Source organism: Apodemus sylvaticus, chromosome 2 (genome assembly GCF_947179515.1).
Source record: "Apodemus sylvaticus chromosome 2, mApoSyl1.1, whole genome shotgun sequence".
Lineage (NCBI taxonomy): Eukaryota > Metazoa > Chordata > Mammalia > Rodentia > Muridae > Apodemus > Apodemus sylvaticus.
This window is the reverse complement of record NC_067473.1, coordinates 138,696,020-138,768,108: the sequence shown is the minus strand read 5'-3', so window position 1 is coordinate 138,768,108 and position 72,089 is coordinate 138,696,020.

The window sequence follows — 72,089 nt, the reverse complement described above, 5'->3', positions numbered from 1 at the left end:
CACTTCGTATTTCACCATTTTCCTTTTTCTTGTCACTAGTCTAAGGCTCCTTCTATTGTAGAAAGAGCTCCCAGAATGTCTAGGCTTATGTTCTAACCTAATGTTAAACAAACTTTCATTAATTTTCAAGAGACTTCAGCAAAATCCTCCTAACTTAATCATCTTGGCTGTTATGGTTTATATGTCTACCTCTGAATCAGTGGCCACGGCCAAACTGATTGCAATGCTGGAGAGCATTATTAATCAGCACATATTTGGGAGCAGGAATTAGAATCAACCATGAGGAGGGTAGGAGGAGTTCACCATAGAAAGCTAAGCTATTTTTCCCACATATAGAAATAAAGGAATCTTTGCTGTTTTTCATAATGTTATTGAATCCTTCTTTGTCTGTGAGCTTTGCCATGATGCCTTGAAATTTGTACATTCAGTAAGCAGAAGATGTTCCCATAATCTTTCAATCTGATCATGATTATATGACTTGCCCTGGCAAATGCAATTCAGCAGAGATGATACAAGTGGAGACTCAGGAAAGTGCATATATGAATGATGTGAGATCCGTCATGCTTAGCCTATTCCACACAAGAAGAGACACAAGAAGGCCAAAGCTGTTCAGCTAAGGTGACTCCAGCCAGACTATCTCACAGCAAAGGTTCCAGTTTGTTGTAAGATACCTAATTGAAAACAGCCAAAATAAGTTGATTTGTTTACCATCTGTGAGGGTAATAATAATAAAAAGTTATTTAAAACCAGTGTTCTAGGGGCTGAAGAGATGGCTCAGCAGTTAAGAACATATGCTTTTCTTACAGAGGACCAGGGTTTGGTTCCCACCTTCCACAAAGTGATTTAGAAGTATCATGAATTCTAGTTCCAGGGAAATTGACACCCTCTTTTGACCTACACGGACATATTATACATGGGCATAGATGCAAGTAAATCACTCATATACATTTAATAAATGAATGAAGAAAGAAAAAGATAAAACTAGTTCTGTTGACTGGTTTATTAATCAGACATGCCAGCTACTTGATACTTCTTGTCTTAGTCATTTCACTTAGTAAGGCTGATAATCAGCTGATGAATGTAAGTTCTGTTACACCAGTGGCTATTACATTGAATCAGTTAGTAAGCAGTTTTTCCTAGCTTTGCATCCTTTCCCAGTGCACTCTACATTTCTGTAAGTAAAGAATTCATGCCTGAAATGACATGAATTACATGAATTCATTATTGCTCTGTATCAGCTATCTAGAGAATTCTATAAATTGGTCACAACCTGTGTACTACATTTGTTCAAGATTCAGTTTATCATGTAGAGTCCATTATGGACCTGACCTATCTCCAAGTGAGGCTGAGAAATTCCAAAGGTAGTCTCTATATTTGATTCATCTCCCACACTTCCTCTGGGCCTCATTCCATAAATACTAAGTAGAACAACTTACTATAGATGTAGTTATGATCCAGAATAAGCACCAGAATGGTTGGTGTCATTGGCTCCTGGACTTTAAGAGCCAGCTGAACTGACTCCCCTCAACTTGAGTGTGAGAGAAGACAGAGTCTCTTCAGGACATTGCGTTTTTTCCCAGGTTATTGTTCTTTTCAAATTCATGTTTGTTTATGTGTGTGTGTGTGTGTGTGTGTGTGTGTGTGTGTGTGTGTGTAGGTATTGGTTCTCAGAAGTCATCCTTTTGCTTTTCAATATAGTGGATATATCTGGGATTTACTGATTGGTGTCTCAAATATAGTCTTGGCTCTCCTTCTGGGCACTGGAATGACAAGCACACACCATTACACCCAGCTTTTCACACATGAGCTTTAGGGACTGACTCTAGATCGTGAACCGAGCTACCTTCCCAGACTTGACTTCATTTCTCACTACACATAAATTCAGCAATATCCCATCCAGAATCACAGTCTTTTTTTCTCATCTTCATTTTCTGGCAAATTAACATCTATAACTTTTCTATGTAATCAAGTACATCTTACTCATTAATGCCCTCAAACCACAGTTCTGGACACCATAGTAGAACACTGAACAGAGCAAGCAGACTCCTGTCTCCTTGAATTTGAGGAACAGAAGAAGCTACTTAAACACCATTTTGACTTGTATTTGTTTCCTGCTTTTCTCTGAAATCTTCTGCCAGGCAGCAGCCCCTGCTAATCTTTCCTCTACCAAGTCATATCTTCTTGTTTCTTTTAATGCCTTCATCTCACTAAGAAAGGTCCTGTTGTGGACATTACCTCATATTGACTCCTTAGGATTATGATCTGCTCCTTACAAACTGTGACAGTACTAGTTTCCTCTTCAGCTTTTAGCTTTGTAAGCTCTAATGTCAAAGGTGGTAGACACTTCTCCTATGAGTAGAAGATCCTGTCTAGAAAGGCGGGACTCACTGTTCCACTTCTGCCCAGGTAGGAGGGTGCTGCCTAGATGACCATCCAGGCTGGGCCCAACTTGTCAGAATGCTGACATTTCTCTAATCTGCCATCTTAACTCTGGTGCCTTCATCTTTGTCCTTTACCACCAGATAATAACAGGCTTCTCCTCAAATGTCCATAAAAATGTTGCTTCATAGAAGAATCCATAGATGCCTTGGGTCTATGGCACTTATCTAGATAGGGAACTTGGCTCTTTTATTAAAGTTCTATTATTTCCCTTCCATGATGTGTCTGTATATTAATTCAGGTTTGGCTAGAACGTACTTGTCAGATTGAAGCTATTCTCACTGACTTTAACCTGAAAACTCCTATTACTCACAATAATATTTCTATACCTCTGTTCAAATGTGCAAAATGAATTTGGCATTTCCTTAAATATGACTTTCTTGAGTTGTAGAAACATTAATTAGAGACAGAAACAGTGGCATCAAAGAACTGCAAGAATTTTAAAAGGCCGCTGAGATTCTAAGCTGTACCCAAATGGACCATTGAGTCCATTTTACATCTCTCATGACAAAGTATTGTCCCACTCTATTGAACCAAAAACTTTATCTTCTTTTGACTCCTTCAACCACTGTGAAGTCTATTGAGCCAGGAATCCTATTTGACCTTCCTCTTACATGCTTTTCCTTCTGTTAGGTTTTATTCAATATAGATTGCAGAATTGGTTGAGAAGAGCTTTTTAATCACAAAACAGTCTTACTCTTAAAATCTGAGATCAAATATACAGGAGATGAATTTAGGACTTGACCTTACAAAGTATTTAAACACAGTGAATTAGACACTGGGAAATGATCTCTCTCTCTCTCTCTCTCTCTCTCTCTCTCTCTCTCTCTCTCTCTCTCTCTCATGTTTGTGTGTGTGTGTGTGTGTGTGTGTGTATATGCTCAGGTGTGCATAAATGTTTCTAAGATAGATTTGAGGAGTAAAGAAGTAACAGAGCCTACCAAACAAGTACTTCTGAACAAGGCAGGAAGTCTTGATGATTGTAAGAACTGAGGCACAACAGACTTTGTGCCTGACCTATTTACAGTAGCACTTGGCTCTAGCTGTCCTGGAGAAATGAAGGGCTGGGTCTGCCCTATCTTCTTATCAGTTTCTTCCTATGTAGAAGATTGTCTGGACCTTTCTTTTGTCATTGGGTGAGCAAACATACCTATGTATGAAGACCTGTGGGGAGTCATCTGCGTTGTGTTTTCTGTTGGAGAAGACATAAAAGGCAGTCTGGTTCAACTGGTCAATTATGAGACTCTCATAGAATAATAGCTGGTGTGTATCTATTGAGCCGAGATGGTTTTGGTGGAATATTAGCCAAGTGGACATATTTATGAGGAGACTCTGATGTGAGAGAGAGCAACTGAAAGCATCCCAGATGGATTCTCTGGAGAGACAATATTGCCATGCTGTTCTAAGGAACAGGACAGAAAGTCAAGTCCAGCCTTCAAGTTTCAGTTGCTTTAGCCAGCATTCTTTAGAAACACAAGTCTATCATTGTTGCCTTACTGCCCATCTTCTTTCTCTCTGCTTTTTTCTCCCCCCTCCTTGTTTTAATTATAGGCCATATGCACAAATAGATGGATTTTATCTTTTAAATATTAATATCCTGGTGGGGTAGAGTTAGGTAAATATTATTTGCAAAACACTAGACAGTAAAGGTTTCATAATTTTGACCTACATTGGTGTGTGTTACATGAAAAAAATTAATGTTTTATTTTTACAACTGTTTATTAATGGAGAAAACTTGTTAGCTACTGCAACTTGGGAAATGGGTCCTAGGTCAGCTTTCCAAGTTTATTGACCTTGTATCTTTTGAATTCTATGCTACTGTAGAAATATTAGGGTGGCCTGCAAACAAAGAAGGTTTTTTTAGATAAGCTTAGGGCACATTCACATTCAGCTAAAACAGTTTAAAAAGCCAAAGAGCCGGGGTTTGATTGTTTTTCTTGTTGTTGTTTCATTAGAAAGCCTTTAATATGTTAATAAGAGCTTGAAAGACCTCAGACAAATTGTTTCCAACTTTGGAAGCTTTCTCCTGAGGAATTAATCAACCACTCTCATGGCTTTTGGGGGCGGGGGAATGGGTGGGCGACAGAAGGATGGTGCCTAAGGTGAAATTGAAAGCAATCCAAAAGAAAATGTCAACAAAGCCTGTTTGGGTTCTCAGGTCATCTTTCTTGAAGCCACTCTGTGGTGTTTGGGAGATGTGTTCAGTTAGACCCTTTTACTGCTGCCTCCAAGCTAGGAGAAAGGTACAATTAATATCTAGTGAGGAAAATAGAAAAAGAGTTGGGTGGGAAGGAAGAGGGAGGAAGTGCTAATGTCCCACCTGAAGGCATTTTCTGTAAATTCCTAAACACTTTAAATTGCGTTGTTACCAACCATTAGCCTGCACAGTAACCTGTAGTCAATTACTTGACCATTTTGATTAAAAACAATCACCCACATCTCTATTTGCTGCTAAATGGTAATTTCCCCAAAGGAAAATATTACCTTAAAATGACTTGGTTTCAAGCTTTGGAAGGTGAAAGAAGAAAACATCTCACCTTACTGTGAAAAATAAAGGTGGGGAATGGGGAGCTGGGTTTTACAGATGTGGTACAAATGAGGCTGAGACTTGGCTCCTGCTCTCAAGTCATTTGCTATTAATGAACAGTTGTACAGAACGGTCACCTGTGAGCCAGTGCATTTGTATTTGAGGCAGTTAATTGAAACTTCTTTGATTCCTCATCCAAACTTCTCTAGAGTGAAGAAAGTAAAAAAAAAAAAATTACTAACTCTGTTCTGGTATCTAGACAATATGTTCATAAAATATTTTCCCCAAAGTAGGTACTGCATCACCACATGCTGAGAACCCCTATTCCAAGAACTTGAAATTCAATATACTCCAAAAAAAAGGGGGGGAAATGTTTTGAGGGGCCTTATGATGCCATAGTGGAAGAGACTCCCATTTGATCTCTCCTGATGCTCAGAGTCAAACACAGGCACACTAAAATATACATTTATTTTAAGACTATGCATATAAATATACATGAGACATAAACCAATGTTATGACTAGGCTTGGGTGTTGTACCCAAGGTCTCACTATGTATATGCAAATATTCCAAAGTTAAGAAAAAAAAATGTCTGAGCTCCTAAACAAAGATTTTTGGCTCCAGTTTGCATGGTGGGTGATCAGTTGGAAATATGAATCATAAATGTAAGTAGGAGACAAAGGAAGTCTACAGGTGGGCACTCCAGCCATCCTCCAGGTGCTGGAGAAGTTTCTGACTTTCTGCTTCAGGACCTTTTATATCCAGCTTTCTGGCCTAAAAGAAAAGTGTTCCCACTTTGGGTTGGTGACTCTATTTCAAGCAGGACAAGAGAGAATGGTCATAGTGCAGGTAATTTTCTCCAGGTTTGTTTGATTACTGTTTATCCAGAAATTGATAACTTTCTCTAAGACCTTACTCAGTTTGATATGCTTCTTCCTCATTAGCTACAATTGGATCAAAAGCAGGACCTAGCCACAAGGGAGTCTGGAGAGCTGCCTTTAAAGGGCACATTGCCTCCTCAAGGAAGCTGGGAGTAAAGAGATCAAAGTGGGAGGAGTAAGCAAGGAGGGGAGAGGAAATTGGATGACCAGGGAAGGAGCATCACTGCCTCAGAGATCAGTAACTGCCATTAATAGTACAACCTGTTGCACGGTGGCTATTTGCCTCAAATTCATATTTGAGGGTAAGATCAGCTGAACTGGTTTTCGAACCTTTACCAATTCATAGGTTAAGAGCTAAAACTGGTAGCTCTCAACTGCTAAGCATCCTATTCTGAACCAGATTCTCATTTAAGTACCTTATACTCATTACCTCATATAGCCCTCAGAACAGCTTTGTAACTAGGTACAAGAACTCTTATGTTCCTTTTGTGCATGAGGGACGAGGTGCAGTGAGGTTCTGTAATTACCTCTAGGTGGTACAGCTACCAAAGGAGGCTTCTGAAACCTTTCAAATTCACAGCTCAAGCTTGATAACAGCATTTAAAATTTCTTCATAAAATACTTCATCTTATATTAATAGTCCATTGATTTCCAATGACATCTAGCTTTTTGCCTCATGATCATAAGAAAGTTGTTCCTCATTGCCAAGTGTTAAAGGAAATTTAAATCAGAAAAAAGGACTTTTTCCCATATGAAAATGCATTAGCTTTATATGATAAGCAAAATATAGGTCAAAATCCATGAGCTTACATGCATTAATTAAAATGGAAGAAAATGTTGATGAATTTGTGTTAGACAAAATAACATAAATACGACATAAAAAGTTGAATACATAAAATAAGTTAATAAACAATTAAAGTAAAATGCTTGTGTGCCAAAAGGACATAAAGAAAAAATGGGTATGATATTTACAATACAAACTATGTAAAGATCTCTTCTGCTTTGATTAGGCATATCCCTAAAAGATACTCCATTCTACCACAAGGATACTTGATCAGCTATATCCATAGTTGCTTTGTTCATAATAGCTAGAAACTGGAAAAAATGTAAATGTTTCTCAACATAAATAGATAAGGAAAAAGTGATACATTTACACAATGCAATATTACTCAGCTGTTAAAAACTGATATCATGAAATTTTCAGGCAAATGGAGGAAACTAGAAAAAAAAATCTCGCGTGAAATAGCCTGTACCAAGAAAGATGAACATGGTAGGTGTTCACTTTTAAGTGGACATTAACTATTAAGTAAAGGATAATACACAGACCCAGAGAGGCTAAGTGATAAAGAGAGCTCAAGGGAATGATGCATGGATCTCCCTGGGAAAGGGAAATAGAATAGATTTTCTATAACTAGGCAAGACTTCCAGTGGTAGGACTAGGGCACCAAATAAGCCACAAAACCTTCAATCTACAACCTGTTCAACCTGCAAAATATGGTGAGGAAACGGTTGCTCAAAGCTTGTGGCATTGGCCAACAATTGATCACTACTATTGTTGTGTTTTATAAAATGCAGCATCTCAGAGGTTTCTTCCAAGGTTTCCCCCCTGAGGAATTAGTCATAGAAGGGAGTTTATTTGGGGAAGGGAGCAGAGTGGAAACCTGGAAAAGGGTAGAGGTGGAGCCAGGAGTGGGGTGTCTCTGACTCTTTTACCTGTTCTTAAGACCCTTTTCCTCCTTCTGGGTTGTCTTATTCAGCCTTGATATGAGGCTTTGTACCTAGTCTCATTGGATCTTGTTGTGTCCTGTTCATTTTATATCCCAGGCAAGCCTACTCTTTTCTGAAGGAAAACAGAAGAGCAGAGGATCTGGGGGCAGGGGCATGGTGGGGACTGGGAGGAGTGGAAGGAATGGGAAACATGGTCATGCTGAACTGTATGAGGAAAGAATAAAATGAAGAGAAAAAGGAACAAAAATCCCAGATAGAGCATTATCTACTATCCCCTCAGGGGGAAAACCTACAATAAAATGTATGCGCTTTGTTCTAATGAAGATAATTATGAAACTCTGGTGAGAATGCCAAGGGTGTGGCATGTCCTTTGCTGACTTTTACAGTTAAAAGACAATATGATTTTATAAGAAATTTATTTCATTACATGTTTTCTCCAGAACCATAATTTGTCCAAAAAGATAAGTATACTTACTGCCTGTGCAGTTCCTACAACCTACATGCATACTACCGAAAAAGGTGTGTTTTAAAGAAAAATATTTTGAGATGATGTCCTACTGTGTAGCCCTGGCTGTCTGTCACTGTATATTAATTAGTATGTAGTTCAGGCAGGCCCTAAATTCATAGCAACCCTTCTGCCTCAAATCCTTAGTGCTGAGATTACAGGCCTGCACAATCATACCTGGTGGACTTTTTACTTCCGGTTGCAGAGTTCTTGGCTATACCACTTGGAGACGTCACAAGTTGTCTTCCATTTTAACTGTCATTTAGAGATAAACTTAGGCACATTAAAAATTTAAAGGGCTTGTTTTAGCAGACAGCAATTCATGCATGAGGAATCTTCAGGCTGCAAACAGTTCTGGGCTGCACTAGAGGCACCAGGGAGAGAAGGCTTTTATAGAGAGAACATAAAAGCAAGGAAAACAAAATATCTAGTTAGTCAAAGTAGAATGGTATTCATATCTGAAGTCTTCCAACAAGGAATTCCTAGTTAGAAGTAAGTTTGTGCTTTCTGATTCATTAAGTGTTCATTTAGTTGTGTCCGTACATGGTGTTCAGTTGTGGACTTTCATGGAGGAAGCCAGAGTCACTTCATTGTGATGCAATTATTTCAGTACATCAAATAGAGCTAGAGTAGGAAAGGACCACAGAAGATATATATAACTAAACCCTCTCTCACTTTGCAGAATAGAGGAATCAATGCCCATGAGTTTTGTAGCTTACACCATCTAAACCCACATAGCCTACTGCTGTCTTCCAGACTAGCATTTGTTCAACCATACTCTGCTCTGAGAAACAAGGGATTTTGGAGCTAGAGAGGTCTGTGAGACAGTGCTATCAAACTCTCAAGCAAGAACACTCTTGTGAAATGATGTCTTCAAGAAGGCCCCCAGAGCTCTTATTTCCTTTGATAGCACAATGGCAGTTAGTGGTAAGGTATTATCGAGGAGCCGGTGCCTAGTATTTTGATTTTGAGTGTAATTCATAAATAAGTTCACTTTAACTTAACTTGGAGTCTTATTTCATAGCTCTCTTGCTGTTGTTGTTTATACAATGTTCTATGTTTATGATTACTTTATCTGTCATCTTCAATGTCATCATGATGTCAGCTTTACAATTCTAGCCTCACACATAAAGGTAGGGAGTGTTAAGGAGTGGCTGATTCTCCCCGTTAGTGAACCAAACAGAAGAGGCATTCAAGTGTTGTTCTTTTCATCCTGGAGCTTGCTTGCCCTTCCCCATCTGTTTCACTGCCTTCAGAATTTCTCAAAGTCTTGTCCTACAGTTTTCCATTTCCAGTGAAGACAAAGTTTATCAAACTCTTTATCTATCCTCATGTAGAGTAGTCTGAGAAGAGTTAAAGGCCAGGAGCTACTGTTGTGGATATCCTGTTAAAAAATATTTTCCAGTCCTGTTTTGTTGTCGGATGAGTGTAAGGTTAAATAATTTTTCCTCCTCCCTAAAGGCAAGGCAGTCACTAAGTTGAAATGGCAGAACAAATGAATTAGGAGCGATGAATCTTTTTCATAGGCATGCACTTTACAAAGGATTTACCAGAAGAATCCTATAAATAATGCACAAATGTTCCTTATGCATTGCAAATATGATCCAATAGACCAAAGTATTAGTCACAATGCAACAAACTTTTCCAATAAATTCATCGCTTGATCTTTGTCAACTAAGTTTTGTGATCTTTTGAACATCTCTGACTTGTCACCTTTGAACACAAAGATTGGACCATTCTCAAAAATAGCAATAAGGAAAAGTTTCCAGTGGGATAAGGGAAATGCTGAGGATTTCTTGAATTCCAACACACAGGCAGTAACTGGAGCTAAGATGGAATTCCTGGACTTCCAGTCACACTGCCATTACTGACATTTAATCTGTTCCCACACTTGTACCCGGAGAGATGAGTTTTTGATTTAGGTGAAGTATGAATTGTTTCCTGATCAAATGCTTTTTTGCAAAAAGCATTCATTGATTCACTTATTTATTACCATAAGTTTGACAGCAAAAGCATTTCTACTAAAAATACATTCAGGTTTTGCACAAGATGAACCATTTCTGACTTTTGAAATCTCTAAATGCAGACCTTTCCCTTTTGCTTAGGGCTTGGGGCTGGATAGTTGTGAGTTGTTACAAGAAAAGACATTGGTGAAGAAGAACAGATGGCTTCCTCCAGCCATGCATATTCATGAGTACGTTTATTTCATTGTGTTGTCCCCTGGGAAATCCTATGCTTCAGCTTTGATAAGTTTCTATGGCCATCAAATCGAGCAGTCAGAAGGCTCTCTGTCAAAATCCATGTTGCTGTAAAATTTGAAGAAAAGTATGTGAAGGCCCCTGCTTCCTACTTTTGTGTCCAGTTTTCATGGCTGAGACACCTGTTACTTTGAGATCCAAGACGATGTCATTGAACATAATAAATGTTAAGTGTTGGTAGCTGGGCTGACAGGTTCCATTAGTCAGATGGTGGCATGGTATGTTTGGAATATCGCTGAGCAGCACTGTTTGGGGATATGAGACTAAAACATCAGCACATGTCTCTGACAACATCTTCAAAGTTGCCTTAGCTCTCTCTCTGTTACCAGAGATAGAACAAGTCATGGGTTACTTCAGAAAAATGTGTTCTTTATTAAATCCCCTATTTGATAATTTCCCTGGAAACACACTCTTATGCGCCTTACTAAATCATCTCCACTGGACAGAGACTTTTACAAAGGATTAAGAGCATGCCTTTCCCTCCGCCCAGCACTCTACTTCAAGGCTGATTTAGCTGTTGCTTTACCAAAGCATCTAAGCTGTGTTTGGTTCAAATGCTGTTATTATTGCCTCCATTGAAGTAAAATTTTCTTTGCTTCAAACTGCATCTGAATGAGACTGTTTTCTTTCTTTTTTCTTTCACTGTTGCCTGGCTGTGAGGAATATTCATGTGCTAGATTTTTTTCCCCATAGATCTGTTCATACCATCTATTGTGTCCGGCATCATGACATACCTATAATCCCAGCACCTAGGAGATAGAGGAAGGGAAATAACAAGTTCAAAGTTTGCCTATCCTAATAGTAAGACCCTCTCTCAAATAAGCCATTGACTTTTACCATTCTTATCAATCAGATACTTTTATTTAAAGATTTAACATGGAAGTTAAGACGTGTAAAATCTGCTCATTTTGTTTTTGTTTTTTTGTTTTTTGTTTCAAACATCCTTCAGGTAGTAGGTATAGTGGCATTAGTTACATAGATAGCAGTATTATAACCTAACATTTGTCAGTCACACATTAAACATTTATATAATAGCCATGGTGTTAAGTGTTTTAGAGAAATCTTATTACTTTGGCAGCATTAGTATCTACATATTACAGTTCTGAATATATCGAGTATCTAATACACGGTGTTAAGGATGGTGAGATGCTTTTAAACAGAATGTTCCTTCATTCAGATCTTATGGTCTTTGTTAACCAGTAAGAATTCTGAGAGACTGGAGGACTTGTGGAGTGTGTGCCTGAGTGGACTTAGTATGGAATGTCAGGTTCAGATAGGGAGCCTATTGCATCCAAACTTGAAGAAGAAAGCATCAGCTGCTTTTCAGAGAGCAGAATAAAGTGGAAGACAGATGAGCAAGCTACAGGGTGAGGGAGGAATAGGCAGAAAGCAGCTGTGCTGTCTTTGATAATTTCACACCTGCGCTCTCATTTGATGGGGCTCCAACATCAGTGGCTGCCCTGGCTCTGCTTCCATTCTCATGTGACCTTTATTTGGCTCCAGGCTGCTTCAATGGGCCTTCATTCTTTGCAGCTCAAGCTAAGATTCAAACTCTTGTCTTCAGAATCCCAACCACATCCTAAGCTTGTTCTGTGTCATTCAGTGTTCATTGCCTATCCACATTAGAAGTCAGAGAGCCCATGGAGCAAGGCCACTAAGCAGGCACGTCATTTTCAATCCATAAAGTGAAAGGATGCATAAAAACAAATCAATCAGGAGAGGGGCTCCATAGGAAAGAACTTCTGGTAGAATAGCAACAAACCGAAATAACGGGCTCATATTAACACAAGATTGCCTTTATTCAAACACATCTTTAAAGACACAGGGAAAATGGAAATGCTATTGAACATTCTCATTGCAATAATCATTCCGTATATTATGAATATGTAAAGTAAAAAGTAAAGCAATCCCTTCTTGCCCTTCCCAACTCCAGTACTCAGGGATATCCAGGATGCACATTTGGGTGTATGTCTTAATAGAAATCTTCTGTGCATGAACCGGAAATGTATGCACAATGAGATTGTGTTACAAACTTCCATTTCATTGGTATGTGCCCCTTTGTCTTGGTCTAGCACATCTCAGACACTATACCATGTGAACGCGCATAGATTTTTTTCCTCCCAGCACAGGCTCTATGAAAGGGGAGGGGTTGTGGAGCTCCCTTGATGGACATTCAATTGTTGCAGCTTTCTGCTTTTACACATCAGATGTCAAAAGGGAGAAACAATTCTCTTTAAAAGTGCTTTATTTTCTTGTTGTAGGATAAATTTCAGAAGCTTTACTAGCATGTCGAAGAATGTGTTCTCTTTAGTCCTTCAGGGCCCGTAAGTATGGTGGATCTTTAAAGTACAAGTATCACTTTAAAACTGATATTAATTCAGATCCCACAGTGTTAAGCTACTAGAATTCTTGTAAATTTTGGTGCAATTTGGAACAGAGAAGCTAAGCAGTTGTGATTACTTTTGTCTAAAACAGATGTAAAAACATAAAAATAATCTCAGTGTCATAAGGGATTTGAGTTTGCTTACTGAGTAATTCATCTTTGAACTACCTTGAAGATCAACCAGTAAACAAGTATTTATTGACCACTATGAATGCCCAGCACAGAATCACAAAATGATCTAAGATATTGTCATTATGCCTTAAGATTTTATATTTGCCCCATTCTCTGTGACCCTCAGAGTAGGTAGAAATACGTGCACCTGAATCAGGTACTTGAGATGATGGGATTTTGAATTTATACTTTCAAAAACAGATAGAAATATGCAGAGTACACAAAGAGCAAAAGTAATTCTCCAGGGGAATATTTAGAAAAACTCTGGTAATGCTTCATAAAATACTGAAAGTTTTTCTGTGGTTGGCAAATATATTTATTTAAAAGCTTTGTGTTTTGTGGACATTTCTTACCTTCCAAGGCCATGGTAGATAAGGAAATCTTGAAAAATTTAGAAGCTTTATGATAGCCAAATCAAATCTTCTACATCAAAAGCCATTTAAATGAAACTCCATTGTCAATGCTTTGTGTCAAGACTAAATCCATACTAAAACATCCCAATATTACAGCAAAAAGAACCAGAAAATGCAGTAACTTTAGTTTTGAAATAGGAAAAAAATTAGCTGCATCTGATGTTCCAGGCCAGTCATTTGAAGGTTGAGGATGGATGTTCATGATTTAAAGACTACCTAGAATAGAGAATATGTTCAAGAATACCCAGGCCACTTGGTCAGACTGTGCATGGATATATGAAAATAGCAAATGTACTTCAGTTGTAGAGTGTTTTCTCAGCATGGACAGGCTTAGATTTTCCCCAGTATTTAAGAAATAAATGTAACAGGGTACATACCTCTCTTCACTAGGACTAGAATCTTCCTTGTAGCAACTATTTGTTGAGATTCCTGGCTGGCTACCCTATGATAAAAGCTTCAGGTATGTTGAAAACTTCTCCCAGCAGGTCTTTGTGTGACATGTTTAACAGGTTTGTGCTCCATAGCTGCTAAGGTCAAGCCAGAGTTCTATGCTAAGACTAATTCTAAAACCCAAGTTCTCTATTGGACTTATTTCAATGGCATCTACTAGATGTTTGCACTACCTCAGCTCAATCAAAACAGTACTTCCTGAATATTTTTCATAAATCAATGACTTTTCACATCAATTATTTCTTCTACTCATTTCAATCCACAAAACACGTAGTATTAACTACATTTTCCCTCCAAAAGGAAGTCATACATTAAAAAAAAACCCTACATCATACTGGTTTATATAGATTCTTTAAACAATGGTATATATGCTACACATTGTACCATGTAATACCATTCTCAGGTTTTTCTTTATTGTACCATGATTTTTTTCTTGAATATATATTCATTAGTTATTTCTACTTTTTTTTTGGAAGACATGTGTGTAACAGGAAGATTTTCATTTTATTCACCACCGGCACAAATTAGGGTGTAGAAGAAGACACTTGAGCAGTAGGGGCTATTCCTACAGAGATGGAATACACCAGGAACTATGCTTTTAGAGATAGTCCTAACAAATATAATTTGACAACCAAAGGTGTCAGCTGTCTGAAGGCATCAGAAGTTGCTGTTGGCAGCAAAGTCTCGCTATGCATGGTCGTTTTTCATTTGACTGCTCTCTTTGAAAAGGGCAAACTTTTGCCTTCCTTTCTTTCATTAGCACATACTTATACTACTAAAGGATAGGATGTACTATGTTTCTTTGTGATATCATGAAATTCATACACATTTAACCTCTCCCCAACTGTCTTCTCTTATCCCCTCCCTCCAAAATCCCTTCCTTCTTTCCCAGGAACCTTCCCTTCTACTTCCTATCTTTGCATATAGTTTAATCTAGATTTTATGTATGAAAGAAAAAGTGAAAGTCAACCTTTTAGGTCCTGTTTATCTTGCATAGCATTTTAATTTTATTTTTTTCTTATGATGGTATACTGTAATACTGTGTGTGTGTGTAAGAGTGTGTGTGTTTTGTATTTTGTGTTTTCTTTTCCCTTTCATCTGTCAATAGTTACTCTACATAGTCCTATGTGTGTGAATATTGTTCATAGTGGGCAATAAACATGGATACACTGGTACCTCTGTTATGAATTTGCCTAGATTCCCTCAAGTGTCTAGCTAGGTATCTTCTAGCTGAGTCCTATGACATATCTATTTTTCATTTTAAGTAACTCCATGCTAAAACTCCTTAGCTGCTCAAATGTGCATTCTCATCAACAATATAGAAGGATAATCCCTTCACAGGAACCATTTGATTCTTTTTTTAGTGGTAGTCTTTCTGACTGGGGTGATACCGAATCTGGGTGGGTTTTATTTGCATTTTCCTGATTGGTAAGGCTGTTAGCTATTGTTTCATGCATTTGTTGTCCATTTTTGCTTGTTTTGAGCCTCTCTCTTCAACTTATTTGCCCGTTTATTGACATGATTGTTTTGGGTTGCTTAATTTATTAATCACCTATCAAATGTATAGTTGCCAAAGTTTTGTCTCCTGCTTTGTAGGCTGGCTCTTTCCTCTGCTGATTATTTCCATTAGGGAATAATTTTTTTTAAGGAAATGAGGCTTATCTATTATGATTTATATTAATCCATGAAGCTTGCAATTTAAATTCATTCAGTCATTCAATTATCATTATCACAGTCACCAACGCTAAGGAAAGTCAGCAGCATGTGTTGTTCCAAATGGTTTTTAAGAGTTTTCATGCTGAGTAATCAAAGGGTCAAGCTTAAGGTAGAGGGTGATGCCTCCTCATCAGCAGAAGCTATAGCTGTTCACAAGCTATTTGTCTTCCTGTAATCAAAGTTATTTTTTTTCTTTTGAAAGCTCACCTAGAAACATTATTCAAGAAACCTATAATAATGTATAAAGCTCCTCTTTCAGAAAATTAATCTTCAACACCACAAAACAGACAAAATGAAAATGAATTAAGGAGGTATCAGAAAAACAGTCTTACAGGATATTGGACTCCTCCCAACTAGGACAAAATCTTCAGTGCTTATTCCAAACAAGAAAGCTCATTAATTTATATAATGCGGGTCAAACATAAAACATTAACTTCCCTTAGTTTCTACAACTCCAGAAAGAGGCAAAAAGCTTCATTAATTGTCCCAACATTCTGCATGGAGATAAGTATTATTAAATTTATTTTCTCAGCAACTTAGAAATCCATGTACAATATTAAAGTGGCAAAGGTACATTCTCTAGTTTTTCTCTGCCTCTAGCACTGTCCTTTCAAGCAGGTAAGTACTACCAGGTTTATTTTGTCCATACCTTGGAAATGGAACTAAAATACATGATTGCTTTGCAGCATTTTTCAAATTTTGATCTTTGCCTCTATCTGAAGCAGGTGAATAGCACTGATTTTCAAGACCTGTGGCTTTGTAGAAGGGAACCTCCAGGTGAGGCAAGCATTAGCACACCATTTTCAAGAGAATGTGGACACTTCTCGGTGTGCTCTCTTTTGGGCTTTGGAGAAAGTCTAGAGAGAACTGGACTCCTTCCCAAAAAGATTGTACCACAGCCATATGTGCAGATGGGGACTCTGCATTCTTCCTTACAGTGTGGCCCTTTGCCTCAGAGACTAGTGACTGGAGAGCCCTTAGGATATAGCATCTGAGGGTGGGAACTGCTTTCTTGTGTGCTTTGATGCCAAGGCCAGTGTTCTGCTTCTTAGTGTGAGAGTACACACACTCTTTAAGGGGCAGGACACCTCCTCCTGTGTAGTCTGACTTTGAAAGCACATCTTGGAGAGCTCTGAGGTCTTTTGTTAGAATTCCACGATGTTTTTCAGATATTCAGACACTACCTAAATCTTTGTTTGTAATAGTAAATATAACATAATTGGGAATGAAGACACTGCCCAGAAACTAAAGGCTGCTTTCGTTGTTTGTTTTATGAAGGAACCCTGGCTATATGGAAAAGGCTTTTTTAACCACTCAGCAGACTTGGTGGTGAAGCGATTTGCTCTCATTTCTCTCTTGCAATTTCATCTGAAATACAAGGGTTAGGCAGTTAGACTGTGGTCAGCAATCTGGATTTGAGCCTTATATCACTTTTCTGTAAAATCTTGACAGATAACTTTTTTCTTTTTAACTGTAAACATTTTTATTTCATCACATAAATATCAAGAATGAATTATTTAAGCTCTCCTTTAAAATTAAAAAAAATCTTTTCTTGAACATCTCATTTTAACACACACACACACACACACACACACACACACACACACACACCCCACAGAACTTTGATCATATTCTCCCCTGTTATTCTTTCTTCTCCATCCCTGACTCCAAACTCCTTCTCCCCAGTAGGTCTCTCTCCTATATTCAGGCCTCTACTATTTAAGGTTGCCTACATGAGCATGGGTGGGAAGAGATTTGCATGAGCAAAGGGAATTCCCCTCTATTTATTTCTGAAGAATATGTCCTCTATCCCCATAATCATTATCTACTATTTATAGCTCTTCAGATATTGGATGGGCTTTGTAAATCCCTTCATGACACAGTGCAGATCTGGAGTAGGTAGCCACTGCCTTTGGGAGTCGATGGGTGTGTCAGCCATGCTATAGCCAAAGGACAGCATTCCACAGTACTGCCTCTTAGCGTCTGCACTTACATTCCTCTGTCTCCTCTTCCATGATATTCCCCCGCACTCTAGAGGAGATGGTAGCTGTGTAAAGGCACCACATACTTTAATGTCAGGACATAGAGGAATTCAGGGAGAATTGAGCTGCAAGTTTCCTCTGTGTGAAATAATTAATCTTTTAAGGCTCCCATCTCATCATCTGTGAAACAAGCATCGCTATTGTACCCACCACACAGGTAGGATGGAATGGGGTGAATTGTAAGACATTGTAAATGTTACCCGTGATGAATGTGGTTAACGGACTTTGCGCCCAAAGAGACAGAATCCTCAGTTCTTCATGTTCATGAGTAGCAGAAGAGAAGAGAATTAGGAACTGTCACCTTGCCTTGAGAAGGAAAAGACATGCTGCCTACGTTTTAATCAGTACTCCAGTTGCTTAGCGATTTACAGTGGCTGACAAAAAAAAAATGCATGGTGGGAAGCTATTTTGGGAGTCTGGATATAACTGTTTGCGTAGTCCACAAGGAGTATGATCTTCACACAGGGTCACGGCAGCAGCAGGGACTAGCTCGGTGATATAGCAGGGCAGTCTGCAGGACTGGAAACATGAACTGACACCCCTCCCCCAACGAGTTAAGGTGTGCAGGGTACTTAGCAGCCTGGTTAGTGTGCGTGTGTGTGAGGGGTACTAAATAAATATTATTTACTTTCTCCCTCTACTTTCTTATTAGGATCCAAAAGAACTCCATGCTTTTCAGCCTGTCATTCCTATTTGGGAATTACAAATTCATTCCTGCATGCCAGCCTCCAGGCTGCTCAGAGAGCATCACCATGGGTCTTGTTAACTATGTAACCTTTCACCTCCAACCTTTTAGCATATAGCTTTTATGCATCAGGAACTCAGTTGATGCTAAAACATATGTAACAGTAAGTTTTTGTTGGTGCCTGGAGAGATAACTCAGTGGAAAAGACTGAGGACTACTCCCACAAAGAGCCCAAATTGGGTTTCTTGCACCCATGTTGAATACTTCATAACCACCTGTGCTTGCCATCCCAGGGAATATAATGCCTTCTTCTGGATTCTGAAAGTGCTCATGTTTGCACAAAACTACACACACACACACACACATACACACACACACACTCTTAGAAATGAAAATAAATATTTTTTTTAAAAAAGCAATCTCTGTCAAAAGGAAAGAATAATCACCTATTCCCTCATATGCTGAATCTAGATTACACACACACACACACACACACACACACACACACACACACACACACATGAAAGCAGAAGTGACTATTAGAAAGGAGGAAAGGGATCAGCAGGAAGGGAAGTGGGGACAAGGGAAGACTAAGGGGACAGAAAATGTGAACAAAACACAAATGACATACACATATGAAAAGACCACAACAAATCTCATTGATTTGTAAACTAGCTAAAATTATTACAGGACAGAGAGAACCAGAGTTTGAATGTTACCACATGTGCTAAGCATTCCCTAAGCCTATATTTCCAGCTTTAAGCAACCCAATGCTTATTTCTGGCCTTTGTACATGCCTGTAGGCATGTGCATACAGGATCAGACTTACAAATACAAATACAAATACATGATTAAAGTAACTTGGTTTGGTAGTAGAGAGATTTAGTTTATTTTGCTCAATGTGGCATTCTATGAGATGGATATGAGACATTTTGAGAAGGATTACTGGAAGGCCATTCATCAGGTATGGCCTCATCTGGAAACCTGAACAACTTGTTTAAGTGACTGCACACTAGGCTCCAGGCAATCTTCCTAACCCCTTCCTGTGTTGCTCTTCCACTTCATGCTGAACTTTCATCCCCTAACAGCTTCTCCAGTGGCCATTATGGATCTTGGTTTGATTGCAAATGAGCACTCTTGAAGAAGTGCTTTACTCTGATGACTTTTCAATGGCTCTGCTGTTGGTGGGGACTTGTAATTACTGTCACCAGTCTCAGTTTATGTAAGTGTTTGCATTTTGAAATAATTATGATGGCCAATCCATGGATATATATATATATATATATATATATATATATATATATATATATATAATGTTAATTGAAGCAGAGGAGAAAATGAAGTCACTAACATGTCTGTTTGAATGGGAGTCCATTTCACGAGATTTAGAAAGCATGACTCCAACTTTGGCTCTTTTGCCATTTCTATTTAAGCCCTTCAGTAGTTTAAGGATTTTAGGGTAAGCATCCTAGTAACTATGCATGCTTTTCCTCCTTTATTATCCGCCCATCCCTTTCATTTTGAAACAGCATCTCCTATAGGCATGCGATCCCAGGCCCAGGATAGCCTTGGACTTACTATGTGGACCAAAATGATGCTGAAGTGATCTCCTGCCTCCACTTTTCAATAGCTCACGTTTATAGAAGTGTGCCATTGTGCCCGGTCTTATGCGGTGCTAGAGCAAACCCAGGGGTAGGCAAGGAGTCTTCTGACTGAGCTTCATCACCAGTTGCAACAGATATGAATGCTTAATGAAAGAGGAATGTGACCTTCTGTGTGAAGTACTAAGATTGTTCAAGGACTGGGAAGGAGTAGGAAAAGGAGAAATGATGACAGTAATTCTTGAAGATTAACTGGTCATTTATCCTTCCACCTTTGATCCTTTCTCCCATCTCATCACTGTACAGAAGGATCACCTCTGCCACTGCCTATTTGTAATCACCATTGTCAAATTAGATGAGGTATTCAATTAAACATTTTGGTCTTAACCATGACCCTAAATAAAATCACTGAATTAGGGGAAATTACCTCACCAGTGAAGTTTTGTCCAAAAGTCAATTTATGCATTTAAAAATTGGAAATTATGTATGATATATGGTGAGGGAAACAAATTAAGTTTGTGTGTGTGTGTGTGTATGTATGTGTGTGTTTAATGTCTTCTGTGAAGGAAGGTTGTTTATGGAGACATCTTTTTTAGAGCTGAGTGTTGCAAGGTCTCTCATATTGTCTGGATGTAGGTCTCTCTGCATTTGTTTCAATCTGCTGCAGGAAGAAGCTTCTCTGATGATGGCTGAGCAAGGCGTGGACCTCTGAATATTATCAAAATATCATTAGAAATCATTTTGTTGCTGCATTTCTTTATGAGAAAAATAGTGTTTTGTATTTGTCTAGGTTCCTGGACTTTCTAGACAGCCAAAACAATGTTGGGTATGGGTTTCATGTCATCGGGTGGGCTGTAATACAAATCAGATATTGGTTGGTTACTCACACAAGCTTTCTGACATGATTGTACCAACATATCTTGCAGGCAGGCCACTTTTATAGCTCCAAGGGATTTTAGCTGGGTCAATGTTTACCTTTCCCTTTTGGTAGCATGTAGAATACTTTTCTCTACCATGAAAACTACTCTGTAGCAGTGAAGGTTCTTTGTGGGCACCTTCTCAACCTCTCCATGGTCAGTAATAGATCTTATTTTTGGCAATATGGTTTTAGTTTGTGTAGAGCCACCAACAAATAGTCTTCACACTGGTTTGGGTCAATAAGAAGAACTCAGGCAAGAACTCTATTAGATGTAGCCCATTCCTGGTACAGAAAACTTCATGGTGATACAGTCAAGGTTTTGTCTTCCCCATTAGTTGATAATTTCATTTAGATTGCCTTCATATATATATAGTAAACTTCTACTGTATAGGTTTCCATGTGATCCCTCAAATGGCCCTTAGATTTAGCTATCTCTCCCCATATGCCTCCTTCTCCTGGAGCTCAGGGAACTCTGCAGAAGAGAAGGCAGAAAAAAAATGTAAGCATGAGGAGGAAAGAGGGACGCTAACTATAAGGCTTTCTAGACATAACAGGCCTGGTACACACATGAGCTCATGGAGACTGGGACGGTATCCACAGGGCCTGCACTGCTCTGCACTAGGTAAGGTCCTAGAGATGAAAAGAGAAATGAACACACTGCCATTTCTAACCCAAAAGCTAGCTCCAATTGATAGCCATTTGCAAATATGAAAAATTAATTTTCTCCAAGGGAGACTCACAGCACTTTAAAGGGCAGGCCTCATGTCCAGCAGTAGATGGCCACACAAAATAAACTCAAAGGCACCTTTGAAGGTTTTGTCTCATAATGTTTAATCAGGGCATATTTTTAAACCTTATTGAACCTTTGAATAATATATATATATATATATGAGATGCAGATATAGCCACATACATGTGTGTATATAATATATATATATATATATATATAGTATGTGCATATATTTATGTTTTATACATAATATATGGCTTCCAATTTTAGTTTTTATGGGATACCTATGTGTTTGAACATATGTGTCTCTGCATTTACACACATCTCTTCTGCTTTTTCTTGTTTGGTTGATCTTGTTTGTTTAAAAATCATATTCCAGATCTTCACCGCCTACAGGAGCAGAAAGGCAGCATCAGGTACTGAGATTTCCCGAGTTTAAGATCTCTGAGGGAACAAACTGCCAGAGGTCTACCTGTGCCCAGGACCTGGGCAGATAGGTGGTTCATCTTTTTGCCAGCCTGTCGTGGGGTCTGGGTCATATGTGGGGATCAGCACAGGGAGTGACTCCCTGCCACCACCTTCACTGCCTGCCTGAGCAGAAAGGCAATACCAGGTACTGAGATATCCTGAGTTTAAGATTTTTGAGGGTGCAAACTGCCAGGGGTATGCCTGTACCCAGGACCTGGGCAGATAGGCAGTTCGTCTGTGTGCCAGCTGGTCATGGGTCCTGTGCCCCACTAGGTACTCAGCATTTGGAGGAACTCCCCGCCACCATCTTCACTCCATGACAGAGCAGTTGGGAAGCACCAGGTTCACTGAGACAACCCAAGTATAACACTGCTTGGGGCAACACACAGCAGGGCTCCAATGGCACACTAGAGGAAGGTAGCACATCAGCAATCTGTGCCACGGGAAACCCAGTCATCCAGTGTCACAGAAATAGCCTTACAGGCTCACAGGAGGTTGAAGCACCAGCCAGTGACAACAAGACCAAGTAACACCAGTGAGAAATAGATGGCTAAAGGCAAATGTAGGAACGTTACTAACAGACACCAAGGCGATATGGCAGCCTCTTAACCCAATTCTCCAATAACAGGAAATCCTGGATATCCCAACACACCAGAAAAACAAGATTTGGATTTAAAATCACTGGTCATGATGCTGTTGAAGGAAAACATGAAGGACATAAAAAAATCTCTTAAAGAAATGCAGGAGAAAAATGATCAAAAGTTAGAAGCCCTTACAATGGAAACACAAAAATCATTGAAAGAAATTCAGAAGAATATGTGTCAAAAATAGAAGCCAATAAGGAGGAAATGCAAAAATCACTTAAAGAAATACAGGAGAAAGGTTTATGGGACATATGGGGAGGGAGGAATCCGGGAAAGGGGAAATCATTTGGAATGTAAACAAAGAATATAGAAAATAAAAATATTTTAAAAAAGAAAGAAATACAGGAGAACTTTGGTCAACAGGCAGAAATCATGAAAGAGGAAACACAAATTTCTTAAAGATTTACAGGAAAACACAAACAAGCAAGTAAAGGAGCTGAGCAAAACCATCCAGGATCTAAAAACAGAAATAAAAACAACTAAGAAATCACAAAGGGAGACAACCTTTGTGAGATAGAAAACCTTGGGAAGAAATCAGGGGCCATAGATGCAAATAACATCAGAATACAAGAGACAGAAGAAAGAATCTCTGATGCCGAAGATATCATAGAAACCATGGACTCAACAGTCAAAGAAAATGCAAAATGCAAAAAGCTGGTTACCCAAAACATCCACAAAATCTAGGACGCAATGAGAAGACCAAACCTAAGTATTATAGGCATAGATAAGAGTGAAGATTTACAACTTAAACGACCAGCTAATATCTTCAAAAAAATTATGGAAGAAAACTTCCCTAACCTAAAGAGAGAGATGCCCATGAATATACAAGAAGCCTACAGAACTCCGAACAGACTGGACAAGAACAGAAATACCTCCCGTCACATAATAATCAAAACCTCAAATGTACTAAACATAGAAAGAATATTAAAGGCAGTAAGAGAAAAAGGTCAAGTAACATATAAAGGAAGACCTATCAGAATTACACCAGACTTCTCATCAGAGACCATGAAAGCTAGAAGATCCTGGGCAGATCTCATGCAGACTCTAAGAGAACACAAATGTCAGCCAAGACTACTATACCCAGTGAAACTCTCAATCACTATAGATGGAGAAAGCAAGATATTCCATGACAAAACCAAATTTACACAATATCTTTCCACAAACCCAGCCCCACAAAGGACAATGTGGGAAAACTCCAATACAAGGAGGGAAACTATACCCTGAAAAAAGCAAGATAATAACCTTTCAGTAAATCCAAAAGAAGATAACCACTCAAATATAAAATCAACATCAAAAATGATAGAAAGCAATAATCACTATTTCTTAATACTCTGAACATCAATGGACTCAATTCCTCAATAAAAAGACAAAGACTAACAGACTGTATACGTAAAGAGAACCCTATATTTTGCTGCATACAAGAAACACACCTCAGTCTCAAAAGACAAAAATTACCTTAGAGTAAAAGGCTGGAAGACAATTTTACAAGCAAATGGTCTCAGGAAACAAGCCGGAGTAGCCATTTTAATATCAAATAAAATTGACTTTCAACCTAAAGTCATCAAAAGAGACATGGAAGGACACTTCTTGATGGGCAAAGGAAAAATCTACCAAGAAGAACTCTCAATCCTGAATATCTATGCTCCAAATGCAAGGGCACCCTCATTCATAAAAGAAACTTTACTAAAACTCAAAGCACACATTGCCCCTAACACAATAATTGTGGGCGTCTTCAACACCCCACTCTGCTCAATGGACCGATCAGGAAAACAGAAACTAAACAGGGACACAGTGGAAGTAATTGAAGCTTTGGACCAATTGGATTTAACAGATATATAGAGAACATTTCATCCCAAAGCAAAAGAATATACCTTTTTCTCAGCACCTCATGGTACCTTCTCCAAAATCGATCATATAATTGGTCACAAGATAGACCTCAGCAAATATAAGAATATCGAAATAATCCCATGCCTCCTATAAGATCACTATTGGGTAAAAATGTGATCTTCAACAGCAACAAAAACAGAAAGCCCACTTACACATGGAAACTGAACAATATTCTACTCAATAATAACTTGGACAAGGAAAAAATAAAGAAAGAAATAAAAGACTTTTTAGAATTTAATGAAAATGAAGGCACGACATACCCAAATCTATGGGACACAATGAAAGCAGTGCTGAAAGGAAAACTCATAGCCCTGAGTGCCTCCAAAAGGAAAATGAAGAGAACATACACTAGAAGCTTAACAGTACAGCTGAAAGCCCTGGAACAAAAAGAAGCTGATTCACCCAGGAGGAGAAGAAGACAGGAAATATCAAACTCAGGGCTGAAATCAATCAAGTAAAAACTAAGAGAACCATACAAAGAATCAACAAAACCAGGAGCTGGTTCTTTGAAAAAATCAACAAGATAGATAAACCCTTAGCCAGACTAACCAAAGGGCACAGAGACAGTATCCAAATTAACAAAATTAGAAATGAAGAAGGAGATATAACAACAGAAACTGAGGAAATTCAAAAAAATATCAGATCCTACAACAAAAGCCTGTGTTCAACACAACTGGAGAATCTGGAGGAAATGGACAATTTCTTAGACAGATACCAAATACCAAAATTAAATCAGGATCAAATAGATAAGAAGATTTAACACCAATACCCTTCAAACTATTCCACAAAATAGAAACAGAAGGAATACTACCCAACTCATTCTACAAAGCCACAATTACGCTGATACCAAAACCTCAGAAAGATCCAACAAAGAAAGAGAGCTTCAGGCCAATTTCCCTTACGAATATTGATGCAAAAATACTCAAAAAATTCTTGCCAACTGAATCCAAGATCACATCAAAACGATCATCCACCATGATCAAGTAGGCTTTATCCCAGGGATGCAGGGATGGTTCAATATACAGAAATCCATCAATGCTATCTACTACATAAACAAACTCAAAAAAAAAAAAAAAACCAACCCACATGATCATTTCATGAGATACTGAAAAAGCATTTGACAAAATTCAGCATCCTTTCATGCTAAAAGCCCTGAAAAGAACAGGAATTCAAGGCCCATATCTAAACATATTAAAAGCAATATACAGTAAACCGGTAGCCAACATCAAACTAAATGGTTAGAAACTTGAAGCAATTCCACTAAAATCAGGGACTAGACAAGGCTGCCCCCTCTCTCCATATCTTTTCAATATAGTTCTTGAAGTCCTAGCTAGAGCAATTAGACAACATAAAGAGGTCAAAGAGATACAAATTGGAAAGGAACAAGTCAAACTATCACTATTTGAAGATGATATGATAGTGTATATAAGTGACCCAAAAAACGCTACCAGAGAACTCCTACAGCTGATAAACAGCTTCAGAAAATTGGCTGGTTACAAAATCAACTCAAGCAAATCAGTAGGTTTTCTATACTCAAAGGATAAGCAGACTGAGAAAGAAATTAGGGAAATGACACCCTTCACAATAGCCACAAACAGCATAAAGTATCTTGGGGTGACTCTAACCAAACAAGTAAAAGATCTATATGACAAGAACATCAGATCTCTGAAGAAGGAAATCTGAAAAGATCTCAGAAAATGGAAAAACCTTCCATGCTCGTGGGTTGGTAGGATTAATATAGTTAAAATGGTCATCTTGCCAAAAGCAATCTACAGATCCAACGCAGTCCCCATTAAGATCCCAACTCAGTTCTTCATAGAGTTAGAAAGAGCAATTCTCAAATTCATCTGGAATAAAAAAAAACCCAGGATAGCTAAAACTATTCTCAACAGTAAAAGAACTTCTGGGGGAATCAGTATCCCAGACCTCAAACATTACTACAGAGCAATAGTGATAAAAACTGCATGGTATTGGTACAATGATAGGCAAGTAGATCAATGGAATAGGATTGAAGACCCAGAAATGAACCCACACACCTATGGTCACTTGATCTTCGACAAAGGAGCTGAAAACATCCAGTGGAAAAAAGATAGCCTTTTCAACAAATGGTGCTGGTTCAATTGGAGGTCAGCATGCAGAAGAATGCGAATTGATCCATTCTTATGTCCTTGTACTAAGCTCAACTCCAAGTGGATCAAGGACCTCCACATAAAACCTGATACACTGAAACTAATAGAAAAGAAACTGGGGAAAACCCTTGAGGACATGGGCACAAGGGAAAAGTTCCTGAACAGAACACCAATAGCTTACACTCTAAGATCATAAATTGACAAATGGGACCTCATAAAATTACAAACTTTCTGTAAGGCAAAGGACACTGTCAAAAGGACAAAATGGCAACCAACAGATTGGGAAAGGATCTTCACCAACCCTAAATCTGACAGAGGGCTGATATCCAATATATACAAAGAACTCAAGAAGTTAGATCCCAGAGAACCAAATAACCCTATTAAAAATGGGGTACAGAGCTAAACAAAGAATTTTTACCTGAAGAACTTCAGATGGCTGAGAAGCTCCTTAAGAAATGTTCAACATCATTAATCATTAGGGAAATGCAAATCAAACCAACCCTGAGATTTCACCTCATACCAGTCAGAATGGCTAAGGTTAAAAACTCAGGAGACAGCAGGTGTTGTCGAGGATGTGGAGAAAGAGGAACACTCCTCCACTGCTGGTGGGATTGCAAGATGGTACAACTACTTTGTAAATTTGTCTGGCGGTTCTTCAGAAAACTGGACATGACACTTCCGGAGGACCTTGCTACACTTCTCTTGGGTATATACCCAGAGGATTCCCTGGCATGCAATAAGGTTACATGCTCCACTATGTTCATAGCAGCCTTATTTATAATAGCCAGAAGCTTGAAAGAACCCAGATGTCCCTCAATGAAGAATGGACATAGAAAATGTGGTATATTTACACAATGGAATACTACCCAGCAATTAAAAACAATGAACTCATAAAATTCTTAGGCAAATGGTTGGGACTAGAAGATATCATCCTAAGTGAGGTAACCCAATCACAAAAGAATACACATGGAATGCAATCACTCATAAGTGGATATTAATTAGTCCAGAAGCTCTGAATTCTCAAGACACAGTTAACATATCAAATGATACCCAAAAAGAAGGAAAGAGAGGGCCCTGGTTCTGAAAAGAGTTGATCCAGCATTATAGGGGAATACCAGGACAGGGAAATGGGAGGGGGATGATTGGGAAAAGGACAGAGAGAAGAGGGCCTATGAGACCGATTGGGAGGGGGAACCGGGAAAGGGGAATGCATTCAGCATGTAAACAAAGCATATAGAAAATTAAAAAAGAAAGAAAATTAAATTATAAACACACAAAAAATCATATTCCAATTTATTTGTTTTTGATTTATCATTATATATTTTATATGATTTTATTATTATTTCTCAGAAGTCTGCTTTCTAACAAGAAACAGAAAGCTGAGGATCCAGATGGGAAGTGAGGGGTGATGAGCTGGAAAGAGAGGGAACAAAAGTGGTAATCAGAATATGTTGTGCAGAAAAAAATCAATTTTCAATAATAGAAAAAATGTGTTCTCAAGGCTTGGCTATTTTATTTGCAACAAGCCTTTTAGAATAAACTCATTTTCAAAGGATTCTGTCTCCTTGTACATTAGGAAGGGGAGTGCCTTGCAGGTCTGTGGTTGGTCACAAGCCATCAATACACACTCTGAAAAGCAGTCATTTACATCTGTTGCAGGTAAAAAGGTTCAGAAAGAAAAGCCCTGTTTTAGCCTTCATGCTGTACAGTGGAATCCCCACAGCTCCCCCTCACCAAGAGCATGCACACGTCTTGGTGGTTGAGACTGCCCATTCCTCTCTGCCTGCCTAATAAAGAAATAGGTTTTAGATTAGCATGTAGATCACACTTCTGTCTCCCTGAAAATCACATTGATGTCACAGAATTTAGTTCTGATTTCCTGTTTAATGTTTTTAAAAACAAGAAGGGAAGTGAGATGTAGATGTTCAAATTAATGCCTATTATCCCACAGGCTTGCTAGCAGTTAGCATCTCAAAATCATTTTTTTTTAAATTAGTCTGATGTTTGAGGCTATGGACTTGTTTACCTTTCTGTTGTTCCTGTTCCTGTTGAATGCCATGTTTTGACAGATACTCTAAAATCACATCTTCTACTATCAGGAATTGCTTTTGTATCCTCAATTTGTTTTAAATACATTTCTCTGTCCATAAACTATCAAAAAAGTCCCTGGGGTTTCTACGATGAAACTTGACTTGTATAAATACAAAAGGGACAGCATGCTCCCTTTTACCACAGGTTCCATATTGGCAACTGCTCTGCAGAGGTGGCTAGGAAAAGCCGACCAGTAGTAAAGGAAGAAGACTTGGCAGTGAATCATGAAGTCTCCAGAATCTCACTAATGAACCCCAGGGCTAATGCCCGGGAAGAGACAGGAGGGGACAGTCTTCCAGCTGGATGCAGTTAAGTGCCTACAAGGAGAACTGAAAATGTAAATGATAAGAAAGAGGAAGAAAAGAAGGTGACATCAGTGAGTGGAGTGAGCCTCATGGTAGGGAACACCACCAGACAGTGGCTGTGGCCTGAAACCCAGAACAGGGAGACAATGTTCAGGGTGGCATGGCAACAGTGACTTTAGAGAAGGAGGCAAGTTTGTGGGTATTATGGAAAGTAGTAGATTGTGGCACTGTCCCAGGTGGGACCAATCTAATGGAATGATGTCTTAAGAGCTGCAAATGTGCTTCACCTGGATTTCAGAGAGGGCAGTGTTAGACTGATCGAAAGCGTGATCAACCTTCTGCTGGCTTTAAAGATAAAGCTGGCCAAACCCCAGGGCATATGGAGGCCTCAAAACACAGAAAGTGACTCATGGCAACTAGCAAGAAAACAGAGACCTCAGTTCTACAACCACTTGAGGCTAGAGTGAAATTTTTCTACAGGTAACCTCAGTCCACTGATACCTTGTTTTCAATACTCAAGGCAGGGAGCAACCTGCCCCTCTGGGACTTTTGACCCACAGTTATGGAAGCAGTGTGGGTCAGGGGAAGGGTGATTCCAGGAGCTCCATTCTGGAAGGAACTGGAACACTGGTGTCTGTGGCAAACCATGTGGACTCAGGCTAGTGGCTAGTGTGTTCTAACTCAGGGCACTGTGCTTTGTAAGGTCTGGCTTTCTCCTCTACACAATGGAAATACCCACATTTCCCTGGTCAGCAAATGAGGCCTTTCTGTAGTTACAACTGGCACAGAAAATGTATGCTTCCTTAAAACACTACACAGCAGATCTCCTGTTTCTTTGAATTCTAAGAACAAGCATCCATGGACAGACACTACCTGAAAAAACTCATTAAACTGCATCATCATAGAAAAAGCCATGTTCCAGGAGATGGAGAAAATACCCAGAAATGGGTCAAGAGCAAGTGGTCATCTAGATGCAAATGAAAGCTGCCTTCTTAGAGGTGGATGGATAGGAAGATCACTCAGAGAACTGGAATAATACAAGTTCAGACTGAGCGGTTGACCTGCAACCTGAGTGTACACTGTAGCAAGCTCCCAGGTGATACAGGTCCTTCTAGTCCATGGATCCACCTTTGAGGAGATTGAATACATGAGTAAAGAAATCTTCTCACTGCTTACAGTGCTCTGGATGCTGAGATGGGGAAGAAGAGTTGAAGAACAGTCAGAGAGACCGGTGTCCAGCTGGACCTGCTCAGCTGCGCTCTGCTGGTAGGTTTCCCTTCTATGACAGTGTAGGCCCACTTGCAGCACAGGTATGTCAGCACCTCTAGGAGTGGATCTTTTTCTGCAACTTTCTTGTTTCATTTCTCAAAGGCCCATGCTGCAAGTTAATGGTTTTGTGGCTTCCTGGAACAGATGTGGTAGGATAACCCAGCTTACTCTACTGCAAAGCAGAGATGGGGTCAGTGGTGAGTCAGGTCAGACATTTTGCAACAGTAGTCTTACAAATGAAGTAAGGTCTTGACTGTGCATGACAAATTCATCCTTGTATCCCTGAATCCCTGTGTCATTTTCCAATATTACTTTTCAAAGTTCATTTCCTTCTGTGATAAATTCTTTTAGGAAAGTTAAATTTTCAAGTGTTTTGTGGGTATTAACCAGGCAGACCTCTTTGAACCTTTGTTTGAAGTTTAATGTCCTAGCATGTCTGCTTTCTCGTCAGTCTTTGTAAATATGTGTGTGTGTGTATGAATTTTTTATGTATATGAGTATTTTGCATGCATATATGTATGTGTACCACATACATGTCTGGTACACACTGAGGCCAGAAGAAGGTAGATCACCTGTAATTAGAGTTACAGGTAGTTGTGAGCTATTGTATAGGCTCTGGGAAATGAACTAAGGTTCTCAACAAGAGAAGCAAGGCTCTCAACTGCTGGACATATCTGTGATCCCTCTCTGAGGTTTTGAATGTTTTCTTTCTCTTTAATCATTTTAAAAAGAATTCATTGCTAGTTATGGCCTTGGAAATTACTTAGAAGAGCCTTAGAAGGCACTTTGCTACTTAATCAGAAAGGATCTGAGTCCATCTGATGTCAATGTCACTAGTCTGGGCAGTCAGACACCTTGTTACAAATGCTAGGTATAGACAGCTACTATAGATTCTGACCTGAGAAATCCAGCAGTTGCAGGGAGTGCTGTGGTCCAAGAACCTCTTAGGGACCATCAGCCTGATCTGAAAAATGCTGAGATGGAGAAGAGTTGAAGAACAGTCAAAGAGACCGGTGTCCAGCTGGACCTGCCTTCAGAGAAGATAATAATGCCTAGAGACATTGTTGAGAAACTGATGAGAGTTTGTAGAATTCAAACACAGCATGATAGCAACTAAGAAAACATAAAATAGAAGTACAGAGAATCAATTTTAAAAGACAGTGCAGAAGAAAACTCATCTCCAGCATGCTAACATAGTATTTTCTCGTAGTTTCCTGTGGTTTTTTCCTAATCCATATGCACATTATAGTAGTTCTTTCATAGCACATTCCATTTAAAAAATAAAAAATCTAACAGGATATATTACTGTTTGCAGCACATTAGTTTCTGAATTATATCTAATTATATCATTATACCCCATTGTGTGGTTATAGCGACTCTAATCAATAACTCAGTTACTCATTGTTTTGACTGCACAATGCTGTTGCAGTGAACATCTTTTGTTTTTTATTATGTCTTTCTTCAGATAAATCACCCATGGTTGACTTAGTGGATCTGATGAGGTGACGTTTTTAGGGGAAAAATATCCTGTTTTTAGAGATTTGATTAGAACAATGTTGCTATTATTGTAGGGATTTTCCATGATTTATGCAGTTGGGTTTTAGAATCGAATTAACTTTGTTTGCTACATTTATATTGATAATGCTAACTAAATCTTTCATTTTGCTACTACTATTTTCTGTGGGGCTTTTTTTTTTTGTAGTCTTTTCATAGCCTTTGGGTGTGGACATTCATTTATCAATTGATGTCTTAGCAGTGTGTATTTTTAACCTTCATTTACGCAGTTTATTTAAAGTCATTATCCACTGCTTATGAGAAATAGGGTTTATCAAGGTTCATCAAGAAAGAGGAAAGTCTTGTGTTAGCATCAGGCCCTCTACAACACATCCTCATTGATCTTTTGAACATTTTTCCTGGGTGTCATTAACTAAGACTTCCCTATTTCTCCTGGGACTTTTAAAAATCATCTCATGTAGTCTAACTGTTGCCTGTCCTCTCTAATTGCTCATCTGAGGCTTCAAGCTCCATGTTTTCATATCCTGAAGTAACTGACACAACAACAACAACAACAATGATAGCAACAACAACAACAACAACAACAAACCAGGAAAGTATAAACGGACCATTTCTGGAGCTAGGGGGCAGGGCAGGAAGAGAGAGTGGAATAGAATAGCAGGGTACAAGTGCTCTGATAGATGAAATGGGAAAAACACGATATATATATTATATATATCAAAGATTTCCCTAATCAAATGAGCACAGCCATAGTCACCCATAGTTACTGTTTCCTTGTGTGGCGACCATACTTAAAATCTACTCTAAATGGATTTCAAGGGAGGAGTAAGTGTTAAGTGCAGCTATGTGCTGAAGATTAGAATGCCCACATTGTGTGCCCATCCTGTGCTCATCATCACCTCTGCAGCCGAGTCCCTAGCAAGGCCTAGTTTCTATCATGTGAACTCTGGTTGTCACAAAAGGTCAGACAGCACTGCTTTTATGCACTTGCCTTGTTTTATTAATCAAAAACCTTCCATGTTCATCCCCATTGTGGTGTGCTAGAATTTCCTTTTTAAAGAGTGAATAATGTAGGGCTGTAGAGATGGCTCAGTGGTTAAGAGCACTGACTGCTCTTCCAAAGGTCCTGAGTTCAAATCCCAGCAACCATATGGTGGCTAACAACCATCCGTAATGAGATCTGATGCCCTCTTCTGGAGTGTCTGAAGACAGCTACAGTGTACTTACATATAATAAATAAATAAATCTTTAAAAAAAAAAAGAGTGAATAATGTTTCACAATGGACTATTCCATATTCAATATATATATATATATATATATATATATATATATAATTCTATTTCAGATATTATTAAATTGCACAGACTAAATATATTTATTCCACTGTGTACCACTTAAGCCTTGGTGACTCAGTAGCAAAGTAGGCTGGGGAGATGGCTCAGTTGGTAAAAGCACTTTCTGCTCCCCTCAAGTATCCAAGGTTGGTACCCCACACCCACTACAGGTGCTCACAACTTCCAGCTACATGGGATCCAACTCCCTCTTTTGGCCTTTCTGGGCAATGCGTTCATGTGCACATACCTACACACACACACACACCTAGGCACATAATTAAAAATAGTGAAAAAGAATCTTTAAAAAGGAACCAAAGAAGAAAGTACATGTTTCTCATTTTGGAGAGCTTCTTATGTAGAACAGAGTTAATAAACATTATTGTTAAGACCTCTCCTGAAGGTATCTTAGTGGTCATTCATTCTCTTGCAGGGATTCATTATTTATCCTCTCAATTATGCTGTTTCTTTTGAATTAAAACCTTTAATAAGGATATGTGGGAAATGCATTGAACTCACAGGAAATATTCTGTGCAAAATATCTTCATGTTCTTGTGAAGTAGGTCAAATTGGTAGCAAAGCAATATTGAGCTGGGTCTGCCTTAACACTTTATAGATTCATTGCTGTGGATATTTTCGTTAGCAATTTTAAGTCAGAATTGCACAGGTAACTGATTCAGCTGTATGATAAAAATCCTCAGGGAGGTGATACTTGAGTGAATTTATTAAGTTATTTCTCGAGGTTTTAGTGATTTAATGAAAAATGAATTTTTAAGGCAAAAGATGGCAGGTCATAAATATGAACTACTTCCCACCTGCTTCTGATATACAACCCAGCGGTAGCTCTGTTCAGTTAAGGAGAAGATGGATTGCTGTGACCACACCAACAGGCATGTTAAACTGAATTATGAGGATGGCAATCATAGAAAGCAGGGCAAAGTCACTAGAAATTCTTCTAGAAGTTTTTTTCTAATTTTTTTCCTGAGATGCACTCATTTAAAGACAAATTTAAAAGACAAGAGTATGAAGGATAAGAGGGCAAGAGTGTTTCAGGGCATTTTAACACTTAAGAATTTTAAAAAGTTTTTTATTTTTATTTCTACTTTATATGTATGAGTGTTTGCCTGCCTGTATGTTATTGTACCATATGAGTTCCAGGTGCTGTCAGAAGCCAGATGAGGTAACAGTCCACTGGATGTGGAGCTACAGACAGGTGGCATGGCATGGAGCTGTTGAGGCATGAAACTGGTTCTCTTCAATAGCAGCAAGAACACTTAATCTTTGAGCCACTGCTCCAGCCCCAAACTTAGGAATTTTGACTATGAGCTTATGATGCTAAAGCCTGAAGGATGGACTCAAGACATTATATTTATGTGGTTCCCTGCCATTATCACTGTGTGTGTGTGTGTGTGTGTGTGTGTGTTTATGTGTATGTGTGTGCTCATGTGCATGCAGGCGCATGCACATCCATGCATGTATACATTCACAGAGGCAAAATTCAATGTCAGTGGTCTCTCTTTTGCTCTCTACCTTGTCACTTAGAACTGTGGTCTTGAACTGAACCTGAAGTTCACTGATTGACTGGATTGGATAGATAGTGATCATTAGAGATCCTCCTAATTCTGTCAGCACCAACATTAAAAATGCTTATCATCAGAAGTGCCATGCCCAGTTTTCTGAGGAACCATGAGACTGCTTTCCAGAGTGGTTGTACCAGCTTGCAATCCCACCAGCAGTGGAGGAGTGTTCCTCTTTCTCCACATCCATGCCAACACCTGCTGTCTCCTGAGTTTTTAACCTTAGCCATTCTGACTGGTGTGAGGTGAAATCTCAGGGTTGTTTTGATTTGCATTTCCCTAATGACTAATGATGCTGAACATTTTTTAAGGTGCTTCTCAGCCATCCGAATTTCTTCAGGTGAAAATTCTTTGTTTAGCTCTGTACCCCATTTTTTAATAGAGTTATTTTGTTCTCTGGTGTCTAACTTCTTAAGTTCTTTGTATATATTGGATATTAGCCCTCTGTCAGATTTAGGGTTGGTGAAGATTTTTTCCCAATTTGATGGTTGCTATTTTGTCTTTTTGATGGTGTCCTTTGCCTTACAGAAACTTTGTAATTTTTTGAGGTCCCATTTGTCAATTCTTGATCTTAGAGCATAAGCTATTGGTGTTCTTGTTCAGGAACTTTTCCCCTGTGCCCATGTCCTCAAGGGTCTTCCCCAGTACCCAGAGGATTCCCTGGCATGCAATAAGGTTACATGCTCCACTATGTTCATAGCAGCCTTATTTATAATAGCCAGAAGCTGGAAAGAACCTAGATGTCCCTAAATGGAGGAATGGATATAGAAAATGTGGTATATTTATACAATGGAATACTACTCAGCAATTAAAAACAATGAATTCATGAAATTTTTAGGCAAATGGTTGGAACTGGAAAATATCATCCTAAGTGAGGTAACCCAATCACAAAAGAATACACATGGAATGCTATCACTGATAAGTGGATATTAATTAGCCCAGAAGCTCTGAATACTCAAGACACAGTTAGCATATCAAATGATTCCCAAGTAGAAGGAATAAGAGGGCCCTGGTCCTGGAAAGTCTTGATTCAGCATTGTAGGGGAGTACCAGGACAGAGAAATGGGAGGGGTGATTGGGGAATGGATGTAGAGAAGAGGGCTTATGAGACATATGGGGAGGGGGGAACCAGGAAAGGGGAAAACATTTGGAATGTAAACAAAGAATATAAAAATTAAAAATAAAGGAGTATAAAAAATAAAAAATAATGTTTATCATCATACCAGGAGCTTTACATGGAGGCTCAGAATCTTAACTCATTTCTCACGCTTGTATATGTATCACTTTACCTACTCCGCTATCTTCTCATCTCCTAACCTTGTCATTTGTGTACTTAGGAGTAGTCAAGTCTTAGAAGCACAGCGGCCAAGGAGAGATCACAATTGTCTTGCTCTAGTATGCATTATGATAAAAGTGTATTTGATCTTTGCATTTTACAGTCAGAAATCTGGTCACTGTTGATGAAATTCTGACTGAATGAGAAAAACCTTATGTCCTATGTATATAGCAGTTTTGTTGATATGGATATTACATATAGAGCAACATGTCTATTGATAGGGATAAAGGCTATGAAGGAAATGGAAGACTGTGATGGGGCTGGGTGTAGGCCCGAGAGGCCGCTCAGTGGTTAAATTGCAAGCTGCTCTTCTAGAAGACCCCAGCTTGGTTCCCAGCCCCGACTCCATATTCACCTGTAATCTCAGCTCTGCTCAAGGGGATCTCAATCCCTTCTCTGGCCTTTCAATCCATCTTCACTCAGGTGCACATGCTCGTATATACATATTACAAAATAAAATAAATCTTAAAAACTCCAGCTGTGTCTTAAGATGGTGAATGCATTACAGATAGGAACCTCTTTCCTCTTACCCTTTTGAGCATTCTTTGCATAGACTGTTGCCTATCATTCCCTAGGAAGGCAGTGGCATTGGAACTAGTAACATCCTAAATCAACAACTCTTCAAATTAGTTGAATGTGGCAAACACCAGGCATTTGAGAAACCTGTCATACAGGACTCCGCCCCACACCCCAAGGATCCCTTTTTCATTGATATGCAAGGTTGTCTGGTGAGTCCAGACAGCTCACATGTCACAGGCTGCTCACACGAGGGCACAAGCATAGAGCTCATCCCCTGGGCTTGGTGACTGATGAACTCACAGCTTCTGATTTAGTCCATTTGATTTTGTCTTTCCAGCATTCCTCCAGGCAAAGTTCTTGCTTGCCTAAGAACACAGTTTTGAGAACTGTCTCCTGATCTAGATCTTCCCATGCCTTTTTTGTCAGAGGTGGAAGCAGAGTTCAATTCCACTCAGGATGGTCACTGTGGCTTCTTCATTTTCCCCTCTTGGGAAAAAAATAAAACCGCTTCTAAAATCTTCACTTTTACTTGACTACCGACTTGACTTTCTCCTTCACTGTGACATAAGAACATGCAGCCATTTACTTTGCCTTTTGTAGCTAGGCCACAGCAGGTGACTTAATCAGTACATAATTGCTCAGGTAGAGGTTGAGTAGTTCTATAGCAGTTTATTAGTCCTCTCTCCCTTGGTTCTTTTCCTTCCCTGTGCAGCTGGTCTTCTTAGAAGCTATTATAGTGTCCAGGATTCAAGCTATCCTTTGTAAAGCCCAGCAAGGTAGTTTGCCCTGGATTGTATTTTCTGTGAACCTATTATACCTTTTAATTGAAAAATATGGAGTACGAGAGACTGATTTCAAGAGTAAAAGGACAATGAGATGGTTCATGAACCTTGAGAGTAATACACAGGCATTTTTCACATTTTGAAGATTAAAAAAACAGTTCATAACTTTATTGAATTTTTGCACTTAATTTATAATCACTAATTTATTTATTACCTGTTTTAGGACAATAATTCCACACATGCATAAGTATGTACAAATTACCCAGCAGGCCACTACTAATCACTACCCTGACACAGCTAGGCTAGAATTTTCGTCTTCCATATAGAAGAGAACACATGTGGTTCATGTTCATCTCTGTCTGGTTTATTTCCTTTAACATAGTGTCCTCCAGTTCTACCCATTTTATTGCAAGCAGCAGGGTCTCAGTGTGTTGGTAGATGAATACCCAGGCTGATTTCATGCTGCATATTGTTCTTCTTATCACTAAAATATGGAATACAAGGACCTCTTTGACACACTGATGTAATTTCAGTTGCATATATATTTGAAAATGGGGCACTAAATCACATAGTAGATTTTTTTAAACGATTGTACACAAGTCACTACATAATTGTTGAATGAACTTACAATTCCTTAACAATGTAAAGAGTTTTCTTGTCACCACACCCTTGCTAGCATCTCAGACTTGGTTAAAGCACATCTACATGTGTTTTCTTTTTGCATGTGTGTGCATGTGTGCTTTTTTTTCATATACATGTATATGCATGTTCACATGTGGATCAACCAGCCATGAGTTCTGCTTCCTTTGCATTCAATCAAATCCTTCAATAGATTATTCTCACAAAGGGGCAAATACAGTGTCTTCCATCCTTTTTCTTTATTTGCTTCTAGTCATGTATCCTTGGGAAGATGATACTGCTCTAAGTGGCTCCAGAAATGTTCTCAAGGCTGAGTATACACACACACACACACACACACACACACACACACACACACACACACACTTACTACTACTACTACTACTACCACTACCACCATTACCATGCCCTGGCACATGGTATAATTTAAGTCATGCTGTGTGCCAAAAGGACCCACTGAGACTCAGGTGGCTTGAAATCATTTTGTGTTAAGAATGTACCTTGAACTTGTAGATCATTGCTTTTTCTTTTCCATGTTTTCTAAAGTTCTCCCAAAAGCAAACAAGTCAGCAAATATCCCCTAAATTGGCAACTAGGAGCACTGAGTGTATAGAGTCTCTTCCAAGTCTCGAGTTCACATGAAACTTGCATTTTTGTCCTTCATCTCCATTTTTATGCAAATTTAAAGAGTATTTTGAGTATTTTGTTTGAAAAAATTATGCTATTTTACTTTCAATAGGCTAAAGGAAAAGATGTTCTATTGAATCTACACATTGGAGGGAGGGAACCCAAATTAAAGTAAGTTAAGCCTCACTCACCCTAACATTCAATGTCCAGGCATCTCTATTCTATGTTCTTGTATTAAGTTTTTCAAAAACCCATAGCTCTATGTGCTGTAAGGTTCATTGGTGTGATGATGCCAAAATCCTATCACTGTTGGTTTGTGTGTAACAGAATAATCTGAGATGGTAATTTCTTTTCATGAGAAGTTTTATTAGCATATGTCCACTGTATGTAACAAAGGATTTCATTATGCCTATATAATGCATTTTGGTCATATTCACACCTGTTTTTCTCTTTGTCTCATTCCATCTCTTGTTGATCTCCCTCCTTAATCCTTTCTCAACTGTCATAACTTTTTTGTATGGCCCAATGAGTTCAGCTAGGGTTGCTTATGGAACACGAGCACAGGACTATGTAAAGGAGCCACTGACCATGTGATTCTACCATAGAAAGAAAGGTCGTGTCACCAGCATCCATAATTGCCTATAGATCCTGAGAGAGGTGTGGGGCTTGTGATCCTCTCCTGTATGCACTGTGGGGTGTTGTTGGGTTAGTCTTTAGGAGTTATGTGCAGATAAGCACAGCTGTTGAAAATTCAAGGGGGTAATCCCTATCTCAGGCTTAGAAGTCAGCATCACACACCATTCCCCATCACCTTCCTCTGGCCCTCTGGCTTTTTTTTTTTTTTTCTTTTTGGATTTTTTTTTAATTCGGTATAATTTATTTACATTTCAAATGATTTCCCCTTTTCTAGCCCCCCACTCCCCGAAAGTCCCGTAAGCCCCCTCCTCTTCCCCTGTCCTCCCACCCACCCCTTCCCACTTCCCCATTCTGGTTTCGCCGAATACTGTTTCACTGAGTCTTTCCAGAACCAGGGGCCACTCCTCCTTTCTTCTTGTACAACATTTGATGTGTGGATTATGTTTTGGGTATTCCAGTTTTCTAGGTTATTATCCATTTATTAGTGAGTGCATACCATGATTCACCTTTTGAGTCTGGGTTACCTCACTTAGTATGATATTCTCTAGCTCCATCCATTTGCCTAAGAATTTCATGAATTCATTGTTTCTAATGGCTGAATAGTACTCCATTGTGTAGATATACCACATTTTTTGCATCCACTCTTCTGTTGAGGGATACCTGGGTTCTTTCCAGCATCTGGCAATTATAAATAGGGCTGCTATGAACATAGTAGAGCATGTATCCTTATTACATGGTGGGGAATACTCTGGGTATATGCCCAGGAGTGGTATAGCAGGATCTTCTGGAAATGAGGTGCCCAGTTTTCAGAGGAACCTCCAGACTGATTTCCAGAGTGGTTGTACCAATTTGCAACCCCACCAGCAGTGGAGGAGTGTTCCTCTTTCTCCACACCCTCTCCAACACCTGCTGTCTCCTGAATTTTTAATCTTAGCCATTCTGACTGGTGTAAGATGAAATCTTAGGGTTGTTTTGATTTGCATTTCCCTAATGATTAATGAAGTTGAGCATTTTTTAAGATGCTTCTCCGCCATCCGAATTTCTTCAGGTGAGAATTCCTTGTTTAACTCTGTACCCCATTTTTTAATAGGGTTGTTCGGTTTTCGGGAGTCTAACTTCTTGAGTTCTTTATATATATTGGATATTAGCCCTCTATCTGATGTAGGATTGGTGAAGATCTTTTCCCAATTTGTTGGTTGCCGATTTGTCCTCTTGATGGTGTCCTTTGCCTTACAGAAACTTTGTAATTTTATGAGGTCCCATTTGTCAATTCTTGCTCTTAGAGCATACACTATTGGTGTTCTGTTCAGAAACTTTCTCCCTGTACCGATGTCCTCAAGGGTCTTCCCCAGTTTCTTTTCTATTAGCTTCAGAGTGTCTGGCTTTATGTGGAGGTCCTTGATCCATTTGGATTTGAGCTTAGTACAAGGAGACAAGGATGGATCAATTCGCATTCTTCTGCATGCTGTCCTCCAGTTGAAACAGCACCATTTGTTGAAAAGGCTATCTTTTTTTCCATTGGATGTTTTCAGCCTCTTTGTCGAGGATCAAGTGGCCATAGGTGTGTGGGTTCATTTCTGGATCTTCAATCCTGTTCAATTGATCCTCCTGCCTGTCACTGTACCAATACCATGCAGTTTTTAACACTATGGCTCTGTAGTATTGCTTGAGGTCAGGGATACTGATTCCCCCAGATTTTCTTTTGTTGCTGAGAATAGTTTTAGTTATCCTGGTTTTTTTGTTGTTCCAGATGAATTTGATAATTGCTCTTTCTAACTCTGTGAAGAATTGAGTTGGGATTTTGATGGGTATTGCATTGAATCTGTATATTGCTTTTGGCAAAATGGCCATTTTAACTATTTTGATTCTACCGATCCATGAGCATGGGAGATTTTCCCATTTTTTGAGGTCTTCTTCCATTTCCTTCTTCAGAGTCTTGAAGTTCTTGTCATACAGATCTTTCACATGTTTGGTAAGAGTCACCGCAAGATACTTTATACTGTTTGTGGCTATTGTGAAGGGGGTCATTTCCCTAATTTCTTTCTCAGCCTGCTTATCCTTTGAGTATAGGAAGGCCACTGATTTGCTTGAGTTGATTTTATAACCTGCCACTTTGCTGAAGTTGTTTATCAGCTGTAGGAGCTCTCTAGTGGAGTTTTTTGGGTCACTTAGGTAGACGATCATGTCGTCTGCAAATAATGATAGTTTGACTTCTTCCTTTCCAATTTGTATCCCTTTGATCTCCTTATGTTGTCGAATTGCCCGAGCTAGTACCTCAAGTAAATTTTGAAAAGATAAGGAGAAAGGGGGCAGCCTTGTCTGGTCCCTGATTTCAGTGGGATTGCTTCAAGTTTCTCTCCATTTAGTTTGATGCTGGCTACCGGTTTGCTGTTTATTGCTTTTACTATGTTTAGGTATGTGCCTTGAATTCCTGTTCTCTCCAAGACTTTAAGCATGAAAGGATGCTGAATTTTGTCAAATGCTTTTTCAGCATCCAATGAAATGACCATGTGGTTTTGTTCTTTGAGTTTGTTTATGTAGTGGATTGTATTGATGGATTTCCGTATATTGAACCAACCCTGCATTCCTGGGATAAAGCCTACTTGATCATGGTGGATAATCGTTTTGATGTGTTCTTGGATTCGGTTGGCAAGAATTTTATTGAGTATTTTTGCATCGATGTTCATAAGGGAAATTGGTCTGAAGTTCTCTTTCTTTGTTGGATCTTTGTGTGGCTTTGGTATCAGCGTAATCATGGCTTCGTAGAAGGAATTGGGTAGTGTTCCTTCTGTTTCTATTTTGTGGAATAGTTTGAGGAGTATTGGTGTTAACTCTTATTTGAAGGTCTGATAGAATTCTGCACTGAAACCATCTGGTCCTGTGCTTTTTTTGGTTGGAAGACTTTCTATGACTCCTCCTATTTCTTTAGGCATTATGGGACTGTTTAGATGGTCTAGTTGGTCCTGATTTAATTTTGGTATTTGGTATCTGTCAAGGAAATTGTCCATTTCCTCCAGATTCTCCGGTTGTGTTGAGTACAGTCTCTTGTAGTAGGATCTGATGATTTTTTGGATTTCCTCAGTTTCCGTTGTTACATCTCCCTTTTCATTTCTAAGTTTGTTAATTTGGATACTTTCTCTGTGCCCTTTGGTCAGTCTGGCTAAGGGTTTATCTATCTTGTTGATTTTCTCAAAGAACCAGCTCCTGGTTTTGTTGATTTTTTGTATGGTTCTCTTTGTTTCTACTTGATTGATTTCGGCCCTGAGTTTGATGATTTCCTGCCTTCTACTCCTCCTGGGTGAACTAGCTTCTTTTTGTTCCAGGGCTTTCAGGTGTGTCATTAAGCTGTTAATGTATGTTCTCTCCATGTTCTTTTTGGAGGCACTCAGGGCTATGAGTTTTCGTCTTAGCACTGCTTTCATTGTGTCCCATAGATTTGGGTATGTTGTGTTTTCATTTTCATTGTGTTCTAAAAAGTCTTTAATTTCTTTCTTTATTTCTTACTTGACCAAGGTATCATTGAGTAGAGTATTGTTCAGTTTCCACGTGTATGTGGGTTTTCTTTTGTTTCTGTTGCTATTGAAGACCACTTTTACTCCATAGTGATCAGATAGGAGGCATGGGATTAGTTCGATTTTCTTATATTTGTTGAGGTCTGTCTTGTGACCAATTATATGGTTGATTTTGGAGAAGGTACCATGAGATGCTGAGAAAAAGGTATATTCTTTTGTTTTAGGATAGAATGTTCTATATATATCTGTTAAATCTAATTGGTCCAAAGCTTCAATTAGTTTAATTTTGTCCCTGTTAATTTCTGTTTTCCTGATCGGTCCACTGAGGAAAGTGCAGTGTTGAAGTCACCCACAATTATTGTGTTAGGTGCAATGTGTGCTTTGAGCTTTAATAACGTTTCTTTTACGAAAGAGGGTGCCCTTGCATTTGGAGCATAGATGTTCAGGATTGAGAGTTCTTCTTGTTATATTTTTTCTTTGACCAGCAAGAAGTGTCCCTCAGAGCCTTTTTTGATGACTTTGGGTTGAAAGTCAATTTTATCTGATATTAAAATGGCTACTCCAGCTTGTTTCCTGAGACCATTTGCTTGTAAAATTGTCTTCCAGCCTTTTACTCTAAGGTAGTGTTTGTCTTTGACCCTGAGGTGTGTTTCCTGTAAGCAGCAAAATGTAGGGTCCTGTTTACGTAGCCAGTCAGTTATTCTGTGTCTTTTTATTGGGCATTAAGTCCATTGATGTTAAGAGACATTAAGGAATAGTGATTGTTACTTCCTATCATTTTTGACGTTATTTTTTAAATTTGATTGCTTAACTTCTTTTGGGTTTGATGAAAGGTTACTATCTTGCTTTTTCCAGGGTGAAGTTTCCCTCCTTGTATTGGTGTTGTCCTCCTGTTATCCTTTTTAGGGCTGGGTTTGTGGATAGATATTGGGTAAACTTGGTTTTGTCGTGAAATTTCTTAGTTTCTCCATCTATGGTGATTGAGAGTTTTGCTGGATATAGTAGTTTTGGTTGGCATTTGTGTTCTCTTAGAGTTTGCATGAGATCTGCCCTGGACCTTCTAGCCTTCATAGTCTCAGGTGAAAAGTCTGCTGTGATTCTGATAGGTCTTCCTTTATATGTTACTTGGTCTTTTTCTCTTACTGCCTTTAATATTCTTTCTTTGTTTAGAACATTTGGTGTTTTGATTATTATGTGACGGGAAGTATTTCTGTTCTGGTCCCGTCTGTTTGGAGTTCTGTAGGCTTCTTGTATATTCATGGGCATCTCTCTCTTTAGGTTAGGGAAGTCTTCTTCCATAATTTTATTGAAGATATTTGCTGGCCCTTTAAGTTGTAAATCTTCACTCTCATCTATGCCTATAATCCTTAGGTTTGATCTTCTCATTGTGTCCTGGATTTCCTGGATATTTTGGGTTACAAGCTTTTTGCATTTTGCATTTTCTTTAACTGTTGAGCCCATGGTTTCTATGGAATCTTCAGCATCTGAGATTCTTTCTTCTATCTCTTGTATTCTGTTGTTAATATTTGCATCTCTGTCCCCTGATTTCTTCCCAAGGCTTTCTATCTCCAAAGTTGTCTCCCTTTGAGTTTTCTTAGTTGTTTCTACTTCTGATTTTAGATCCTGGATGGTTTTGCTTAGCTCCTTCACTTGCTTGTTTGTGCTTTCCTGTAATTCTTTAAGAGATTTTTGTGTTTCCTCTTTCATGACCTCATCCTGTTGACCAAAGTTCTGTATTTCTTTAAGTGTTTTTTGTGTTTCCTCATTATTGGCTTTTGTATTCTCCTGGATTTCTTTCAATGATTTTTGTGTTTCCCTTGCAAGGGCTTCTACTTTTGATCCATTTTCTCCTGAATTTCTTTAAGTATGTCCTTCATGTGTTCCTGTACCAGCATCATGACCAGTGATTTTAAATCCAAATCTTGTTTTACTGGTGTGTTGGGGTATCCAGGACATGCTGGTAGAGGAGAATTGGGTTCAGATGTTGGCATATTGCCTTGATTTCTGTTAGTGACGTTCCTGTGTTTGCCTTTTGCCATCTAGTTCTCACTGGTGTTACTTGGTCTTGTCAGTGCTGGACTCACCAGTGCAAGCTGCCCCTTCCCCGTTGGCCTCTGGTGCACAGCTTACCCCCTGCACTGCCTGTAGACAGGGTGCTGCTACCCTGGCTGTTCAGATCCCGAAGCAGGCACCCGAAGGTTCCCGCTGGGGCCCGCTGGATTCACTGGAGCACACTGACTTCTCTCATCTGGCCACCAGGAATCCCTTCTAGCCTCTTGCAGGACCTTGAGATGTGGTGCTGCTGCTGCCCAGGCTGATCTGGATCCGGAAGCGGAGAGAGTTGAGCTGAGGGCTCCCGCCTGAGGCCTTGCCCCAGATTGTGTCTGTGGACCAGATGGAGCCCATGTGCACCCCCAGGGAGTGCCAAAGGTGTATGCTGCAGGGACCTCTCCTGTGTCCCGATCATTCTGCTGGGCAGCTGATCCCCCAACCGGGCTGGCGCACACAAGTTTAGCCTGGCCGCCTAGGCCCTGAGTCCAGGCAAAAGCCTGGGGGAGACCAAGGTCCGAGCCAAGTTCCCCTAGGGCTATGACTGTTAATTGGGTCCGCCAGGTGACCAGGATGGCGGGCGTGTGTGCCTGCGCTCCCTGAAAGCACCTGGAGAGTCTGCTGTGCTAACAACCTCCTGGGCGGGTTGACTCACAGATGGCCCACCAAGCCGCCCAGATCTTGGGGTCAGTCCTGTGCCTTTTGGGGCCTAGACCCCCGCTTTGTTAGCCTCAGGCTCTGCCGTTACGGCTCTGCCCGCCAGCGCTCTCTGTTGTCCTGCAGGCAAGATGGAGGCGCGCGCAGGCCCGGGCAAAAAACCTCCTGGCTGGGTTGGCGCCCCGATGCGCCCCCCCCCCCCCCGAACAGCCCAGGGCCTGGCTGCAGGCCAACGCCCATCGGGCTCAGACCCCCGCGGTGTTGGCCTCCAATTATGTTTGTGTACCTCAGACTGTCCGATGTCACTGGAGTTCGAAATCAAGATGGAGAGGCCGAGTTCTGAAGTGGCTTCCGTGCAGCGAAAGGCGCCACAAAACTGCAGCTGTTTGCAGCCTGGCTGGTCAGCGAAGGTCAGTGGTCGTGGGCGCAGGGCCTAACTGGACCCTGTGTCACCTTGGTTCCACTGCTGATGGCCCTTCAGCTGGACCAGCCACTGCTGTACTGCCGCCGCCGCCGGCCCTCTGGCTTTTATGTTCTTCTCTCTCTCTCCTTTTTAAAATATTTTCTTTATTTACATTTCAAATGTTATCCCCTTTTCTGGCTCCCCCCCAGAACCCCTCTATATCACTCCTCCCTTTGCTTCTATGAGGGTGTTCCCACCCACCCACCTCCCCTCCCAGTCCTCACATTCTCCTACACTGGGGCATCGAGCCTTCACCAAGGATTGCTCCTCCCATTGATGCCTGACCAGGCCATCCTCTGCTACATACGCAGCTAGAGCCATGGGTCCCTCTATGTCTACTCCTTGGTTGGTGGTTTAGTCCCTGGGAACTCTCAGGGTTCTAGTTGGTTGATATTGTTGTTCTTCATAATGGGATACAAAAAGCCTTCAGGTCCTTCAATCCTTTCTCTAACTGCTCCATTGGGGATCCTGTGCTCAGTCCAATGGTTGGCTGGGAGCACCCACCTCTGTATTTGTCAGGCTCTGGCAGAGCCTCTCAGGAGACAGCCATATCAGGCTCCTGTCAGCAAGCACTTCTTGGCATCCACAATAGTGTCTGGGTTTGGTGACTATATATGAGATGGATGCTCAGGTGGGACAGTCTCTGGATGGCTTTTACATAATTTTTTGCCCCATTTTCTGTGATATTCCTGAGCATTGGAGTGAGTGACAGTTATTCTCAGCATTTTCTTCAATTGCTTTTTCTCTACATTAACTACTGCCCAGTGCAAATAAATAAATAAGTAAATAAATAAATAAATAAATATCAGAGCTTATCTGATAAACACCAGCAGGAAGGCAAATTTATATGTATGGACATAGATATTTACAAGGCAGTATGGCAGGCATATGATATGAGATGGTAATGCTGAATTTAGCCCATGAAAGCTCTGAACTCCTTCAAATATAAGACTGGTTCACATATCAAGTTCTGTTGTTGCCTGGAAAGGGCTACATCCTCCAGAGTGGATGAGATTTGAAGGCATGAGATGGAATGTTAGATGAAGCCTCTATTGTTCATCAAAGAGGAGGAGACCTTATGACCTTGATTAACAGTCCTGCCTCTTCACAGAGTTACCTGGCAGCTCTTGAGTGTTGAAGAGGACACACTTAAGCCAGAACAGCAAGATTAAGCATCTACAAACCAGCAAACCAAGTGTGCTTTACACATGTCTGCCAAGCAACATAGTCAGACTCTGGGAGCCATACTAAGTGCATCTCCAAGGAGTGTTTCTTACTATTGGTGGATTGAAAAGGTCTCAGTCCTGGTCAACCCATTCTATTACCATTTTAGGGAACTACATATGAGAGGGATTTTTTAATGAATCCATGGTAACAGGCAGAGGTCTTAGTTTAGCGTATATGCTGTAACTTTTCATAACAAACCTGCATGAAGGATCATGTTTTTGCATCTAGAACATAGGTCAAGCCAGTTTGTGGGTATGAATAAATCCCCAGGGGACACACTTATTTGGAGTCTGTTACAGCTTATGATCAAAGGCCAGTCTGTTTTCAGTGCAGCCACTCACGACGTTGACTCTGACAAGCTGCTGAGGCCATTCATTTGTTCCCATCAGGCATTGCAAAAGGCTTTGAATTTTTGAAAGCTTATATGTTGGCGCATAGAGAAAAAGGAGGGAGAGATGGAAGGGAGGAAAGAGAATGAGAGAAGGAGGAAAATGGAGAGAGGGAGCAGGAAGAGGAGAGAGAGAGAGTTGAAAAAGAGGAGGCAAGAGTGGCATGGAGAAGCAACCTTTTCAATAATTCAGGGATGGAGCAAAACCTCACGAAATGTAATTTCTCTAAGCTAGAATTCAGTTCACCTGCATACTTAGTTTGCCTGCCAGGTAGGATATTCAGTCTAAATCTGGGACTCCTTGTTAAAGGAGGATTTGTCTGAAGGTCTTGATATTTTATATATTTTTATCCTGCAGAGACTCTCTGATGACCGAGTTTTATATGAGCCTATGCCTGTTTGCCATGGATAACCCTGCACAGACAATCCTTTGCATATCAGGGGTGAGCCCCTCCTCCCCCACAGAATCTTCATCTTTTCTTATCCTCTGTTTTGGTTAGCACAATCTTCCCAAGGTCTTTGTTGTCATTGTTTGTTTGCGTCTTTTATCTGAAGCTGAACAGGCAGTGACCAGAATAGAATACTCTTGAGGTAAGGAGATTAAAGTATCAGGCTGCCCTCTGATAATGGGGCAGGGAAAAATATAAACAAAGCAAGGTATATATTAATAATTGAAAAGGTATTACATTTGGTTATAAGAACATCTAAGCTGCTCTCCTCAATGGAATATTCTGGCAAAAAAAAAAAAAAACAAACCCCTGCTAATATAAGCAATTTTTGTTTGCTTAACTTTATACCTTTTTATACTTGGAAATATTTCAGTGCATGTGTGTGTGTGTGTGTGTATAATATAAGTCTTTTGGAGATAGAGCAGGAGAATCAGGTGTTCAAGACCAGTCTTGGCTATAAAGCAGCTCTGACTACATAAGGTCCAGACTCAAAAATTCAATCAATCAATCAGTCAATCAATCAATCAATCAATCAAATTATCCACATGAGAGACTTGTAATACTGCTGAAGAAATAGGGATATAAGTTCTTACTTGATTCATTACCATTGTGTGTGATGGGACCAATTACTTTTACAGACGATAACACTAAAGCTCAGGTTTTTGTGGCTTACTCTGGTTTAGCAGTATATTGATTCATTCAGCAAATCCCTTAAGGTATCTGTGATGTATCTGACATTGCTCAGTACTGGATTTATACATGTATATAAGGACCCTTAAGTCTTCACTGCTCCTTTGAAGTTCTGAATGTGGTGAGCAGGAGAAGTAAATACATTAATAATAAAGAAATATAGAAAATTTTAAAGACTTTTCAGATTTGGGCAAGAGGCATAGCTGAGATATTTGGTGTATTCCTATCTTAGGCATATGTGTTTCACAGATAGACACTTAGGAACCCTGTGAAATAGGGAAGGGTCTACTGTTTCAGATAAAGAAATAAGGAAGACCCAAAGTGGTTAAGTAACTTATAGGTACTAAACAATGGACTCAATTGTAGATACCCATAAATAATTGTTATTGGTAGTTTGAATGAGAAAGGCTCTCATGGTCTTATGTATTTGATCAACTTGATTCCTATTTGGTGGTACTCTTTGGGAAGGTTGTTGAACCTTCAGGAACTGGAGCCTTTTTGGAAGAATTTTGTCACTGGACATGAGGTTTAAGTATAGGCGTGGTCATAGCTCCTGTTCCCTCTTTTTCCTGAGTATAGATAAAATGTGGTAGACTCTCTGTTTCCTGTCTGACAAGCTGACCTCATACCCTTGTTGTCATACATGGGGCTATATAACCCTCATGCCCCCTGGAGCTGTAAATGAAAATAAACCCTTTAATAATAGTCAAATAAACATGGTCATTACACTCTGATGACCTGTGTTCTGAAGAAAATAAGACATTTCACAGGAGAGGGTGGGTGAGCATGAAGACAATCTTCGTTTGTGAAGAAGTTGTGGTCATCTCTCTGGATTTGAGTATAAGCATATTCCACTCTAAGTAGGAAAAGTCAGGGAAGAAATGTCATCATGCCCATATGCCCTGCGAGATGATGGGATCCATTGGGAAAGCTAACCAAGTGGACCTGAAAATTAAATTACCTTTTTTTTTTCATCAAAAAATGTCACACTCAAGAGCTATTGGGGGGGGAGTCTCTAGTCAACAAAGTGCAAAGCCCCAGTTATAACCATAAAGAACAGCCATGGTTAACATAGATTAGCAGTCCATTTACTTAGCATTTGGCAGAAGTTTTAAAATTGCCCCAATAGCTGCATTTCCTCTTCTATTTAAGCAGCTAGCTAATGACTCTAGCAGCATCTAGTAGGTCACATTTTTCTCTAATAATGACTTTGATATGTGCATAGAAATTCTCTTTTTTTCCTGCTTCTGCTTTAGATGATGGTTTTACATCAATGGGATATTTTGAAATCCATTTTAAGATACATTGCATTGCTGGACTTCTTCCTTTGTCCCATGATGTTTGAAAGATAGATTTTAGAGTTTCCCTTGGATTTCTTCAGTATGATTAAAGCAGTTGGCAGCCACCATACCACTGTACTTTTATGAGAAGTCTCTCAAATATGCTGTCCCAGTGATAAATAGCATCCCCTTTCAAGAGTGGATTGGTGACTGACAAAGTTGTACTGGTTTTATTGAATTGAGATGAGTTTCCAACCTGGCTGGTAATACTCCAGAGACATTTTCATTCTAAAAATGAGCAACAAACTTGGAGAATTAATAATTTTATGTTTTTAATTTTATCTATCCAGTAAATAGTTAAACAGAATTACCTATTTCCTAGACACACCACATAATTAAAGAGTGTTCAGTTACTTCTTCATTCATATAATTGTGACGAAGAGTCCAGAAGGGCCATCTGGACCTATAGAGATAAATTTACTTTGAGCATACAAGGTGAATTTTAGTTAATGATCTTGTGTCTCTAACGCAGTTCATACAAAGCCACTCCCTATAAAATGAAGAGTGATGCAGAAGGAAGAAGGATAAGAGTTTTATTGAATTATGCATGCCAGTCACCAATTTTAGACAGTACAAACTTTAGAGCTGTATTGTCTTCAGAAGAACAAAATGGGTTTGGTATATGTACACCTGTACATGTGCATGTGTCTACACATACACATACATGTGCATATAGAAGCTAGAGGTTTGCAAGTTTGAAGTCTTAATCATTATCTACCTTTGTTTTTGAGGCAAGTTTGATGTCTTTGCTAGGGTTTCATCGCTGTGAAGAGACACCAAGATTGAGCCAACTATTTATAAATGAAAACAGTTCATCAGGGCTGGCTTATAGTTTCAGAGGTTTAGTCCATTATCATCATGGTGAGAAGCATGCATCCAAGCAGACATGGTGCTGGGGAGGGAGCTGAGAGTTCTATATTTTGATCTGAAGGCAGACAGGAAGAGGCTGGAATTGTTATACACTGGGAGTAGCTTGAGCATATATGACCTCAAAGCCCTGCCTCCACAGTGATACATTTCCCCTAACAAGACAACACTTCCTTCAATAAGGCCACACCTCATAATAGTGCCACTCACAAGCATTCAAACATATGAATCTATGGGAGTCATGTCTATTAAACAACTGCTCTGGCTTACTGAAACTAGAGCTCATGCATCCAGCTCGACTGGCTAGACAGTGATTTCTAGGGATCCTCCTGTCTCTGACTCCCAAGGGCTGCGATTGCAGATATGCACTGCCATACCCAGATATCCTTTGGCTTTCTTTCCTTGCCCTTTTGCCCTTTTCCCTTCCCCAATCCTTGTCTCCCCTGTATGGCTTCCCCTCTCCTTTCTTCCTTTTTCTTCCCTATCCTGTCTTGTCTTTATAATGACTTCTGATATCAACCTCATATCCTTAAGTGCTTACAAAGAAAGCACTTTACCAACCAAACTGTGTCAACAGCATGAAAGAAACTGAATTTTAACAATGTATTTCTAGACTTATTTTTGAGGTTTCTGTAATGAGCTTTTTCTCCCGATTGAATGTAAAGATCATAAAGGTTCTATTACCAATATAAAAGAGATCCCTTATAAGTGATGTCCTGAACTGTTTTATAATGATGCACATAGTATTTTTGTTGGTTGTTATTTATTAATTTCTCATTCATAAAAGCAGACAGATACATAACTGTAAGATATTCACTTTGGGGAAAATAGATATAAAGAAGTTGCTAGGTTGTGGCTAAAATTGCTGAACAGAGTAGTAAAAGCAAATGAACTCAGAAATTTGAATTTTCAGCTTAACTTCTCTATTCAGGACTTGAGCATCTAAGGGGAACCAATGTCTCTTATAGTGGTGGGGCTAAAGTTGCTGAAAATTAAATTCAGAACCTCATGCTGAAAGTGTTTAAGGTACAGTAGCAGTAGAACCATTTCCTGATAGTAAGTCTCTTAAAGAAGGATTTGGCTGGGAAAGAATGGGACATATAAGCTGATATGAGGACATGTGAGAAGATGCCAATGAAGCTAAGTGGGTAAACCTCTAAATGCAGATGAATTTTCTTTACCCATGAATGAAGTATCCATAACTCAGTTGGTAGAACCTTCTCTACCTCTGCCTGCGATTAGCCCTGTATTGCCTGATAAAACTATAAAAGATGCTCCTCTGACATATTTGTAATGTATGACAGTGTAACAATTCTTATTCTCCTCAAGAATGCCCTCCTGCATCTCTCTTTATTTCTAGGCATATGGGATATTGAAGTACTGGGAGTCCCTATATTGTCCTGAAATATGAAACTCAGGAAAAAGTATATGGCACTGCTCCGTTTCTCAGTAAAATATAGATCTATTTTTCTGTCTTTCTGTCTACCTGACTACCAGTGGACAGACATAAACACTGACATAGAGGAAAAGTAAGTATAAGGGGCAGCTGGTGACCACCCCCAGATTCCAATTGTCTCTCTATCCTCTGAGGCTTCATCTGCTGTGAGGAAGTAGAAATCATAAACCATCCTGGAATGGTGGAGAAATCTTTCTTTTATACAGATAAACCCAAGTAATAGAGACTCAGAGAATGAAAAGTAGTTCCCAGTATCTTTGACTTTCCCTCTCTTTATTTTCCTCAGAAACCCATAGTTACAAAGAAGAGCAGATCCTACTCTTAACCCAAGAGAGCAGGAACAGGCAAACTCAGCTATCTGCAATTCTAATCTCTTGGTAGAAAATGCTTAAAGAGGATGGTGATTTACTCATTCCCTCCAAAACTTTAGAAGGTACATACTAATGAGAAGTATCCTTTTAAGCAACCATCAAATTGGGAAAGGATATTCACCAACCCCACATCTGATGGAGGGCTAATATCCAATATATACAAAGAACTCAAGGAGTTAGACCCCAGGGAACCAAATAACCCTATTAAAAATGGGGTACAGATCTAAACAAAAATTTTCACCTGAAGAAATTTGGATGGCTGAGAGGCACCTTAAGAAGTGCTCAACATCATTTGGGAAATGCAGATCAAAACAACCCTGAGATTTCACCTTATACCAGTCAGAATGGCTAAGGTCAAAAACTGAGGAGACAGCAGGTGTTGGTGAGGATGTGGAGAAAGAGGAATACTCCTCCACTGCTGGTGGGGCTGTAAGATGGATCAACCACTGTGGAAATCAGTCTGGAGGTTCCTCAGAAAACTGGACATGAGACTTCCAGAGGACCCTGCTATACCTCTCCTGGGCATATACCCAAAGGATTCCCCGGCATGCAATAAAGACACATGTTCCATTATGTTCATAGCAGCCTTATTTATAATAGCCAGAAGCTGGAAAGAACCCAGATGCCCCTCAAAGGAGGAATGGATACAGAAAATTTGGTATATTTACACAATGGAATACTACTCAGCAATTAGAAACAATGAATTCACAAAATTTTTAGGCAAATGGTTTGATCTGGAAAATATCATCCTAAGTGAGGTAACCCAATCACAAAAGAATACACATGGAATGCAATCTCTGATAAGTGGATATTAATTAGCCCAGAAGCCCTGAATACCCAAGGCACAAATTGCATAAGAAATGATTCCCATGAAGAAGTATGGAGAGGGTCCTGATCCTGGAAAGGACTGATATAGCATTGGAAGGGAATATAAGGAGAAAAAGGAGAGAGGTGATTGGAGAAGGGATGGAGAGAAGAAGATTTATGGGACATATGGGGAGGGGGGATCTGGGAAAGGGGAAATCATTTGGAATGTAAACAAAGAATATAGAAAATAAAAATATTTAAAAAAAAAAGAGTAGAATGGGCAATAGATCAAGAAGATCTCTGTTCTTCTTAAGAAAGCAAATGGATACAACCGTGACTTCTCAGGCATCTTCCAGTTGAAAGTTGAAGAATCTGAGTCTCAGAGGCTCTGTGCCAGGAAGAGTAGGGATTCTTTCCTGCTAAAGAGTCAGGACAAGTGTCACAGAATATCCCCATTTATTTCACTTAGCTTGTTTAAATGCCAGAAGGAAATTTCATGAGTCAATTTAAATTTTTTAAAAAGCTCAACATATCTTGCATTTTTATCTGATTTAATTCAGTGCAAAGTTTTGTAGCTCCTTCGGCCTTCAAAGGTGTATATGTATGTATTCAAGTATAAATACATACACAAATTGAGATTAAATGTATCTTTTCTAAAATGATTGGCACCAGGGTGTTTTGATGTACTCCTTTTTCTTCAGAGTGTGAAGTACTTGCCTTAACTATATAAGTAGAAATCCAAATGCACTAAAAAAGTTTGTGGATCAGAAAGCCCAACCTGAGTATATGTGATCTTTATACTAGACACCATTCATTAAGAGACATAAGTACACAACAAGATATATATATATATATATATATTATTAAGAATTAGTGTTTCTAAAAATTACAGCTTCTACTTTGACAATAATAATAAACTGCATTTGGTGGTAATTTTGGAACCTTTACCTAATCCAAACAGAATTGCAAAAAGATAGCTTCAGGTTCAAATACAGTTCCTATATTTTTCTAGCTAACACATTCCCTAGTATTTGATTGTTGGCAAATATTGGATATATCTAAAAGTAGGTTCCTTCTGTTAATGATTGTATACATTTGACATAAAAGTGGGTTAGATTTTAAGATCTAGAAAATGGAAATAGATTTGAACTTAGTCTGGGCATACATCTGCATGTCCCTTTTGCCTGTCCCAAGCCCAAGATTTCTACAAGGGCTGTTTGAATCATTCACATAAACCAAGGGACTTTTATTGCTCCTGATAATTAACTCTCTTGTTTAAGTCTTATCTTTTTTTTTAAAAGAAGGTCTTGTTATTCATTGCTAGTACTTAATTTGAGTAGCTCTTATAATCCAGATGACAGCAGACCAATTAGCTTTGCATGGGGAGAAAGAGCATCAGAAGTCAAGACACACATGTGACCTCTAGAAGCTGGCAATAAATCTAAGTTGACAGTGAGTAAATGATGATCTTAGCACTGCATTGAAAAGAGCTGACTTTTGCCTATAAACTGAATGCAGAAGAGCATAGATTCTCCCTTTGAGAATCTAAAACAAGATACTCTACTAGCATTTTGGGTTTAGCCTGGCAAGACATACCTACCCCTTAAGCTACAGAACTTTATGCTATTATAAGCCATTAAAACTGTGGAAATTTGTTACATAGCATTTGACAGCTAATACATCCAGAGAAGAACAAGTCAAAAATACTTTCTTAGTAATTCAGGAAGAAAATGTGCTGAAACGTCCTGATATGATTTAGTGTCTTTACTTTGAAGTTGAAATAATGAGAAATAATAGAGAAGGCAGGTTAGGAAACTGTGGTATAAGTATCATCGTTTCCTTCCACTTTCATTTTTTAAAAAAATTAACTTAAAATATTTATTTTTGAGAATTTCATACATGTGAATAATGAAACCTGAAATATGTACCCTATATCTACCCAGCATTTTCTCCACCAACTCTTCCCAAGCACCTCAGCATAGAAGTATATATGTATGTGCCCATATGTGTGTGCCACACACACACACACACCCCTTCATCATCACTGTCAGACTTTTAGTTGGACTGGTCTTGGATAAGCCTTCTGCAGGTAGCCACAGCTGCTCACAGTTCATGCGAGCATTAGTCATGCCAAGTCCGGAAGTGTGCCAGTTGTGACACTCCTTCACTATACCTGTCTCTTACATTTTTTTCTCCTCTTCTGTGTTTCCTGAGCCATCATGACAGACATGGAAGATTGATGAGAAAGATGCCCATTTTGGGCTGAGCTCTTGAGAGTGAGAATCTTAACATTCAGCTAGCCCCTGTTGTGAGTTCAATGACAGGTGTGCACTAATTTACTGCCTTTGGAAATGGGCAAACATGGTGCTACTTATTTAATTCCGCTGAGGCACAGTCTAAGTATTTGTTCTTTTATAGTGTCATTAGAAATTTTGCCTTTAGGGAATAATTCTTTGAAACAATTTTGTGCGGCAGAAAGCACATCCAGAGACCAGAAGATACCATCATTTAACTTTCATCACTTTTGAGTAGACTGTCAGAGGTTATAAGTCTTAGCTCACAGAATAACAACTTGTGGTAAACCATACTAAGAACAAGAATTATAAAGAAACAAAAGGTCCCCTTAATCACTCTGTTTCAGAGGGAAAGCATGTAAGGTTTGTGCATTTTTTGTTTGTTTGTTTGTTTTTTGGGTTTTTTTTTTGTTTTTTTTTCTGTGTTTGTTTTTTTTCAGTTTTAGCAGAAAAGCCTCATCTGTTACTTCACAACGCAGACTGCTTTCTGATCAGTGGTGCCATTGACATTGCTTTGTAGATATTCCAGTTATTTCTGGAAACAGACATTGGGGGAAACATTAAGCCCTTAAGAGAATTAAGTCTTGAAATGGAAAAAAAAAAATCACTTCAGTCTGTGATAGCAAGCTTCTTCTAAAAGCCCTTTGAAGATGTTCTCATTTATAAATAAGCAACTTGAGATCTCTTGGCAGCCCTGGTTTACTTTCTGAGAGGGACTACAACTGCATATGCTCTCCAGGGCAGTGGTTCTCAATCTTCCTTATGCTGTGACCCTTCATTATGTTGTGGTGACCCCCAATCATAAAATGGGTCACAATCCTCAGGTTGGGAGCTGCTGCTCCAGGATGATAAAGTCAAGTGCTAGGATACCTTTGCTAAATACATTCCTCCTCCATAGTGGGAGAAACAGAGCATGAAGATTCAGGGCTGTCACAGAGTGCTAGGCCCCAGAACTTGCTCATGCATAGTGGTCAGATTCAGAGAAAATAGAGACAGAATCAACTTTCTCAGAAGTGACAGGCCAGCAAAGCAGAAAGTAACTAATATATCAATTAATAACAATAGCACAGGACAGCAGAAATCTCAGCAGTTTTCAAGTCCAACCCATGGTGTAAGGATGGAAACCCTTCCGAATATATCACCAGATCAATGTATCCCTACAGATAAGATTAAGCTCCGAGATGACTGAGCATTTTGAAAATCTGTACAGTGCTCAGAAAGCTGTGTGTGCTAAAATGGAGTACTTGCATTACCCTGAATTGTGTGTATCTAGATAATTGCTCATTAGTATTAACTACAGACAGTGTTGTTCCAAATGGGAGCAGTGGTACTATCTGAACATTTTCTATTTTCTTTTCCCATTTAGTTTTCATAGCCAAGGGAGTGATGCTCCAAGGGTATAGAGAATAGAGGGGAAGAGATCAGTTTGAGGGGAGGAAACGAATTAAGGAGTGTGTACTTAAGCTCTAATCATGGTCTTAGAGGTTATGTATTTGGCTTTGGGTACTGTTGTTAACATCTCTCTCCTCAGTCTTTTAATAAAGGATAATGAGAATTAGCCTTTGGTTGAGATGGGGCATTAGTGTTACCGAGTAAGGGTTACCTGAGACCAGATGAACACATGTATAGATCTTAGCAAATAGATTTTTCAACTGCCTCTGGGTTCCGGGTACAGGTTATGAGACTGTTAAGGTGATCCAAATACTTCTGATTCCTGTTCTCATGAGAATGGAGAGAAAGATGAACTCTATTTAAACTCATCTGGATTGAATTTTAATTCCTACTATTGAAGGAAATGCAGGACTAGAGACAACTTCGAATAAGCACCAGGCCTCTCTGTGATTTCTGGTGCCCACCCAAAAGGCTGGGTGCCGTTCATGGACTAGAGACTCCATGGAAGTCTCCATAGAGACTCTACTAGGAAGATAGGGGCAGAAGATCTCCAAGTCCTAGCAGGAGGCCCTTTCTCAAAATATAGGGTCCTGAGGAATGAGGCCTGAGCTTTACTTTATGTCACTGTAGGGGCATGCACAATATGCTTATGCATAGTCAAGCACTCACACCAAAAACATAGTAAGTTTTAAGAGATAGAGTAAAAACTTACATTTTCTCAGAGATGTTAGGGAAGATAGCTCCCTAGGAGAGTGATGAGTTGAAGTCATAGGCCATGTGAATATCGGGAAAATATTTCAGAAGGAGTGGATGAGAAGGGAAAGAATCCTGAGGTAATGGTATTGGTTAGTGTGTGTAAGGTCCAGTAATGAAGTCAGTGGTACGGTAGAGTGATCTGAGCTATATCCAAAGTAGTTAGAAAAAGATCAAAAAGCCTAAAATAGAACCATTATGGGCATGGTAGGAACACTGAATAGTATGTTGATGTGATAAGTAGCTCTGATAATTTGCATGACATCAGTTGATAGCATATTCTTTTTTTTAAATTTGATATATTTTTTATTTATATTTCAAATGATTTCCCCTTTTCTAGCCCCCCACTCCCCGAAAGTCCCATAAGCCCCCTTCTCTCCCCCTGTCCTCCCACCCACCCCTTCCCACTTCCCCATTCTGGTTTTGCCCTATACTGCTTCACTGAGTCTTTCCAGAACAAGGGGCCACTCCTCCTTTCTTCTTGTACCTCATTTGATGTGTGGATTATGTTTTGGGTATTCCAGTTTTCTAGGTTAATATCCACTTATTAGTGAGTGCATACCATGATTCATCTTTTGAGGCTGGGTTATCTCACTTAGTATGATGTTCTCTAGCTCCATCCATTTGCCTAAGAATTTCATGAATTCATTGTTTCTAGTGGCATATTCTAAGCAGTAGTTATCAACTCTTGACTGTTCACTGGAACTCCTGGGGATCTTATCAAATAAAATTACAATGTTTATCCTGATGGAAAGAATCAGATTTAAGCTGTCTAGGATAATGTTGTGCATCTACAGCAGTTTACAGGGTTCAAATGAGCATCCAATGGATAATCAGCATTATAAACCTACCAGTGGATTAAAGGATAAGAAACATCCGTGATGAGTCAGTTCTGTATACTGTGTGCTGAGACTAGTGCTGGTCAGTGATGGATATTTCCATGAAATCATATATCTCCTATGTCAAACACATCCAGAGAGGTGGAACCTTGGTCAAAACTTAAATTTCTTGACATAAATATTCTCATACTTAGTCTATAGAAACATTTTTGTTTAGATTTCTAATAAGAAAATAGATAAAAGAGACAAGAAGTCCAGGAGAGCAAATGTGGATGTGTGGAAATAGGCATTGAAGATTCCATTTCTTAACACATTTTTCAAAGATGTTCGTTTTAAGCTACTCTGTGGTTGATGAAGGCAAACAGTTTGGATTCCATGCTGTCTTTATTTGATTGATAACTGTGGTTTCCGGTGCCCTGAATGCTTCAGACAAAATATATATAAGATATCAGCCTCATGCTTTAGGCAGACCAAATCTTTTAAGCAGTTAAGAACAGACAAAACCATAAATTACCATTGGCCACAACGATGAACAATATTTTTCCTCATGACCTTTAGTAATATCTGGGGATGTTTTCAGTTTTAACACCTGGCATGGGATGGTGGAAGCAGAGAGATTAGAAATGGTCTCCAAATGTCAATAATGACAAGGTCAAGAAATGCTGCTTTAGTGCCATGGTTCTCTAGCTAAGAAAAAAAGAAAATCCAAGTGTATGTTTTCTGCCACTTGGCTGTGTAATATTAAGCATGAAATTTGACTTCTCTCAACCCAGGGGGCATATTCATCTGAAAATAAATGGTTGAATAGGATTTGATTTGGTATAGCATAATAAGTTATACATTCTTATTGTTTGTTTGTCATTAAGCTAAATGAAAACAGAACCAGTCCCCCTCTTTAGGAAAATAGTAATCTGTAATGATAAAAGTATCCATACTTTGGTTTTCCTTCTTCCTGAGTTTCATTTTGTCAGCGAATTGTATCTTGGGTATTCCAAGCTTCTGGGCTAATATCCACTTATCAGTGAGTGGATATTGTGTGTGTTCTTGTATGATTGGTTTACCTCACTCAGGATGTTATTTTCTAGTTCCATCCATTTGCCTAAGAATTTTATGAATTCATTGTTTTTAATAGCTGAGTAATATTCCATTGTGTAAATGTATCACAATTTTTATATCCATTCTCCTGTTGAGGGGCATCTGGGTTCTTTCCAGCTTCTGGCTATTATAGGTGCTCAAAGGAGGAGCTAGAAAAAGGACCCAAGAATCTGAAGATGTTTACAGCCCCATAGGAGGAACAACAATAAGAAACAACCAGAACCCCAGAGCTCCCAGAGACCAGACTAGTATTGTTTGTCTGTATTCCTTTTCTTAAAAAATATTAGATAGTTAAGACGAGCATCATAGAGATAGTGAAATATAATCTAGCTTCAGAGGATAAATTGAAAAGGTAGATGTCAGAGGACATGAATGTGAGAAGAGATAATAATCAGAAACCAGAATACTTTCCATTCCCATCTCTTCCAATTGATAGTCAGTAGTTTTAAGAGTGATTTTTACATGTCTTGGGACTTCTTTTTATTGGCTCAGTTAGATTCTGTGGTGGCACTTCATTATCTGCAGTTAATCGAAAGGAAAATTTCCCCATTGATTTCCAAGATCCATCTGAACTCCCTTTACAACCATTTTCCTTGATGAAAGACCTAGACAGTTGCCTTCAATTTTGTTTAGCCTCATGTATTCCTACTGTTGAAACTTGCTGCCGAAAAGGGTTGGCTGCTGCAAAAGATAATTTATGGTCCTCTGGCAGTGGGAAGGAAATGAAACAGATGGCTAGCATCATCAGTACCATACTGCATGTCAGCTGAACAATACGTCAGATGTTCTTCTTCCCCAGTGGGCGAAGGCTTCCTCACACTCTCTGCTTCTAGAATTTTGGTACCAGTAAGCCTCATGTGGACTAGATACTTACCACACAATGTCTATGTGCTCAAAGAGGAACCTAAAACTAAGTACACAGATGTACTCAAAATGTGCATGTGTAAATTAAAGAGTGCATCTCTAAATGCACTGAATATGCCCAGAAAGGAATTTAGGAATTAAATAATGGGGTTGTTCCAAGGAGAAGTATTGAGTGACTATGAGATAGAGGAGAGAAGAAAAATGTGTGTCTCTGGGGATTCTTATTAATTTTGCATCTCCTACATTTTACATTGTAAACATACAGTACCTTTCAAAGTATTTCAACAAGACAAAGAGGGCATGAGTATTCACATTTTACAAATGAGACATGTTCTAGTTTTACTTCTGTTATTGTGATAAAACACCTTGACCAAAAGCCATATATGGAAAAAGGGGCTTATTTGGCTTCTAAAATGGGGTTCACGTCCAGGATGCAGGGAAGTCAAGAGGCAGAAGTTTGAGAGAGTTGGTTGCACCATAACTAGTCAGGAGCAGAGAAAAATGAATGGACTAGAGTTGCCTGCCTCCTTGATTAGTATCCCAGAAGCCATCTCTGCTCTTACCCAGTTGAGCCCTCCAAAGTAGGACAAGCTGGCTCCTCCTACATCAATTAACAATTGAGATAATCACCCAGAACATACTAACAGGTCACCCTGACCTAGATAATTCCCCACTAAGATTCTTTTCCCAGGTGATTCTAGGTTGTGACAAGTTGACATTTAAAATTAACCATCCCAGGGAGTTTGGGTATGTTACTTTCCTATGCAAAGCCTCAAAATTGTTATTCTTAGAAAAATGTCAGTGCTGAGAATTGAGCTGATGTCTGGGTAACTCTCAAACTTAAAAAGAAAGAAAACTCTTACTATGTAATTATTTCTCAAAGTTTTTCTGAAGTGGGTAACTGCATAAATTAGGCTTACTCCTCAGAACACAGACAGACATTTTCATGAATAATGTTTCCATTAGCTTGGCCAGGGGTTCTGTTTGATGGGCTGTATAGAGGCCATTACACAGGCTAGTTTTCATTGATCTCCATGCTGGGTGCGGATTTATAAAAGCGTGTGAGTTACCACAGCACATGAAATCATACACTAAAGAAAATTTTAGATGTCTAGTTTACCAGCACTTTCGTTTTTATTGTCTTTGCCCATTAAAACCACTAATGACATTGCCCACCAATACTTATCATTTGTATCTTCTAGGAATGAGACTTGACTGAAATCTCTTTTTGACTCAGGGAATTGCTACAGCCTCCATTTTGAGGACAGTGAAAATGAGCATCAGACTGAGAAGTAAGTTAGAAAATCCTCTGAGTTTATGAACTGACTCTTGCACTGAATATCCATGTGATCCATCCTTCCCAGGAGCACTCTAGCAGGAGAGGGTTGTCTGGGAAATCAGCTAAGCTTAACAGATGGAAGGCAGTTTCTCCCGAATGTCTGGGTTGCTGTAGGGCAAGCATTTACAAAGGCTGTAAACTTCCCTGCATGTTGTTGTTGATAGGGTTTTACTAGACCATCTCTCATCACTTGTAGCTGTCCTTTGTCCATTTTAGATTTAAGACACAATGATCCTTGAATCATTTTTTTGTTTCACTTCTTCTTCAGAGAGGAGAGAGAATGGTTCCAAGGAAAAAAATCTGTATGTGGAAAATTAGTCCACTCTTACTTGAGTTGTCTCTCTCTATCCAGCAGATATGTCCCTATGACATTTGCTCTCTCTGGATTTCAGTTTCCAAGGTCAGAGTCAAGCCGTGCATCTTCTAAGGTCTCTTCTATACCTCACATGACATGGTAATTACCCCATCCTCATCCAGGAGTCAAGAATTATTTAATATATTTCACACTTGAGACACTTCTACATAAAATCACCCAATTATTTAAAACTTTGATCTGGGATTTTACTACTCTAAGCAAATTGTACAGGACTCTATCATCCATTACCTTGTAAACCCAATACACTCCATTATACTGGTGGACTTGTACCTTGGCTTGCTCTTTGAACTTTAGGAGAAAGGGTTAATATTTTTGTTTGTTTGGTGTGTGTGTGTGTGTGTGTGTGTGTGTGTGTGTGTGTGTGTGTGTATGTGTATGTCTCACAGAGAAGGAATCTTAGCAACATTTGTATCTGGTGTTTTCCTGCTTTCTCCTTGAAATCTGTAGGTAGCTAGAAATGAGAACAGGAAAGTAGAAAGAAGGTCAGATTGGGAGTCTATCAGAAGATGCTTTTATTTACTTCAGTTACAAGCTACATAGTCTAGAGAGAATCATTCTGCTTCCTCAGTAGAATGAGAGAGATGATTAGGATAATCTTTGTGATTTTTAAATCTCAGTTATCTTACAGTTTCTCAAACATCTTCTAATTTATAAAATAACTATGCTAAAACCTCAGATTTCACGTTCTCTGACCTGCTACCAAGGCAAGATGATGATATAAAAAAATGCATACTTCTCTCTCTTGGTTTCTTTTTATGTAAAATTGTAGAGAAAAAAACTTACCTTGCAGTTCTGTCAGTCTGACATGCTGATGGCTTCACCCTAAGTTTGCCCTTTTGGGTGGATTCTGATTAGGGCTGGGATATGCATTTGCTTTACCATAGAGTTATTTTTGCTTAAACCTTGTCTTCTAACCTTGTCCAATCATCTAGTTCTTTGTCTAGAGAACTTGTCTCTTGGTATAAGGTAAATACCTTTCTGGATTTTCTTTAAAGCTGTCTGTAAGATTAAACTAAGTAGAAAAAAACATACCTTTTAAATTTTTTTCTTAATTGATTCAACAATAAGAATTCAACTGAAAATTTAAAAAAATCTTTTACATTCTTAACACTGTAGTTTGTTTTGCTGTATTCTGTTTCTTTGAGCACATAGATCCACATAGTGTACACACACATATAAACACACACACACACATACACACACACACACACACACACACACCTGTATCATCACATATAGACACACATACAGACATACATACCATGACCTACTAAACTGATTTCATAGCTGTCTAGTGGGGATTGACCTACTGATTTAGGAAATTGTCATGGCCAGTTTACTACTTAGGCAGCAGAATGCTCTAGAGACCCCCAAATCATCTTGGTATGGTTTACAGCAGCAAAGTAAGTGATATCCATGAAGTAATAGATGACAGATGGGGCACTTCTCAGATAGCTGCATCCCAACTTCCTTATACATAAGTGAGGTGGCCATGCTAGAGAACCTGTCCAGGCCTTTACCATCAGGTATTTTCATGACTTCTCTTATTATATTCTCTTATTATGTCCTACAAACAAGGATTAACTCTGCCATTCTGTTTCCTGGAGATCTTCATTCCTGAATCTTTCTTTGGTAGACATTGAATAGAATCTAACATCTTCAATATCCTGACTCTGCCATTGTAGCTTTGCTTCACACAATGGCCTCTGAAGATTTCCTTGCAGGAAACTACCACTGCCACACAAGGCCAGGATTCAAGCATCCACCCTCTCCTCCTCCTTGCATTTTGCTTGTCTGCAGAGACAGCATGCTGTGACAAGTGCTGCTAGATTTTGTTGTCACCTCAAGGTGTAGGCTAGACATCTTCTATCACAGCTATAATGGACTCCATGCACTTGGGTAGTTAAGCCTGAGCAAACGGTTTTCTATCCCTTGTTTTCAGGCAAAGAACCCTATATCAGATATTTCTCCATTTGAGGTATCATTTCAAATGTATTTTCATTTGAACAGTTAGAGCTTTCAGGGGACAGAATGGTGCCTTGGGCTATCTGGCTGGTTGTAGTGCAGAGTACTAGGTTTCTGGCTAATTGTATTTATCTCTTTAACAATTCCAGATGCTTTGTCTATACCTAGCTTTGTCTGCAACTTTGAATACACTAAAGCTCATTCCCTTACCACACTCTGTGTGTTTCTGCTCCACCTGCCCCCTCTCTCTCTCCTCTCTCTCTGTAGACCTAGAGAAGAACAGGGAAATGACACATGCTAAATGTTACCTTTCTTGAAATTTCCTCTGAAAAAACAACTCTTTCCATTACTTTCAAATTTACCCTCACTAAAATTGTCCGGATTTAAGCAAAAATATAGACAGAATCTTTGCCAGAATATAACATGAAGAACCTCTAACCTAGTCCCTAATGCAGTTTTTTCACCTCTGAAACCTCAAGAATTGAGCTTTTTCTATCCATATTTCTTCCTTATTCTGCTTTTTTTAAAGCTACCATTATAGGGTTCCACTAAGCTTGGTTTAAAGCAATCGACTATCTCTCTACTCCAAAGCTCCAAACTCTTCTAAATTCTTCTCACAAACCAGTTCCCAAAACCTATCAATCATATGGTCAGTTCATAGCAACACATAGCAACATCCCCTAGTCCTTGGTAACACATCTCTATATTTGCTATTTATCTCATTAAAGTCAACAAGTATCTGACTGAAGCAAATGAATCAAATCCTCTTAAAGAATGAAGCATTTATTTTGGATGGTGGCTTGTGGGATGTCTGGTTTCATCACATAATAGTCTTAAAGCAGAGAGTATACCACTTTGGCATCTGTCTGTGTGGGATTTCAGTTCATGGAATGGTACTATGCATACTTAGGGTGAGTCTCACCTCCACACATAAGCATTTCTGGAAATCCCCTCAGGCACAACAGTAAATGTGTAATTTATCTCTTAGGTCATTCTAAATCCAGTCAATATCCCTTGCCTGTGTGTAAGTGCATATGACAGGGTGTTTATGAAGAGAAAGATCAAAGAGTCAATATAATTAAGAAGTCAGATCTCAGCTTTTAAAACTGAATCAATGTAATTCCATTCACAATCCAGCAAGTTATTTCGTAAGTATTAAGAAATGGACTCTAAATTTAAAGTTTACATGAAATGGGCAAAAGTCTATAACTAGCCATCATGAGAATAAAGGCAAACATTAGAAGTTGAAGGACTAATATTCCATGACTTCAAGACTCACTGTAAAATTACAACCCAGAGAGCATGCTGCTGGTAAAAGAATGGATAACTGCATTGCTGGATGTGAATTGAAATCTCTTAGAAATGAGTTCTGATTTCTAATGAAGGATTGGAGGTGTCTTCATGGAAAAGGACAGTCTTTTCAACAGCAGATGTTCAAATACCTGAGGTTCATTTGCAAGAAAAAAATTATATCTAGGATGTTCATACATAAGCTGCTAATCTAATAGGCATGCTAAAGCTCAACATGGCTGTGGTGGAGCAAAGAACCTAGAGAAGGAATGCATGTGTCTGATTCCCTTCACAAAATCCTCCTAGAAAAGCCAAACTGACACACAGGAGGCAGATCCATGTAGGAAAAGAGTCATTACAAAGGCACCATCTGTTGAGTGTTTTAACATGTTGATGTGTTTATTAATTGTAGGAATACTTTTCCAGGTATAGATTTGTATTTTATATCCATCAAATTACATAGTCTGAATATATTTATAGTATAATATGACTATTATACTTTGAAAGCATGTTAAAATGCAATGCGTACCTTCTAGTGTTCACAGTCATTAAATATCCTTTGAAGGCATAGAAAGATATGAATTAGTGATGAACATGCTATGTCCATATATCTACCCATATATTCTAAGTAATGTGTACATTGGACTTAGAGGTGGTATTTCTATCAGTTTTCTTGATGAAACTTTATAAGAGAGGTAAAAACTCACATTCACCAACCCCAGCTTTTACCTCAGTAAGTTTAATATAGGTGACTGAATTACTAACATATTCAAACTCTAGTTAAAGCAAAGAAAGGAAGTAAGTACTTCCTTCCTTCCTTCCTTCATTCATTCATTCACTCATTCATTCATAAAAATTTCCTTATCGGTGAGAATATGCTTTGCAGCTGTTAAACACTAGGGATCAAAGCATGGCGCAGATTCTGTCTTCATCCTCAAAGAGCTCACAGAATCCTGTGTGTCATATTTCCACAGATTGCTGTAAGGAAATGTGAATTATTCAGCAAAAATACCTGAGCACATGGTTATTGTTGTTTGAAGCCAGCTTTTGACAACCAGGTAGTGTCCTAGAAGAACGCCAGAGAAGCTATCTGGACAGTACAATGGAAAGTCCTATGCAAACCCAGTATAGTAGGCCTGCAGAATCATGGTGTGATGTTTTGGAAACACAGACAGGGAGAAGGGCAAGAGGTGAAGATTAAGAGAAAGGTTATGGTCATTAATGGTATAGATACGTAGAACAATTAATAAATGAGGCCTCATGAAACCTAAAAGCTTCTTTATGGCAATAGACTCTGTTATTTAGGCAAGGCAACAGCCTACAGAACAAGAAAAAAAATTTACTAGTAATACATGCAATAGAGGGCTAATAAAAGAATTGAAGTACTTGACAATAAGAAAACAAACCAATTGAAAATTGTGGATAGTCCTAAACAGAGAGTTCTCAAAGAGAAGCACACATGCTTGAGAAACACCTAAAGAAATGTTCAACATCAGGGACATCCACATCAAAACTACTTTGAGATTTTATGTTACCTGATTTCATTCTCACCTGAAACCATTCTGATTTCCTCAGAATGACCAAGATAATAAAAGAAATAGTGGTGAGGATATAAAATAAGGGAACATTATCCATTGCTGGTGGGAGTGGGAACTTGTGCAGCTACCATGGAAATCAGTGTGGCAGAACCTGAAACTATATAGACCAGGAACCTAGAGGAAAATCAAATACAATTGTTCTGCTAAAGAAAAACAGATATAAAATTTCTCCTAGTGACATTCTGATATACTCATATATCAGTGTCTTGCTTAGCCACCATCAGAAGACTTCTTCCAGCAGGAGATTGAAACTAATACAGAAATCCACAACTGGACAGTGTGCACAGAGTGAGAGGTTTTGAAACACTCAGTTCCAAATGGGTGTCTTCTTCAAGCCCATTCCTTTAGGGTTGAGGGAACTTTGAGAAATAAGAGGAAGAAAAATAACAAAAGACAGAGTAGATGTATCTCTTCGAGGAAACTGTCTTCCAGACACAGCAGGTCTGGAAGCATGCAGAGGGTTTGTATAGGTTCAAGCCAGACCTCCTCTCAGCACTGAGGTGGATAACTGGCCACAAGATCCCACCCCTAACCACAAATCTATTTCCAATTGATAAATGCTTGCAAAGAAGAAATCAATTTTCCTCAGTGGTGTGTCATTGGATAGATAAACTACATTTAAGAGCACATCCCATGTTTTGCCATAGCTAACAGAAAACAAATTCAATAGCATTCTCTCTCTCTCTTTGTCTCTCTCTGTGTATGTGTGTGTAGTGTGTAAGTTCTCAATTACTTTGTTCCAGTAATGGAACAAAGTCTTTTGTTTGTATCTTATGGTTTCTGATTTTGTGTTTTTTCTAGATTGTGTGTGGTTTTTTTGTGTGCTTTTTCCTTTTCTTTCTTGTTTGTTTGTTTTTGTTCACTTGTACTTTTAAATTTGCCTGGTTGTTTTCTAAAGAGAGAGAAGAAAGAGTGTGGAGTTGGGTGGGTAGGAAAGTAGGGAGGATCTGGGAGGATCCTGAAGAGGATAAACTACAATCAGAATATACTGTATGAATTTTCAATAATAAAAAAAGCTTCCCATAGCTTGCTGTGACCACTTCTCTGATATACCCTCCAGTGTATTTTAAACTTGCATTGATTTATGACTTTCCCGACTCTGCAAAAGTTTAAAAAAAAATCATGAAACAACTTCCTCACTGGTACATGGAGCTTAGGATAACCTAAATCTGGGTTCCCTGGCTGTAGCTCCACAATGAACTCTGTTTTATTCCATTCAAGTCAAGAGCTCTGTTTTTCAGAGTGATTTTAATGCTAAGTCATAATCCATTTGAACACTTGGCAGCAGGATACAGAAATGAGAATGTAGAACTTCAGAGTCTTTAGGTTTTAATTTATAACTTTCTGTATTTTTTTGGGTTTTTTTTAATAAAATATTTGGATTATTCTAAAACATAGGTAAATATATGCATGCAAATATTGATGTAGATGCTATAAGACTTAATAAAGACATGCTAAGCTATAGCAGGATGTTTGAAATGATATTGAATTGCAAAGGTAATCACAAAACTATAGTTATAATACCACTCAGTCTATTTGCATGGAAATAATCTATGTGGATGCGTGTATGCTAGTGTGGCTGTGCATGCCTGTGGGTGTAGGCATGTGTGTGTTTGTTCTGTGTGTGTGTGTGTGTGTAGGGTTAGAATTACGGTGCATTTCAATATTTGCTCTCACTGTGTGTATAGGATGGGAATAGTACGTTTAAACACATTTAAGGATTCCTTACACAATGGATACCAAACTTTTTTGAAACAAGGAAACAAAAGGCTACTCCTTTTGTATAATTATTTTAAAGTTTTCTAAACTCATTTCATTTTTTAAACTTAAAGCTTTGAAACCAGCATGGTGATGACAGTGGATAACTTAAAGAGGTGTCCAGATGAATCAATTTAGAGAGGGGATTTGTTCATTACCTTATACTGTAACTGACCTGGCAGAAATGAAAATATTCTAAACATATGTTCCTATATCTCAATCTGACTATCAGACTACTGAAACAATGGGCCCCAAAAGATGAGAATTTTCTCAGAAATCTCATGCTGTGAAAAAAAAAAAAGAAAAGAAGAAGGAGGAGGAGAAGGAGGAGGAGGAGGAGGAGGAGGAGGAGGAGGAAGAGGAGGAGGAGGAGGAGGAGAGGGAGGGAGGGAGGGAGGGAGGGAGAAGGGGAGGGAGGGAGGGAGGAGGAGGAGGTCCAGGATAAGGGAAGAAGGTGGGCACTGTTTCCTGGAATGAGATTTTAGTTTAAACAGACAAGTGTTGCTCAATGGTGGGTGGGGCCAATAAGATGTATATTTTCTTGGTTCTGTCTTTGAGCTTGCCTCTTCAGAACACTGAAGATAGACTTGAGGGTCTTAGAATAAACTCTACTAAATAATCCTGTGACAGGTGGAAGGCTAGAATTTCAGTACCTTCATTAACTGATTGCACAACCAAGAAAAGATGTAGGGAAAGAGTCCTTTTGTTATTGGGATAATGAGTATGTGGCAGAACTGAGGTTTTAATGTGCCCATCCCTTTCTTTCCCACTTTTGACTTAGTTGTTGATTTTCTTTCTCTTAAACTTATATCACAGGGTGAAGGAAATAGAGCTTTGTGGGTAAAGTGCTTTGTCTGCAGATATAAGAACCCTAGTTCCATACTGTGCACCCTTGTAAAAGGCTGGTTACACACCTTTTGTGGATGTGTAAGCACAGCTCTGGGGAAGCCAAGACAAGGCTTATGTGGAGAATGGGCATCTCTCCCTGTGGTTTCCTGGCCAGTCAGTCCAATTGTGACATACAGGACAATGAGAGAGCTTATTTTAAAAGTAAGGTGGAGAGCATCATACTAAGTGAGGTAACCCAGGTTCAAAAGGCCAATCATGGTATGCACTTACTAATAAGTGGATATTAGCCTGGAAAACTGGAATACCCAAAACAATCCACACATCAAATGAGGTACAAGAAGAACGGAGGAGTGGCCCCTGGTTCTGGAAAGACTCAGTGTAGCAGCATAAAGCAAAACCAGAACAGGGAAGTGGGAAGGGGTGGGTGGGAGAACAGGGGGAGGGAAGGGAGCTTATGTGTCTTTCAGAGAGTGGGGGGCCAGAAAAAGGGGAAATCATTTGAAATGTAAATAAAAATATATTGAATAAAAAGCAATAAAAAAAAATAAAAGTAAGGTGAATATCACCTGAGGAATGGCATATTGTATATATCTGTGTGTGTGTGTGTGTGTGTGTGTGTGTGTGTGTATTCAAGTGCCTATACACACACACACACACAGACACACACACCTGCATATGTGCATTTGTGCAACCTGTCCATGCATATACCCTTGCATTTGTGCACATTTGTGTCAGGAAAAGGTAAAGTGTATCAAATACAATTTATTTAAAAACCGTTGACCTCAGGAAACCAGACAAAACTTTGTGAGCAAAGCAAAACTGGTGTTATATTCTTCATTGGCATTTTGTTGGAGCTCAGTGACTTTCAAATAAGCTGGGATTCGGTGACGGAAGATTGTGATTACTACAGTCTCTAAGTGGGAGATCTAAATTTGACTCTGACTCTGAAGCCTTCAATCATGGTGTTATGACATGAAGTCAGAAGAAGGCATCACATGGTGTTCTGTAAATAATCCTGTCATTACATCTAGGTGCTTCTAAACAACAGTTTTCCCATGTGGTGACTTTTACTAGTCAGCACATTATTTAATTTATTTCCATTTTTATTATAAAAATAGTATGTGCCAATGGTTTTCTGTTTTCCTGAGTAGGAAGAGTGTCATCTTTCAAATGGTAGGCACTTCACATTTCAACATCTCCTCCTGCCACACCAAAGAATCTAAATGTGGGAGTGGTGACTTGTTTCTTATATTCTCATCACATCGGATGTCTGAGGAGCAGGAGAGTCTTTATATCCCTGTAGCCAAGTCAAGGTTAATCTGGGCTACATAGCAATGTCCAGGCAAGACAGGACTATATACTGAGACTATTTTAAGAAAAATAACCACACCAACTAAGAAATAAATTGGGTCTTGATATGAAACTCAGTGGTGGATTGCTTGTCTGTCAAACACAAAGTCCTAGGTTTGCTCTCCAAAGTCTTGGGTTCACTTCCCCCTGGCTTTAAATACAAGAACATATGATATAAATAAAGCTTGTAAACTTATTGAAGAAAACCTGGCTTACTTAGATTAGATTAGCAAATAATGAGGGAAAAATGACTGCTAGACAATACTTTTTAAAAAAGTGTGTGGCATATGGCCAGTAAACCCAACATTCAGGAGGTAGAGGCAGGAGGTCATGAGTCCAAGGCTAACCTGGGCTGCATAAGACAGTGTCTCAAAACAAATCAAGAATTTGGGATGTCAGAGACCATGTCTGTTTATCCCTATATTAATATCTCAGTTTAGAGTTTTATTAATAAAGATATGAACAAGTAAAGTAAAGTGAGACTTTTTGCTTTGTTTCCTAACTTGGGTATCATTGATTATATCCCGATCCAAGAAATATCTTGGTCACATTTACTGTTATATTGTCATCATTTCTCAGAGAATATCTGGGCCTTGTGCAAAACAGCTAACACTAAAACAAAACCACATAAAACAAAGCACCCCCCCCCCCAAAAAACCACCAAACATATTTCTTCCTTGTCTGCTTGTTTCATAGTTAACTGTTTTCCTTTCAATTTTGAGGGTTATATATCTAATTAGGAAATTAGAGGAACACAATAGAAGCAAAGTTATGGCTTACAAAACCAAGTTGCTTCTTACGTTTTGGCACTTCAGCACGTGTCAAGGAGGGTGGCTTACGGAAGGCAG